Source organism: Papaver somniferum, unplaced genomic scaffold, assembly GCF_003573695.1.
Source record: "Papaver somniferum cultivar HN1 unplaced genomic scaffold, ASM357369v1 unplaced-scaffold_133, whole genome shotgun sequence".
In the NCBI taxonomy this organism is placed as follows: Eukaryota; Viridiplantae; Streptophyta; class Magnoliopsida; order Ranunculales; family Papaveraceae; genus Papaver; species Papaver somniferum.
Genome location: NW_020622492.1, coordinates 8,500,321 through 8,572,409, shown reverse-complemented (window position 1 = coordinate 8,572,409; position 72,089 = coordinate 8,500,321). Strand labels below are relative to the sequence as shown.

Sequence of the window (72,089 nt, the reverse complement as noted above, 5' to 3'; positions counted from 1 at the left end):
TATGCTTTCTCTGCTATTTTTCTTGTAAATTATGTATTTTACGCATGTTTTTGAGTTATTAGGTATTTTGGAGTCACACGGAGGAAAAGAAGAAGAAATCACCCAATTTGTGTGAAATGGGCAATATTGTCATTTCATAGGCGACTAATTTAATGAAGAATTTTCTAGACTCATATAGACTCATGGGTTTGAATAATTGGGCTTGGATTTGGAAAGAGAAGATGGAAGATTTGAGAAAGACTTGGATTTGGAAGTTGAGATACAAAGGGAAAGTGGTGTTATTATGGAATGAGGATTCTATTCCTAAGAGGATTTCTAGGAAATTGAAGCCTATAAATAAAGAAGTTCTCTACACACCTTTTACACACACAACACTTCTCTTTTCTTTATTCTTTGTGTGAACTTCTTAGCATGAGTAGCTAATTTTATTGATTGAGGATGAATTCCTAGTTCTTGATATGTTTTGAGTTTTTTTTTTAAATCTACTTTGAAGTTTTCACATGATTATCGTTTGTTTTTACTAATAGGAATGTTTATACATTCATGGTTGATTGATAGGTCGTTTAGGATGCATACTAAATTGATTTGTTAATTGATCTAAAGCTAGCGAAAGTTAGGGGATAAGTAATCGTTTCTTGACTCTTTACATAAGTAGCAAACACGAGACCTTGTGGAGGGATTACGTTGAGCAATTGTGTGCGGAAACAACGTTAGCAAGTAGACCTTGATCTAAGAGTCTAACTACTGATATAAACCTAATAAATTCATAAATCTTAATGCGTTTAATTAAATTACATCTTGAGTGAGCTACTACTAGGTGGTTTGGTGAATAGAGTCCGGTAGTCGAGAACTTCTGTATCCGGTGATACTAGGGATTTAGGGGTTTAGCACTGAGCTAGCTGCTTTACCTACGGCTGGGGATCCAACTATAATCGGTTTATCTTTGTGATAACCTTGATTGATTAGTTAAATAGATCGGGATCAATATATTGTCTTTGTGATAAAGAAGTATTGATTGTAAAATATAGACAATTAGTTTGGTAGTTGTATTGAGATAGATCTAAGAACCTGATAAAGAAGGGATAAACAGAAGAGCCTTTTGTCAAACTCATATCACTTGTTTGAAAAGAGTTTTTACCGAACAGATTTGTTGTTCCTTTACTATTTGGAATACGAACCAAATGAATTATTCCAAGTGCGTAACTTCTTATAAGTTGCAGGCGCAGGGATACAGACGAAACTAGGTGAACTATAGGTTTAGTTGCTTGGTCTCAACTATACGAAGTTGGTTTAGATTTTATATAGCGGCTTAATCCTGAGAGTATTCAATTCTGTACAAGGTCCCATGGTTTTTATGCATTTGCGGTTTCCTTGTTAACAAAATCTTGTTGTGTCTTTTACTTTTCTATTTCCGCAATTATAATTGTTTTATTATAATTAGAAGTAAAATACACAAAGGTTAATTCCTAATTACTTGATAACAATCCTATTGTGCTTGGTTAAATACGAACCTGTCATCAAGTAATCATACTTCGTTGTTGTGTTGTCTCGATCTTGTATACATAGTCAATCACACAACTTATCTTGTTGTCGTATTGTCTCGATCTCATATCCATAGACGGTCACACGAAATGTGAACCGATTAGTTGTATTGTCTCGACTCAGTCCATGGATAATCACTTTTAGAGAAAGGACTTATAGGTGGAAAAGTTTTAGATTGAGGTATATTTAGGTACCCTGTTCTTTTCAATTGGTATCAGAGCAAGCAAACACGAAAAGATTTAAAAGTTTGTGTTTGGTGCGATCCAACCTATAAGAAATGAATTCGAGTTCTCATGAATCGACTTTAATTAACGTACCGCCAAGATTTGACAGAACAAACTTTTTATGGTGTAAATCTGCTATGAGACATTTTCTTCAATCACGAGACTTTAATACATGACCATTAGTCCCCGATGGTTATAATCGCCCGAAAGTAGAAAATTCGGAAAATGAGTTTAAACGCTTAGTGGATTTTTCAAACGAAGAAAAGTCTTTTGCTAAGCAGAATTCAGATGGTTTGAATGCTATTATACATGCTGTATATTGTGATCTACAACATCATGTATCAATGTGTCAAACTTCGAAAGAAGCTTGAAATAATCTTCAGATCGTATTCGAAGGAAACACATCATAGAAAGAAGCTAGACTTCAAACTCTTACGTCCGATTGGGAAAACCTTCAAATGAATGACAACGACACTTTTGAAGAGTTTTATATCAAACTCTCTGAGATGGTAAATGCTTCTTTCTCTCTTGGAAATACTATTTCTGAAAAGATATAGTGTACAAATTCTCAGATCCTTGCCATCTAGATACTAAGAAGCATGCAATCATCGAAGCTAGTGATCTTTCATCCTTATCGAGAAGCTCCCTTGTCGGAAAAATAAATATATTTGATCAGGAGTATTCGTCTTTACAAAAATACAATCTGGATTATAAAGATGGTAGAAAGGTTCCGACTCAATGTCCGGGAAACTCCCACAAGATCAGGAAGATCAAAATGATGAAGATGAAGCTGAACTAAATCATCATTTGTCTCTTATTACTCAACGATTCGAGAAATTGTTGAGACACCGAAAAAGAGAATCTCATGTGTCAAAAAGAAATCACATTTCTACATATAAGAGTGAAGACACTTGGGATGATAATGACGATATTCCTCAATCCTAAATGTAGAGGATTTGGTCATATTTCTCCGGATTGTCCAACTAAGGATAACCAATAGAAATGAAATGCATATACTGCAACCCTTGACTATTCCCCTGACGAGGATGATCAAGACTATATGATGGATAATACTGCAATCATTGCATAAGTCTCTGACTCTGAAATTCTTCCAACTCTATATACTCAAGAAGAGTTTACCTCTACGATTTTCAAAGAAATGTTTCCATGTAAAGATAAAAGAACTCAGCTTCTTGAATCTGACATCAATGGAATAAAATTATCGCTTGATCAAATCAAACGGAGTTTTCTGAATGATAAAGAAAAATTTAACAAGCGACTTGAGAAAATCGAGATCTCTCAATGTTCCGAAAAGGTACAAGTATGTAAACTCATTCTCGATATTAAAAGTTGTCAAGATGAGATAAGGAAGTTAAAAACATAAAATCAGAAACTGAGAGACAAACTCAATTGCTTTGGAAAACCATCACCTGGTATGAATGCATCAAAAGGCAAGGAGGCAAGGTTAAATAAATTTGTGAAATCTAAATCTAGAAACCAGAATACTTATGGTGTTTGTTTCTAATGGAAACAAATTAAGAGGGCATTATCAAAGGCAATGTCCCGAAACTAAACAGAGAGGAAGACTCTATAAACCCAGAAATTCAATATCTAAGTCTAGATCAAAAATCACTTCTAAAAGGGAGAATAAAATTTTCAAACATTAGATCTTACATCAAGATTAAGGGTTGAACCTAAAAGTTCAAACACAATAGCTTCTCAAATCCTTAAGGATGTTGAAACCTTCAAAGGAATAAAATCCAACCACCGAAAAATGACAACCTAATTGGTTATCATGAATCCTTATTGTTACCCTCAAAAAGTATACAATAAGGATATTGATAGACACATTTTTGCGTCTGAATTGTCCTCAGTGTCTCTATTGCTAGTGCTTGATTTTTGTACTTGTTATGGTGTTTTTATGTTTGTGTAGGTGTTTTTGGAGAAATACACTTGTGTGGAAAAAGTTGCTCAAAAAGTACTATTTGGACCCCCGAAGGACATTTGCTATACGGACCCCAGATTTGTCTAAGGGGCCCCAAGGTTATGCGTATCCCAAATTCATCCTTAGCACCCACTTCTTCTTTTGAATTTCATTTTTTGTGGGAAAATAGAAAACAAAACTGTGTAATTTTTGATCGAAGTTTGAAGGAGTTCTGGGTTGATTAAAGGGATGAAATTTGTTGGGTAGTTGTGATATGTCCCAACAAAACTATCATGAGTGATTTGATCGATTAAAATTGGCTGGATTCTCGCGTAGAAGTAAACAGAGCAACACGTACACCAGGGGAAGATTTTCACGCGTCTGCTGTTGCTGGGAGAGTTTGGAATGTGCTGGGAGAATGCTAGAGGGGTGTAAGAGTTAAACAAGGAGAGTTTGCAGCTGTAAAACGCGTAAGAAGCTAAAACATGAAAGAAAATATCCGAAAATATTTTATTTCACTACCGAGAATTTGTGAAGTTATGGAGGAGATTCGATGCATTTTTCGGGTATAAATAGAGTCCCTTGGGTCATATAAGGGTAACGGAGAGTTTGGGGAGATTATAGAGCATCACAGAGTCGAGAAAATCAAGCACCGAAAATAATTTTCTGCTGCTGATCATCTGAAGAACGTGAAGAAAGGACCATCCAAGACAGTCGTTTTTCAACAGTGGAAACGACACACGGGCGAGGGTCGAGAACCAGCGACAGTACTGTTCTATCGTTCTTTTCAGTTTATAACACTTATAACAGTTGTGAACCCGGTTTTTAATAGTTTTTATCCATTTCATCTTTGTAAACACCCTTTGAGCAATAAAAATGAATTTTGAGTGTGTTTCGAACATGATGATGATTTAATTCTCCCACAACCAAGGCAATGAGAAAGCTATTCACGCATGAATAATGGGTAACTATTTCATTCTCTCTAATTTTTTTTAATTATAATTTACTCAATCACTGCTCTTGTAGAGTTTTTAAATGCTTACATAATTTTCTTAATTACTTGTGATTTAATTTGATAGATTCTACTTTGTTTAATCAATTGATAGTCTATGCTTGAGGAATACAACTAATATTTGAGAATATGTTTGATTAATTGTGAATTAAGAAATAAGGGACTTAAAATATAATTAGAGTTTTGGATTATTTTCCATAATTTATTCATGTGTGATAGTGGAATCAGTGTCTTGGTTATTCCTAATAATCTGGAATTAAATTTTGTTTGTCTTTAAATTTCATTAAATCTAAAATCTTTTGCTTTCACAAGTCTCAACGAACTTTTTACTACAACTCAATCAAAAAATCACATCAATTTTTGGCGTCGCCGACGCGGACTTGTCTTTAGGCTAGAGTTTTTAGATTTTTTTTTTAGGTTTTTATTTGTTTTCCATTTTTATTTTATTTGTTCTTCTTTACATTTTTGGGTTTTTGTCTTTTCCTTACAGATTTTGGAGTTTGGAGCGAAAGAAAAATTTGCCAAAGTTTTTGGTGAATACTTAAAGATTTGAAGTAAAAGCAAAGCGAAGGGAGCGAAAGGAAAGAAGAATAAAAATTAATTAAAAGAGAGAGAGAGAGAGAGAGAGACAATATTTTTTTTTAGATTATCTTTTTCTTTTGCACTTTATTTTTGGAATTTAGACTGTGGACTTTGGGACTTCTTTTTTTTTTTTAAAAAAAAAACCTTACGGAAGGGTAGTTTAAATATAAACTGTTTGCAGAGAAGGACGGCGATTACGATATCGCCTCGGCCCCTCGGGTTCGTACATGACATATGAGTCGTGGCCCGAGTCGACTTCAGCGGTTCATCCCCCGTCTGGTACGGGAGATAAGTTTGTCGAAACACTCGCGAATCCCCTGTCAGCGAGTTACTGTATTCCTTTGTTTGCATATACGCTGAGGATTTGAAAACGGTTGCTTTAATTTCCTAGTAAAGGGCAAGGACAGGCCATACAAGATAAGGGTTCGTATTTCATCACCGTTCTCTTCTTGCCCGCCTTAGGAAAACGAAACCAAACACGAACCTAAGCCTAAAATTTGACTAGAACGAGACCTATAGGGTAACGAGCTTAATAGGAAAGTCATTTGAAAAATATTGGTTACTCTTTTAAGCATTCTTTAAAGTTCATGATGGTTTATGTGAGTTGAATACGCCGCCTTGTAACGCCGGTGAGGCCTTGGGTATCAAAGCTCCATTGAGCTTCCCTCGTCTCGATTCAACTTACTTAAACTCGGATTGATTCCAGAGGGGTTTGCTTAAATTGTAACGAATTCCCTTTCGGAGGATTAGAAGCTGGTTTAGAAACAATCTAAGTGGAGCCATCATGCTTTTTGTTTGCTAGAAATCAGTAGGTTTGCTGTGGTGGAGTCAGCCTTGTTTATGTTTGCATAGAACTTCCCTTCCTTTAGGATTTCTTTCTTTTTCTTTTCTTTTTTCTAGTATATGCCCAAGGTTATTAAAGAGCGGGCTTGGAAAAGAAACACTCTAGGTCGTTTAATTAGTGATAAACCTAGTAGTTCTTCTTGTGAAACCGGGGAGCTCGAAGACTCTTCTTTTGAGAGCCCTATTTTTGGAAACTTCAGTTTTGAGAATCTGTCTCTTCGTGAGGAAAATACCCCTAGTACTTCAGCTGTGCCAGCGATGGCAACTTTGAAAGATTACATGTTCCCAACTAGGTCCACCCGAGCTTCGTGCATTAAATTGCCATCCACTACGGCTAATTTCGAGATAAAACCTAGTATTATTCATATGATCCCTATATTCTTAGGGAAAGATGATGAGAACCCTTATTTTCATATTAGGGACTTTGAGGAAATTTGTGGGACAATTAGAATAAAATACCTTACTGATGAAGTCTTGAAACTTAAGATGTTTCCCTTTTCCTTGAGAGATAAAGCCAAGACCTGGCTGAACAACCTACCATCTGAATCCATTGAAACATGGCAGGAACTTATTGCTGCTTTCTATATGAAATTCTACCCTAAGCATAAAACTGCGTCTGTTAGGCAGAAAATTAGCAACAAGAGGGAGAGTCTCTTTATACGTTTTTATAGAGATTCAATAATCTCCTATCCCAGTGTCCTCACCATGGATTTGATAAGATGAAACTCGTAGAGATTATTTATGATGGTTTAGACTATTCAACCAAATCCATGGTTGAGTCTGTGTGCGCTGGTGAGTTCACTAGTAAAAGTGTTGATGATGCTTTTACCTTCTTAGGAGCTGTCGCTGAAAAATCCCAATAGTGGGGTCTTATGTTGAACCCCCCAAAAGACTCTTGGTCAATAGAAGTAGCACCAAATGTGGTAGATACAAGCTTCGGGTCTGATGCTAAGTTTGCTGTTTTTTCTAGAAGGTCAGAAGCTTTGGAATTGAATCATCCTAAACATAGGTCTCTTGTTGAACCTGATGATAGGTTTAGAGCCTCTCAAGTGTCTAGTTGTGGAGTAGAACCCAATAACTCGTTTTTGGAAGGTCAGGTTAGTGAAGAGCAAGCCCATGCTGTCTATAACAATGCTAGGTTTGAGAACCGACAAAATTTTGACCCATACTCAGATACTTACAACCCTGGTTGGAGAAACCATCCTAATTTTTCTTGGTCTAAGGGTCAGAATCAAGGACAGTCTAGTAATTCTCAGCCTCCCCCAAGTTTTGATTATGCTAAGAACTCTTCAGGTCAACCCCAGTTTCAGAATGAGAAAAAGATCTCCATCTTAGAAGAAACCCTTACTATGTTAGCAAAGAACCATGAGATGTTATCAAAGAACCACTATGGCTTTCAAGAAGAAACCAGGAAGAATTTTAAGAATAATTCTCAGTAACTTAGAACTTCAAGTCGGCCAAATAGCTAAGTTTCTTAGTGAAAGAGAAGATGGAAGATTCCCTAGTCAAACTGATCCTAACCTTAAAGGAGAGAAATCGTACAATCATGTGAATTCTATAACAACCCTTAGGAGTGGAAAGAAAGTTGACAATAAGGTTGCCATGCCTGATAGTGAACATGTTGTAGTTCACCCTTCTGAGCCAGAAAATGAGGAGACTGATAGAGTCTCCAAAGAGACCAATGAGGGTCATGCTGAGCCCGGCTTTGTTTCCAAAGCCCCGTTCCCCCAACTGCTAGTTCCAACTAAGAGGGAGTCCAACTTTAATGATATATTGGAGGTTTTTAAGCAGGTTACTATCAACCTCCCATTGTTAGATGCGATTAAGCAGATTCCCGCTTATGCCAAGTTTCTTAAGGATATGTGTACGCGAAAGCGAAAACTTAGTGTCCAGAAGAAAGCCTTCCTAGCTAGTCATGTGAGTTATGTTATTCAGAATACCACTACTCCTAAGTATAAAGACCCAGGGTCCCCTACTATTTCTTGCACAATAGGTAAATACCGTGTCGAGAAAGCTTTGCTTGACTTAGGAGCCAGTGTGAACTTACTACCATACCATGTGTACCTTAAGCTAGGACTTGGTGAGATGAAACCTACCCAGATGACACTTCAGTTAGCTGATAGGTCCGTTAAAATTCCTCGTGGTGTGATCGAGGACGTTCTTATTGAGGTCGACAAGTTTATTTATCTAGTGGATTTTGTTATCCTAGATACCCAACCTGTCCCTGACCCAGAGAACCAAATACCAGTGATTTTAGGTCGCCCGTTTTTAGCTACATCCAATGCGATCATTAACTTTCGAAATGGTATTATGAATTTGTCTTTTGCGATCATTAATCTGAAGCATCACACATGAATTTGAGATCATGTGTGATGCTTCAGATTATGCTATTGGTGTTGTGCTAGGTCAGCGAGAAAATAAGTTACTTCATGTGATTTACTATGCTAGCAAAACTCTGAATGAAGCCCAATTGAACTATACCACTACGGAGAAGGAACTATTAGCTATTGTGTTTGCCTTAGACAAGTTTAGATCCTACCTCTTAGGTTCTAAGGTCATAATCTTTACTGATCATGATGCTTTGAAGTATCTTCTTTACAAGAAGGATATTAAACAAATGAATTGTTCCAAGTGAGTGACTTCTTATAAGTTGGAGGCGCAGGGATACAGACGGAACTAGGTGAACTATAGGTTTAGTTGCTTGGTCTCAACTATATGAAGTTGGTTTAGATTTTGTATAGCGGCTTAATCCTGAGAGTATTCAATTCTGGACAAGGTCCCGGGGTTTTTATACATTTGCGGTTTCCTCGTTAACAAAATCTTGTTGTGTCTTTTACTTTTTTATTTCCGCAATTATAATTGTTTTATTATAATTAGAAGTAAAATACACAAACGTTAATTCCTAATTACTTGATAAAAATCCTATTGTGTTTGGTTAAGTACGAACCTATCATCAAGTAATCATACTTCGTTATTGTATTGTCTCGATCTTGTATCCGTAGTCAATCACATAAGTTATCTTGTTGTTGTATTGTCTCGATCTCGTATCCATAGACGATCACACGAAGTGTGAACCGATTAGTTGTATTGTCTCGACTCAGTCCATACACAATCACTTTCAGAGAAAGGACTTATAGGTGGAAAAGTTTTAGATTGAGGTATATTTGGTACCCTCGTCTTTTCAAATGTAATTGCTCGATGATCTATTGTATGGTTGTTATTAGGTCGCCTTAGTACTCCCTTAGTTCCACTTTAGATAAGGGTTTAAGTTTTTTATTTTTTTATTCCACAATACTTGGAGGTTTTTGTATTTTTCTAAGAAACTACCAACGACACCCTTTACGTTTTGTGTTGGAAATTTAAGTTTATTTTTAAATGCATTAATAGAAATTAATGTTTGAATACATTTCTCAAGGGCATAAGTGGAAAATTTTCATACCTCCCTCCGTTTCTTCATCTACGTGAAAACTCCAGAACCCTGATCTAAATTAGAACGGGGGAATATGAAGAAGTGATAATCGTGGTTGGATCTGTAACTATAAGGCGGTGGATCTCGAATTGACGCGGCTTCAATATTTAGGTCAAAGGTTGTTATCAATTTATGTTTTGTTGCCTTTTATATATGCTCATATGTTAGCCGCAAATTTTAATGATGAAATTTTTCATAAAAAACCAGGACATTTTGAGTGTATAATTTCAACATATTTGTCTAGGTACATTTCTAATATATTGTTTTATTTGAGTACATAAACTTCAACATATTTGTCTCACTTGATTTCTTAAAAGTACACAGTTCGGGTACTAACCCAAACAACTCGTGTATGTGAGAAAATAAGAGATTTTAGCATAGTTCGTGTGAACGTGAATGTCACTTGATGTCTTCATAGGAACTGCTTCCGAAATTATAATTTATTGAACAATAAATTGTCCACAACCTATTATGTAGTAAGTCCTTTATAACTTCCATTGCTTGAATTTGTATTTCGAGATTGTCAAGTACTAGCTTGAACTCGAAATTTCTTATTTGAAACTATATCATAATATTAAAGTCCTACGACATTGGCCCAGTAGATAAAAAGATATAAATAATGAGTAAATTAAATAGGATAATTGGTAGGCTCTCTAAAAGAGTCACAGAAATGATACCTACAAGTGCACAGGGTCTGTTGTAGTGAGTGTGCAAGGCAGGGTCGAACCACAGAGACTTGGGTGTGAATTGAAGTGATGAAACAAGTGACAGTGAACAAGAAAATTCAGTGGTAGTGAGCCAAAGGCAGTGACAAAGAAACAAAGTGGAAAAAGTAGTGAAGAAAATGAAAATAGTGGGAATGGAAGTGTATGGAGATGGATGAGAATTCTCTTTCACCTAGCTAGTTAGCCTGGGATAAATCCTTGTCATGTGGCTAGTTAACTACCTAAAATCCTTAGATTAACCCCTAGCATTTCCTATCTTATTAAAGCATAAACAATCACGGGTCATTTAGGTTCCTAGGTTTCTAACTAATATGGTTTGTTCATCCCTTAGATTATTACTAACTCCTAGCATTAATGGTCTGTTTAAAGCACCACTAATCACAAGCCATTGAACCCTTGGAATGTCACTAACCTAAGTGTTTTGAGCTCAACAGGGTCTAACCCAAATGGCTAACCAACATGGTTCAATGGTCTTCTCACCCTAGTGGTGAATTAGAACATGATGAAGTTAGGAGTTTTCATGTTTGTCAAGCATTAAGACTCAAAACAAGAACATGTGAGTCAAACAGGGGAATTACATGAACATTAACGTACACAAGAACATGAACATAACATCAGAACAAAGTTTAGAACATAAGAACAAAATTTAACAGTGAAGAACATGTACTGATAGTATTATGGAATTGAAATTGAAATTAAACATGAAATTAACCCATTTAGGGGGTATCTCGGATGACCCAAGAACACTTTAAACATTCTACATCAGTTTCTATTTATAGCTTACATCAAATCCCTAATTTCTAAACCCTAAAATTTGGGGATTTTCAATTTCTCTCACCCATTTGCGAATTCAGCTCGACCCATGCTTTATCTTCTCTTCCTCCTGCTCCTGCTACGTTTCTAGCTTGATTTGTGTCATCAACTGCACACTCTAGGGTTCAGAGAGGAAGAGTGTGAGATTGATGGAACAACTCGGCTAGGAGGATAGGGGTCTAGGTGGTAATGATGGTTTGGGGTATGGTGAGATAGGATGGTTGTGGCAGGGGAAGTGGTTGCGCCAGAGGAGACAGTGGAGGTGGTGGCGATGGCAGGGTATGGGGGTGGAGTAGTTGCAGAGAAACGAGGAGATGGGAGAGAAGTCGATGGAAATGGGATTAAGGTTCGTTTGGTTGAGGGTATAGGTTTCTGATGCTAGGGTGTGTGGCGGAGACATCAAGAGTTGATGTACGGCGACGAGAATCCGTTGGATGATCCCATATAGATTGACTCGAACGGCTAAGATGAAGAGGTATGTAGCGACCGTTGGATGATTTGATACAACGAAACCGACGGCTACAGATGGAGCTAGGTACTATGGTGTTTGACAGGAGCTTTGGATTTTGATGCACAATGATGAAGTGGCCGTTGGATGATGAGATGGATCCAATCTGACGACTCTCATGGAATTGGGTATGGATAATGTAAATGGATTTGGGTAAGAGTTTTGGGCCTTGGGTATGCCAAGCCCATATCTTCTTTAAGAACAATTCTTCCTCTTCAAGCCCACTTCTAATTGATCCGGCTCTTGCAAACATCATTCTTCGCTGCCTTTCTGCGGGAGTCTTTGCCTTTTCTTTGCTCTTTTTGCTCCGTGAGTTAACCAGGCTTTATTTAGTACCTAAAAATGCAAAATTAATTAATAAAAATATTTATTCTTGAAAACAATGAAAATACAGAATATGGGATAAAATGTAGAATTAATGCACAAAAGATGAGTTAAATGCCAAGAAAAATATATAGAAATATGCACTTTTTAGCGCTCATCAAATACCCCCAAACCTGAATTTTACTTGTCCTCAAGTAAAACAAAACTAAGGAAATCCTACCTATACCACTGTCGCTGGTCTCTCGATTGCATTTAGCGAATGCAATAAGCCTTTTAAACCACTAAGTGTCCCTAGTGGACGAGTGAAGTCTCGTGAAGGTTTGCTTAGAACGTACCTACAAAGTTCTAGGCCAAAATATAAGCTCATATTCCATCAAATGTGACATGTGCAAGACAGTTTAAGCTCACAGCAAAATGGAGATGTCAATCTAGCTATCAAAGGCACAATCCTAGCACTGATAACAAATAAAGACACGTGATAAGAGTGTAAAGTGTATCTACACATGTGTAAAGAAAGATCGGATGTTATGACTACTAATCACCAAGAGATAGTTTCTCAGGCTAAGAACCAAGGTCGAAATCTAGCTAGCTGTCCGGACTTTACGAGAATTGTGAATGAGTTGGAGGTATTTCACAATTACTCGCGTTGTACATCAATGACATGCACCCTTCCTTGCTTACTATAATACAATAAAAGATGACTCTTTACATGACTCTTATTTACATTGACTACTCTCTTTTATTTTTGGAACAAGAGAGGGTGGAATTGATAAATACTTGATTTTTTTTTTATTTTTTTTTTTTGATTTTTTTTTTTCTGAATATACATCATTATTTATTTATTTATTTTATTTTTTAACATGGTAACACTTTTGATACATATACAAAAGGAAACAAAAAATTACATGACTCTTAGCAAGAGGTAGCCCTTTTTGATGCACCCAGTTAAATTCGATGGTTGTCTTTCTTAATGTAACCTCCACCTTCTATCCCAACCAACCAAAGAACAAGCTAGTCAAGTCTCATTCAGTATTCTAAAGTGATTGGCAATCTAACTTCCTATCAAACACCTTGAAGATCGAGGCTATACATGTATTGGTAGATCGTGCGCGTGCAAGTTTCTTATCACATGTGAATTGTGCTAGAATCAGGGGTGCCTAAATATCTAGACTAAGAATCCTAATAAAAATACATATTTGCACAAGAGTCAACATTTCAAGGTAAATGAGCTCCATTTTTATGATTTTTCAATTTTTTTTTTTTTTTTATTTTTTTAAAAAGAAGGAGTTCTTGTTTTCAATTATAACATGTGATCGTGGTATCTATACCATACCCCCAAACCTAAACTAAACATTGTCCTCAATGTTTCAAAAGATGTAAAGAATATGGAGAGGATTATGCTGAGTAGAGAAAAAGGAAAGAGAATACCCGATTTCGGCGAAAGCAATATTAGAACTCCGTTATTCAAGGCAAGAATCCAACATATGTCAGCCGAGATCATATTGGATTAGCAAAATATGTACAAAAGAAACAACTTTTTTTTTTTTTTTACTGGATTATATACAAAAATTTTGTTTTTGTCGAGAGACATTTTGGCAAAATTTGGTTTTGTCGGGAGACATTTGGTTTTTATGGGAAACTTTTGGAAAACTTGGGTTTTTTTTTTTTTTTTAGGGAAAAAGGGGGGTTTGCAGTTTGTTTGAGGCCCAAAATTCAGTTTAAAAAGTTGGCCTAGATTTTGGTTTTCAGAGTTACAATTACAGGCCCACAGTAAATTCAAACAAGCCCAAAACAGTTTTAAACAAACTCAAAACAAATTAATCAAGCCCACAAACTGGGTTCAGGGGCCCAGTTGGGTTTTCAAACAGAGTGAGAGTGGTGCAATTGGGTTGTTGGGTTTTGAAGCCCAAAGTTTAGTTAAGTACCAAGCCCAGCTTCTGGTTTAAACAAGCCCACTATTCAGTTAAATTACAAGCCCTCAGAACTAAAACAGAAACACACACTAATTCATACAAGCCCACAAAACTGTTTTGAGTTTAGGCTTACTGTTTTGCTCCTTCCCTCAGCTTGGGCCTTGGTCTAGCAGCAGCAGTAGCGGCAACAGGTGTGCAGCAGCTAGCAGTAATTCCACAGCAGCAATAGCAGCACAACAACAATTCCACAACAGCAAAAGCAGCACAGCAGCAGCTCAACAGCAGCAGCCTTTGGTTCTCAGTGCTGCTAGCAACATCTTTTCAGGTACTGTTCAGTTGAAGCCTAGCCACACCATGCTTTTCTCTTCTTCTCTTTTGCTTTCTCTTCTTCTCTTTTGCTTTCTCTTCTTCTCTTCCAGTTCTTAGGCTTGCTGTCCAGATAAGCAACAACACCATCTACCTGCACACTTAAATATGTGTGATCAGTACACAGAAAAAGGCAGGGAATTGTGTAAGTGGAATGAAGAACTGCATAAAGCAGTGCAGTTCAGGTGAAGAGTGCAGTTGAATATCAAAGTGAGCAAAATTGAAGAACTGCAATGCTGCAGTGGCAAAGTAGCCAAATGCACTCAACAATATTGTTACAGTTGCAGAACAGAATGATATCAACTACACTAGCATGCTAGCACAGGGCAAAGATGCAAGAACAATGATGCAAATATGCAATGATGTATGTGGTGCAGCAGATGCAAATGCTGATGCTAAGATGCTAAAAACTACAGATGCAGATGCAGTGAAATGGAATGAAATTCAGATGCAGATGCTAAGATGCAAAAATACAAGACAGACATGCAATGATGAAATGGAATGAATGCAGGTGCAGTTGCAACAAAACTAACAAGCTAATGAGCACAGGCTACAGGGCAAAGCTAAAGATGCAGAGATGCAGACTAAGTAAACAGAGCAAGATATAACTAAATGATGCACAAGTTATAGAACAAAAGTTACAGATGGACTGAATGACTACTGATTATGTACTAAAATGCTACAGGACAACTGGGTTACAACTACAGGGCTAAGTGAAGACAGTTACACTAATATAGCTAAGTTAAGTTACAACAAAATTTGAAAATAGAAAACAAGAGCAAATTTTTTTTGTTTTGATTTTTGATTTTTTTTTCCAACTACACAGCACCAGTCCCCGGCAGCGGCGCCAAAAACTTGGTGGCTCTCTAAAAGAGTCACAGAAATGATACCTGCAAGTGCACAGGGTCTGTTGTAGTGAGTGTGCAAGGCAGGGTCGAACCACAAAGACTTGGGTGTGAATTGAAGTGATGAAACAAGTGACAGTGAACAAGAAAATTCAGTGGCAGTGAGCCAAAGGCAGTGACAAAGAAACAAAGTGGAAAAAGTAGTGAAGAAAATGAAAACAGTGGGAATGGAAGTGTATGGAGATGGATGAGAATTCTCTTTCACCTAGCTAGTTAGCCTGGGATAAATCCTTGTCATGTGGCTAGTTAACTACCTAAAATCCTTAGATTAACCCCTAGCATTGCCTATCTGATTAAAGCATAAACAATCACAGGTCATTTAGGTTCCTAGGCTTCTAACTAATATGGTTTGTTCATCCCTTAGATTATTACTAACTCCTAGCATTAATGGTCTGTTTAAAGCACCACTAATCACAAGCCAGTGAACCCTTGGAATGTCACTAACCTAAGTGTTTTGAGCTCAACAGGGTCTAACCCAAATGTCTAACCAACATGGTTCAATGGTCTTCTCACCCTAGTGGTGAATTAGAACATGATGAAGTTAGGAGTTTTCATGTTTGTCAATCATTAAGACTCAAAACAAGAACATGTGAGTCAAACAGGGGAATTACATGAACATTAACGTACACAAGAACATGAACATAACATCAGAACAAAGTTTAGAACATAAGAACAAAATTTAACAGTGAAGAACATGTACTGATAGTATTATGGAATTGAAATTGAAATTAAACATGAAATTAACCCATTTAGGGGGTATCTCGGATGACCCAAGAACACTTTAAACATTCTACATCAGTTTCTATTTATAGCTTACATCAAATCCCTAATTTCTAAACCCTAAAATTTGGGGATTTTCAATTTCTCTCACCCATTTGCGAATTCAGCTCGACCCATGCTTTATCTTCTCTTCCTCCTGCTCCTGCTACGTTTCTAGCTTGATTTGTGTCATCAACTGCACACTCTAGGGTTCAGAGAGGAAGAGTGTGAGATTGATGGAACAACTCGGCTAGGAGGATAGGGGTCTAGGTGGTAATGATGGTTTGGGGTATGGTGAGATAGGATGGTTGTGGCAGGGGAAGTGGTTACGCCAGAGGAGACAGTGGAGGTGGTGGCGATGACTGGGTATGGGGGTGGAGCAGTTGCAGAGAAATGAGGAGATGGGGGAGAAGTCGATGGAAATGGGATTAGGGTTCGTTTGGTTGAGGGTATAGGTTTCTGATGCTAGGGTGTGAGGCGGAGACATCAAGAGTTGATGTACGACGACGAGAATCCGTTGGATGATCCCATATAGATTGACTCGAACGGCTAAGATGAAGAGGTATGTAGCGACCGTTGGATGATTTGATACAACGAAACCGACGGCTACAGATGGAGCTAGGTACTATGGTGTTTGACAGGAGCTTTGGATTTTGATGCACAATGATGAAGTGGCCGTTGGATGATGAGATGGATCCAATCTGACGGCTCTCATGGAATTGGGTATGGATAATGGAAATGGATTTGGGTAAGGGTTTTGGGCCTTGGGTATGCCAAACCCATATCTTCTTTAAGAACAATTCTTCCTCTTCAAGCCCACTTCTAATTGATCCGGCTCTTGCAAACATCATTCTTCGCTGCCTTTCTGCGGGAGTCTTTGCCGTTTCTTTGCTCTTTTTGCTCCGTGAGTTAACCAGGCTTTATTTAGTACCTAAAAATGCAAAATTAATTAATAAAAATATTTATTCTTGAAAACAATGAAAATACAGAATATGGGATAAAATGTAGAATTAATGCACAAAAGATGAGTTAAATGCTAAGAAAAATATATAGAAATATGCACTTTTTAGCACTCATCAATAATCAGTCTTCACATACCCTTGTTGATAAAGTCCTTGTAGATGCCTTCACTGTTATTTAGTTTTCAATCTTCAAGGGTCAGTTGGTGAATTCGGATATTCAACTACCATGCTCTAATCCTAGTCCGAGAATGAAATTAGTTGACTATAAATCAAGATATGGTTTTGTTCATCTAACTTTGACAATAATCTTGATACACAAATACTCGTGGGTTCAACCGAGCAGTACTCTAACACAATTGTGCTTCATTATTTAAAAAGAAAACTTTGGTGTTTATTATACGACTCTGGTATTTTTACATGATAGCTCTTGATATCCAAAATATTATCTTGATCATCGTAGTTCTCGTCTATTCTAATGTCTGTCTCTTCTGCTATACGACCATTCAAGAACCATCGATCACGGAATACCATTGATAAAAATTAAAAAATTATTTTCATCTCAGATTTTGCGATTCCACAAGATTTAAATCAGGTATAGATTGAACTTGTGCGGTAGAATCGATTAGGCATCTCTTAACCCTTTTAAAAGATTAAGCTATCCCAATTGTTGAGGTTTGCTTGATATCTTCTTTATCATTGAAGATCCATCAAAAGCAAACAAATCAATAAGCTATCTGTTAGAAGCAGAATAAGTAAAAGTCTTCATTTCAGCTAAAGGAACTTTAGGTCTGTAAAGGACGTCAACTAGGGGAATCAAGTGCGTAAGGTCTTACGAGATACAAGATATATCATGTAAGGAGCACGACTGAACATGAATTACTCGGAGAGTCGATTCGATTTCAACTGTATTCCAGTTCTAAGTGTGATAGTATGTGAGTGTTTATAGCGGCGTAGTAAAATGTGGTGTTCAAACTGGACGAGGTCCCGAGTTTTTTTCTAAAATATTGTAGTTACCTCGTTAACAAAATTTCAGGTTTTTTATGCTATTTTTTTCCGTATTATATCGCTTTTCTTTATAATTGAAATATCAAGTAGTGAAACACTCTGGTATCTTGTGTTTTCTTATCTGATGTCTTGTATTATTGATTTGTTTCTTCATGAAAGAGAAAACTCTCAAAATTGGACAAAAATTTACCTTGAAGCCAGAGAAAACTAATAATTAACAAAAACAACTATCCATGGAAACAAACAGGCGTCAGAAAAAAATAATTGGGAAAATCAAATAACAAAAGAGCTAACCTTTCATGAGACAAAGCCAGTAAATGGAAAATACTTTAATCGAGAAATCAGAGAGAAGATGAAAAACCCACCATTGAAACATTATCAGATGAGAATCAATTACTCATCGAAGAGTCTATGAATCTTATCGGAAGTCTTAACAATATTTGGGTTTATTTTAGTCGTATGTCTGGCAATAGATCTTTGATAAGCTATCCAAATTTTGAAGAAGAATTTACTGTGTAAAGGATTGGTGAAATGATATTCCTCTAGTTATCAGAAGTCAGTTAGATTGGGACACTACATATTCTGAAAATATTGTTGGGTTTCCTAGCGTAGTTAGTTGTTGGTTTGGTGTTTGTTGTATCCTACTGTAATGCCTTGTTCCTCATACATCAGTATATGATGTTTTTTTTTTCTGGAAAGGAAGAAGAGTTGTAGTGAAAATCATTAATACTTTATTTAATATAGGTTTTAAATATTTCCAAGATAGCACAACATATCATAGAACACAACATATTAAGAAAGCACGACATTGCATGTGTAAAACATTCCAAAACACAATATATTTCACTTTAATCAATAATAGTATTCGAACTAATTGTTGGATATATTATTATTGTACTTGGTCTGAGGACGATGAGGTGAAAAAAATTATCACTTTGGAATGGAAATGGTTAGCGCACTTATTTATAAAGTTGATCTTCGGATCCGAAAATCGAATATATATAAGGTCCCGTTGATGAAACTTGTAGATGACAAATATATCATCTACTCAAGAACTGGTAGCTAGAGAATAATAAAGCTGAGATATAAAATAAGACTAAAGGTCAGACGTAGAAGACCTGAACAAGATGTCCATTGATCGATCCATATGCGACCAAACAAGACATAGACACGGAGTTGGGCGCGGAAGACCTGAGTTCAGATGCGAAGCTAAGAATATTCTCGATGCAGTCAGCTGAGGGGTGACCTGGAAACCTATCCCAGGTCAGTACAGACGCCAGGAGAGAAACTATTAAAGTCCAGGCTATCACGTGCTTAGTCATCTACATGTAATCGTCGTGTTCATATCATGTATAAATAGCTAGAATGGCTGATGATGTGAACAAGTTCATTCTGATACTAGAAATTAGGCTTCAAACAATTCTCTCTTCTCTCTCTGGTTCTCTTCTAACCGCCATTAACCTCAATCGACTTAGAAGATAATAAGAAAATCCAGACCTAACATCGTCGGAATCCTGATCCGAGATCAGATAAAAGAGGAACAATCAAGATCGTATCCCTCAACAGAGAAAATGATCAGAAATATGTGAAGGTACGGATAATGCTATCTTCAAAACTTCTTTGGTAAATACATACTGTAGAACAGAAATGAGCAAAATTCTTTTAAGCAACATTCAGAAATGGTGATAGGTTGAAGTGGGCCACGCCTGTTTTAAATGAGGACACTAGATGGTTAGTTGATGATGATGGTTGGATGAACGAATTTCTGACACATCTTTAATTGAAATCGTCGGTGATTTTGAAGTGATTAATAACAACTCGAATATGAAAGTAAATGTATAATTCATAATGGTCACTAGTTTATCTCTGATTCTACTATGATCGGTCTAATTTCAATGTTATAAAAGTGTTTTTTCTAACGCTACAACAAATTAGATAATCGCGTATTTACATCACGTAAAACCAATCATACATATATTTGGTAGGTAATGTAATTTCCATATACAGTCCAACAAATAATATTATATACAAAATTCCGATCTCAGAAATTTAAGAAATTATTCGATATATAATTATTTCAAAATTTTAATTTTGATAAACATAAAATAACTATGCCGAAATAACATATCACGACTATTCATACCACGTGTTGTTATTGTGTGCCAAAATTTAAAGAAAAACACAACATGACATAAATCATACTTGGCACACTTAGTATGACACACCACATGTATCGCTAAACTTTTAGGGTTAGCCCTTTGATGTGCATGACCAGAAAAAAAAAGCCCTCAAGCCTCTTATGGCCCTGAAGGCCTTCTCCGATAACACTGCCAGAACACGTACCCTCGTCCAAGGGCCGGTTCCGGGTAAATCCCACATGGGGAAAAGCTAGTGGCCAATGCAAGAGCAACAAAATTCAAAATGGGTCCCAAACTTATTCCGTCACAAGCCGTAGCGTAGTCCCGTCGTATTAAAATCTCCATTTAATTTTAAACGCAAAATCTTTTAAACGCAAAATCTTTCTGATTTTAATCTACACAAACAGAGAAAGAGTCTCATTGAAAATATTTTAATTCCAAAATTACACAGCCAAGCCAATTCTTAAAACAAATACAGTTGAAAACAAAATACATGAGAGAGAGGCATAGAAAGAGAATTGAATGATGAAAGCTTTGGATGCTTGTCTAATCAAAGAAATTTAAAGTGGGTTTATTATTTTCTTTTAAAGGTGGTATTTAAAGAGATGGATAGTAGTGGAGGTCTTGATGTTTTAAGGGGTCAAAGACTGCTACTGTGATTCAAAAGGTACTTCTTTTTCTAATATCTGTGTTGGGTTTTACTTTGAATTAGGGTTTGGAATTTCATTTGTTTGTGTTTCTTTTTCTCGTTTTAGATTGTAATTTTTCTTTTTCTTTAATTAAAGATATGGTTTTGTTAGGATTGAATTGACATCGGTGGTTATGCTTTGATTTATGAAATGGATTTTCAGAAGTATTCTTGGGTTTTTGTCTTCAAGAGATGTAATCTTGAGTTTTGGATAATGATTATCTAGGGCATTTGATAGAACCTTATAAATTTACAAGAATTCTGATATATATATATATATATTTTTTTTTTTTTGAAGCATTGATATATATTTTTGAACTTGCTTCCCGAGTTTGATCGGTATCGGCACAGTTTGTCCTTTTTTTTTTGAAAATCTTTAACACAAATTTATTGAACTTTATTGGTTTGAACTTCAGTTGTCGTAGGGGAAGTCCTGATTTCTATCTTTGTGGATGATGGTTTTTAAAAGAATATTTCAATAGTATGGGCGGTAAGAAATGGTTGAAAGGACGGGGATTTGGCAGTAAATTAAGGTTTACAAGAATAATGAGGTGTCTTGGTTCAGGAGAACACTTGAATGTAGATGAAATGGTTCCTTCATCTGAGTCCCTTGCAACAAGGGATAATTCAGCAGCAAGTGGTGGATATTCTTCTGGAGTTGGTGAGAGTGAACAAAAGCAGCCTGATAATATTAGCAACATTGAAGAAGCTGAATCATCTCTTCGGGAGAGTGGTTGTTTGAATTACGAGGTTTGTCTCTCTTAACTTATCCTTCACCATTGTTCTGGAATCCTTTTGATATTTATTCTTCATGCTGTATTTCTATTGGGAGTTTACTAAGTGTAGGTTAATCTAAACGTGAAATTTTCACATGATACCCTCCTCATCTGAAAGAACATCTTGTGCAGATTTATTTTATTTTATTATTTATTTATCTTGCATATTACTGGACTTTGTTTAGTATTTATCTGTGTTGTGAAACTACTGTGTGAGAACAATTGGCATGGTATAAGAGTTCTAATTGTCCTTCTCCATTAAAGTTGACAGTAGCTTACTTGAGCTGTATACCAGATGGATTTTCCATTTGTTGCCTTGGCAGTAATTCTTTGAATTAAGGAAAAGCCTAATGTTTGCAAAGTTAGTTCCTTGGCATATTCTGTTATAGCTGATAACCAATAAAGTTTTCTTTGTTTTTCAAATGTTAGATGTTTCACCGCCATTATTTGTTCCTTCAGTCGACAGATAATGTGATGGAATGTTTGTGTATAATTACAAGTGGCTTACAAAATCATCATTACTATTAATAGGAAGCGAGAGCCTTGTTAGGAAGGCTTGAGTATCAAAAAGGAAACTTGGAGGCAGCTCTTCATGTATTTGAAGGAATAGACATTGCTTCTGTGACTCCCAAAATGAAAGTCTGCATAGCCAGAAGAGGCGATATGACAAAAGGCGAACGCCGAAAACGACGTTCTTCAAGTGAAATTGCCCTACCCATGTCGATGCATGCTGTTAGTTTACTCTTCGAAGCCATATTTCTTAAAGCAAAATCGCTACAGGTCCTTCGGAGGTATAGAGGTATGATTTTTTTAGACTTAAAATCTTTAGTTGTCATAAATATCTGTTTGTTTTTTGAAATCTATATTCTATGTGGGTTTGTCTGTTAGTATTTTTCATAAAAGTCAGTAAGTTAGCATGGTTATTGTTCTATTTCTCATTTGTTGGCAGAACTTGTTAATATAAAGATCGTTTGTTGTACTATTATCGATCTAAGGAAATTGGAACGTATGAGTGGCATTCGTCCTTTGTTGAATGTCTAATTCTGTGCAATACCTTTTTGCAGAAGCTGCTCAGTCATGCAAAATTATACTCGACACTGTCGAATCTGCATTACCAGAAGGCTTGCCGGAGAATTTTGGTAGTGATTGTAAACTGCAGGATACTTTAAGTAAGGCTGTCGAGTTACTTCCTGAGCTATGGAAACTCGATGATTCTCCCCATGAAGCAATATCGTCATACCGAAGGGCCCTTCTTCACCATTGGAATCTTGATACAGAGACTACCGCAAGGATACAGAAAGAGTTTGCCGTTTATCTTCTTTATGGTGGCACTGATGCCACCCCTCCAAACCTCCGTTATCAAGTTGAAGGATCCTTTGTACCTAGAAACAACACTGAGGAAGCCGTTCTTCTTCTAGTAATATTGTTGAGGGGTTCTGCTCTCAAACGGATCGAGTGGGACCCATCAATCCTCGATCATCTCTGTTTTGGGCTCTCTGTATCAGGAGCAGTAAGGGGCTTAGCAGCTCAGATTGAAGAATTGCTGCCGGGGGTTATGGATAGGGAAGAAAGATACTACATTCTTTCACTGTGTTACTATGGGGAAGGTGAGAGTACGGTTTCTTTAAATCTATTAAGGAGACTACTGAGCAAAGCACAAAACCCAAATTGCATAAATGCTCTATTATTGGCTTCAAAGATTTGTGCAGAGAACCCTAATCTGGCAGAAGAAGGTGTAGATTTTGCAAGCAGAGCAGTTGAAAGGTTGCAGGGAAGATGTGATCAGATGGCTAGTTCTGCACATCACTTTCTAGGTGTTTCATTGTCAGCTGAAGCACGATCTGCGATGACTGATTCCGAGAGGGTTAGAAAACAGTCCGAATCGCTGGAAGCATTACAAAATGCTGAGAGAACCATGAAAGATATAGACCTTGACATTATCTACCATCTTAGTCTAGAAAATGCCGAGCAGAGAAAGTTGGATGCTGCTTTACATTATGCGACTCAGTTCCTGAAATTGGAGGCTGGGTCCAATGTTAGAGGATGGATTTTGTTGACTCGGATTTTATCAGCTAAAAAACGGTATCTCGATGCTGAAACCATCCTTAATGCTGCTCTTGATCAAACTGGAAAATGGTCTCAAGGAAGGTTATTACGCATCAAAGCTAAGCTTCAAATAGCTCAGGGTCAAGTTAAAAATGCTGTTGAGACATATACTCATCTTCTTGCTCTCCTTCAAGTTCAGAATAAAAGTCCAGGGCTTCAGAAAAATTATAAGGTTCATAAATCTATGGTTCATAATTTTTAGTTTTTGCAAATTTATTTTGATTTCAAAGGTTCATGCAATTTACTTAAGTCTTTTAATGACAGGGTAGTGGTAGCCATGGTAGAAACTTGGAAGTAGAGATCTGGCATGATTTGGCGAAGGTGTACATTAGCTTGTCACAGTGGCGGGATGCTGAGGTCTGTCTCTCTAAATCTGAGGTCGTTGCGCCTTATTCTGCTTCTAGATGGCACACAACAGGTACATTTATGTTATCTTTTATTTCTTTTCGTGTACCTGTCCTTCTATTCTCGATTGTCTATATAGCCCTTATAAAGGTAAGATATCTATTCCAGGTTTGTTATACGAAGCGAAAGGCTGTCATAAAGAAGCCCTAAAGGCATTTACAAGTGCGTTACATGTTGATTCGAATTTTATACCAAGCTTAGTTGCTACAGCAAATATTCTCAGACAGCAAGGAAATAATCACTCAATGAATATTGCAAGAAATTTTTTAACGGAAGCACTACGGCTCGATAGAACAAATGTACCTGCTTGGTACAATCTAGGTATGTATTACAAAGATGAAGCTAAAGGTGGTGGTCATGCTGCTGCCACATCTTTAAATGAGGCGGCTGAGTGTTTTGAAGTCGCTGAACTATTTGAAGAATCAGAACCAGTTGAACCTTTCAGATAACCCCGTACATACATAATATATACACCAACATACATCTGTATACATACATGCATAACTACGACCCGTGTAAGTAAAGCAATGATTGAATAAAACTTGTAGTTAAACTCGCCTTGCAACATTTTTGTTTTTGTTTTGAGGTTTTCAAGCTACTTTACTTCTCTTTTGATGTAATTTAGTAGCCCTGTGATTGGTTGGTAGCTCATAAAACAAGTTGCTAGCTCATAAAACAATCCCGCACGGTTCGAAAATGATAAATCTCCCGGAATCTTTATTCTGCCAACAAACTTGCGTGGCACAGATACTTTTTTGGTGCAGTTTTGGCGTAAGACGGGCATCCAACACTTGGATGTACGGTCTCCGGGGTGCGGTTACCGGATGTTCACAAACTTTTGCTCATCAACAATTTAGTCTGAGGGTAAGCGCATATGCCTGACAGAGTGGGTAAATATGCGCATATGCCTGACAGAGTGGGTAAAATAATAAAATTACGTATCTATGTGAAAAATGTGAACGCCACCAGGAATTACATCACTTAATGTTGAAATACTATTAGTTTTTTCAGTTTTAAGTTTCACCCATTCCATCCATTTAACGTTGATGTACCATTAGTTTTTCAGCTTTAAGTTCCACCCATTCCCTCCCAGAGAGTGGAGTAACAAAGTATACACAGGAAAGCGTGGTAGGGGTACCAAATAACAACCGCAGATCATCCCTAAGGAAGTCTGGAAGAAACTATGGTCTATGGAGAATGAAAGCTCCACATAGGGTTAAACTATTTAAGCTCAGTTATTACAAGCAAGACATACATATTCTTTGTCCACATTTCAAAACTGAAGAGGAAACCCTAGAGCATCTTATTGTCGATTGTGATTACTCCGGATCCCTTTGGTTGTTCTATGAATGTTAATGTCTATAATATTCAGCTTTAGCACACTACTGATATTTTGAATTGTTAGTTGGTTCTCCAATATGTCAAACCTGCATAAAGAATCATAAAATTTTAAATTCTCACAATGATGATAACCACCTGGTATATTTGGAAGAACAGACGCACTATAAAGGGCTTCAGAATAAAAACTCTAATAATTTAATGAACATAAAGAATATTAATAACCTGTAAATCAATGCTACCATGTCAGACAGTTTCAGAACACCTCTATTGCTTTTTATAATATGGATAAATGGATTCCTCCCGCTGCTAATCAATTTAACATTAACATTGATGCTTCTTTTGATGATATACATAAAGTTTATGGTATATGCTTAATCATTTGAGATCATACAGGTTCCTGTTGCGGCATCAGAGGCAGATACTTCTATGAAGGACTACATACAGAGCAGACAGAGTCCTTGTCCGTCAAAGAAGCAATATTATGGTCCAATAACCTGAATATTGATAACATAGTTTTTAAATGTGACAGTTTGAATGTAGTAAACTCTATCAAAGGTGTACATTAGATGAATCAAGGGATTGTACGAGAAGTAAAACACCTTCTTAATAATTTGTTATGCAGCACTATAAGTCATGTTAAAAGATCGGGTAACAACGTCGCTCATAAAATAACTAAAAAAGCTAGTTTTTTTTTGACTTTTTGAACAACATCTCAGAAGAACTTGCAGATGTTGTAAGGGATGATGTTGTTATCCTGGTGTTATGTAATGTTAACTAATGAACGAAAGTCGTCTTTCTCTGTTTCAAAAATAAATAAATTATGTCATCAACTTTATCATTTAAATTACATTTCTAAGACTGGGACTTATGGGCAACCGAAATCACAAAGATAATGAAGAAACTGAAACACACGTGACAACTAAGAACACTAACAACTCTAGATGTATAGTAAAGAAAATCACCAATTAAATACAACCAACTGAATTCTTTCTGAATCAATTAACAGTCCGCACAAGGCAGAAATGCTAAGATCAAATTGAGATCCATCCATCTCTCAAAGTTTTGGGTGTGTATGTTTTTCATCCTCACATAGCACTCATTTCCTGGCCACGAACAGGAGATGCAGGATTATATCATGAGGGGCATGATCCACTTTTTTATAACAAAGTAACCGAAAGAAATCCAAATCATGAGCATTCTTTAATGATAAATTATTACTTCTTTTCCTCTTCAAATCAAATGTTATGTTTATGGATTTTGGAGTTGAATCTGTGATTATTGTTGTTGTTGCTGTTCCCGTGAATATTGTTATTGTTTCTGTGATTATTGGTGATGGAGTTGTGATTTTTGCTGCTGATTTTGCAACAACTGATTTTGTTACTGCTTGTCTTGCCTAGGAAGGGACTACTAGGTTTAGGTGTGATTTCCAACTTTCGGTAACGAATGTATAATAGTTATCCGTTTTTAGGAATAAAAGAAAACCCAAAAACGTATGTTTATATAAGTATTTTAAATCAAGTTAAATTCCTAAAAGAAATCAAAACATTCAAAACATATAATGATTGTATATTATATGCGCTTTTTCCATTCAAAACGTTCAAAATGTAACACAAATTCCAAAAAAAAAAATTACCTATTGTAGGATACTTGGATTCCTTAAGTGATTACGTGTTACATTTTATACCCATATTTATATTAGCTAGACTGATATTTTAACTAATAACATTATTTGTAGAAAGTACAAGGAAATCCAATCAGTCATCTGAGAAACTGCTAAATTGGTGATTAAAGAGGCATTCGTAACAAACAAACCCAAAATGGGAAAGAGCATAATTATTTGGATACTAGGTTTGCTGTCGCACCACTAACCCATAATACTTTCCCAATATCACTCCAGCACATATTTAGGGGAGATAAAAAATTGTGTTTGTTAATAAGTGCAGAACGTGGAGTCCACTGGAGAGATTTGGTGTGACGTGAGCGGAGTTGGGTTTTGCACTACCATGATCATGGCTCGATGGGCAGTTGGTTAGGCAACAAGAAGGTGTTGTGGATGGAAGAGAAAAGGAATAGAACATCAGTGGCGGAAGGTTTGAGCCCCAGAAGTCTTTCGACTTATTGTTTTGCTTCTCAGCTGGTGGATGCCAGTTTCGAGCTCGAGTGAATACCATGGAGTTGTCGAAAAGGATAGAAGACTTGGGTTATTTGCGAGATTGAGTTTTGACTGCTCTTTCTTAATGGTGGCGTTGTAGATGGACGATAAATGATTAGGATTAACTGCTGTGACTCAATTTGGATAATGAAGCTTATGAGAGAATCTGTTGGTTTGGGTTATTATGAACCCTTGAATCAACGAGAAATCGAATTAGGTTGATACTGATTGTTACACTGGGAAGCTAATGTGAGAAGATGAAGTTCATTATTTGTTGGCGGAATTAGGAGAATTGCAGAAGGCAGTGATTGTTTATGATCTACAAACTACGATTGGTTACAGCTAAAAATGGCATTGATTATCCTTGTTGGTTCGAGCAGTGTAAGAGATGGTAATGGGGTTGTATACCAACTGGTAAGAACAGTGAACAAGTTGAGTTTTGTTGCCGAGTTGGTATGTTGCTGCCATGGTCATGGATACGAAGCGGAGAGGACTATGAGATTGTTTTGAGTTGGTTGAACTGAGGTTACTGGTGGAAGCGAATGACGGTGGTGGTTGTTGGTACGGAATATGGAATTGGTCCGGCCTGATTTTGCTAACGTTGATACGAGTGATGAGTGTCACAGTCTGAATTTCAGGGGTGTTCATCTACAATGAGTTCTGTTGGTAGGGGAGATGAAGACTTCAAGGATTTTGCATACGGTGGTGTTTACATTGAGAGGGGTGATGGCTGAACATTCTAACTGTTTTGCAAATTCTTAGCCGGTGGACATAAAATTGAAGTGGTGCTATGGTTGGAGTTTGAATATGTATTAGTAGACAGGGCCCATTGGACAGTAACTGCCCGGTCTTATTTGAAGGCTCATCATCACAGTACTGTATTTATTCGAGGTATGCAGAATGCATACTAAAGAAAAAAGGAAGCCGACGGCCGGAGACCGAAAAAGGAATGGAAACTAAAAAAGGAGAAGGAAGCCGCGGCAGTGTTTGAGAGCACAAGAACAAGAGAACAAAAAAAAATATTGGTTTAATCATTCCTTTTTTGTTATTATTTTTGATGGGTTTTTAGAAATCCATAATTATGTCTTGTCAGAAATGTAGTTAGGGTTTATGTTGAAACTGCATGAATAAAATTGAGCAAAAGATTACTATGAATTGATCAGATTAATTCTTGATATTATTTATTGATTAATCGAAAAACGAGCTATTGCTTCACCGGTTTTGTATATAATAATCTTTGAGCCTAATTGTTAGGTTCATAAATATAATTTTGTCTCATTATTTGATAATTTCATGTTTGAGTTAATATCTTTGATGGGTTATGCTTAGAAGATCCATATAGTATTTGTGAATTAATATTTTAGTTTCGTATAAATGTCTCGCTGATGCAATTTGATGGTACATGTTTGGATTTATTCTTTTGATGTGCCATGCTTAGGGTGTACCAGTGATATTTGCGATTCTATTACATATCATAGGTGATGTCGATAGAACGAACAAAAATAAATATACATGAGTTATATTTCATTTCAATAATTGAATAAAATTTTTGGTGGATACTATGAATCCTGGTTACCGACTTTCTCTCTGCATTTAATTAATTTTCTTTTGTTTCGTTCTTTTTAATTCCCTAATACTAAAATCCCAAGAACATCATCTCTAGTTAGTTAATCAGGATTGGTTAGGTATTTCCACCGGTCCCTGGGAATTCGACCGTACTTGCCTCTGTCTACTAGTTAGACACCGTGCGACTTCGGTTATTATAATAGGTATTTCCAGAATCTTATCATTAAGCATTTGTGTGGAAAAAGCAGTAAACCATCAGTCTCCAAAGGGCATAACATTCAGCCGCAGAGAAAACATGTTTACTTTGCTGCCATATTCTCTGACCATCTCCGCCATTACCAAAGTTGAAAGAAAAAATTAGCTTTAAGAGATATGCAACCTTAGCAATTTCGTATTTTTTTGGATTTCTGCAGAACTCCAAATTCCAATTCTTATCCCCATTGTTGCATCCATCATTTCCTCAATAGTAGCATCTTGTATTATACTAATTCTATACAGATTTGGAATTGACGACTGCAACGTTTGTTCATTCTACTACCAATCTTTCCAGAAAAGAATTATATCTTCAAAATTAACCTGCAAAGTATTTGTCTCACTTCTTCATTGCTCTTAAGTATGCCAGTCCATGAATTCTTTCCTACTGGGTTTTCTTATCGAGTTAGGAAATAAAGTTGTAATGTTCCCACCAAATTTGTGGTTTATAACTCTTATCCACAAAGCATTCTCCTCATTCTCATAGCGCATAATCCAGTTATAGCATGCATGGCCTTGTTAATGAGTCTCAACTTCTTTATTCCCACTCCACCACCTTCTTTAGGAAAACATAATTTCTTCCAACCCAACCCAACCCAACCCAACCCCTTTTAGGTTTTTGATTCAAAGTACCCCATAGTAGTTGACGCATAATTCTTTCGAGTTGCTTTTCCACTGAAACAGGAAAGTGAAATAATGATAGGTAATAAATATATAGGCAGACTACAAAGAACACTTTGTATTAGCATTAATCTACCCCTGTGTTGATACTTCCTTTGTCGGGTACTCAATATTTTTTTGAAAGTTTTATTGAATCACATCCCAAACTCTGATTTGCTCCACTTTCCGTTCTGATGGATTCAGATATTGCCAAAATTTCTTTAACACGACTCCAACATTACCACTTGGAACACATGTAAAACGAGATTTAGATTCCTTTGAGGTTTAGATTTTGAAATCTTCATAAAAGTGCCACTGGTGTTAGATAACACTTCAATAAGAAGAACCACTTCATTGAATCTCCTTGTCCATTTCTGCTTTGGGCTTGAAATCCCCTCCACAACAGCTAAAGAAGAAATCCAATCAACTGACTCAACAGGGAACAATGCCCAGTTAGAAAAACCTTTGAATCTTTCCAAAAATTTGAGTTCTTTCTTTTTACCTTTGGTAACCCATGAAAAATCAAGAGGATTTCGACCTTAAAAATAAGGTTTTTAAACAGATGCTTAACCATGGTAGTTAAGAGAAAAAAATACGAGTAAGGAAAAAAAAGAAAAAGATTGTTTTCCAGTAGAGAAAACAAATTAGAGATGAGAAGAGAAGAGACAAAATGAAACACTATGGTCAAAAGTTGGAAACGTAATCGAACTACGTTTTCTGTTTTTTCAAAACACAAAACCATTATACGTTTACAACCTCTTCCCGCTAGAATTTTCCACAAGTAACGAATCGCTACGGAAAAAGGTGGAGTAAGCCACAGACTTATGGCTTGAAAAGAGGCTGAGAAGACCCACAACACCTAGCCTAATCAATATCAGGAAAGGATCCATTATTCACAATATTATTCTCATACTGTTTCATATTTTTGACACTAATTATTGTTATAAAATTTAAAGCTAATCATTGATAATGCTATTCTCACAATGAATTAAAGTTAATATTTTAGTGATGTGTTTCTCTAACAAAGCTCTAAATCGTAATTCTGATATATGAGATGATTTCCACCTATAATATTGTACCTCTGATCTATGTGATGAGTTTTAACTATCATCAATAGTCCAAGGAAAGGTGGTGTTTATAATGGACAAAGGACGACTGAGATCAATCGGGACTTGGACGGCAGAGATCTTGCCTCGGCCCGGAAAATAACTAACCCCTAACCTTGAATTTCCCCGACTCCTACTATTATTAATATATCGGCCTCACATCGAGTTTCTACGTATGCATTCGCTCAATCGTTTAGTTTTTTTTCTTTTCCGTTTTCTTTTAATTAAACTTCAACAGTCAATTGATATCGACACACTGGAAAGAAACGTTTTAATTATCTTTCCTGTTGATCGGTAGTTAGTGGCCAGGGAAGTCTAGTATTATATTACTGTAACTTCATGGTCATTGTTATGGACTTATGACATGCATCAATAAAATATATTATTGTTAATTGATTGAATAGTTTTTTGTTCAAACTCGGGTATAGGTATTTTCCAGTAATCCCCCACCCCCACCCCTCCCGCATGAAATTGATTACTTCAGTTTAAGACTTTTAAGTAATGTAATAAGTTACCAAGGTTTACTAGCCAATTACATCAATAGAGATTCACGAAAACTAAAGAGATTTGGAAGATACTCTGAGAATAGAAAGTAACTCCCACTTAGATGATTTCTGTTGGCAATATATGTTTTAAAAATATTATTTATTTTCAATAAATTAGTGTCTCATTAAAATGGTTTTAATATGAAAATTATTCTTCATCTTAAAGAATAACTTTGTTTTGAGTTAATGTCAAAAACCGTTTTTTCTTGAATGAGTTAATGATGTCAATTAACATCTAAATGATGTTTTTCATTTAAGATTATATTGATTTCTTTGGTTATTAAAAATTAAATTTTGATGAAAAAGAATTAGAAGAGTTTTATAAGCCTTTTTATGATGGAGAGTTTTCTTTTATGTTCTTGAGTTTTAAAGAAAAAATGAATCTGTGTGAGAAAGAAAAACAAGTGTGAGATCATCCTTGATTTTTCTAAAAGTGTTTCTGAGCAATTATGAAGTGTAGAAGTTTCACATCCTCTCATAGTGCAAGAGTGATTGTGTAAGATATTGAACTCGGGTGTTTTATCTTGGGGACGACGTGACATTGAAGAACTGCTTGCACAATCTTGGGCAGACCCGCGAAACGTCTTAAAGAAAGAGACCTAGTCCGCGACTCAGCCATAACATTTTTTTTTTTTTTTTGGTTTTTATGATTGTTTTGCAGGCTATTTTCAGCAATTATTCCAACAATTTCACCAAGAGTGGTGATAGTAGTACCATTGAACTTGGTCTATTGGTTAGTAAACTATATGAGTCGTCTTCAGTTCGGCATAAAAAAAGGGTTCTTATAAGTGAGGACAAGAGGGTTTTTATGAGTTACCATACAATTGCATCACTTGAGATTCGCAAAAACCTTTTCTACTAATGGGACATGTTGATTGGTTTACCTGTATCACGTGGTGACTCATCTGTATTTCACGATAAATTTTTGGTTCAGTTCACCCCCTCATCCACTTCCAAGTTTTTGTGTATTTGTTGACATGTCGTAGACCGTCCTGAATTGACTCACACCATAAAGGTTATTCGAGACAGATTGACAAGTCTTACAATTCTACTCTATATTGTATATTGTTGGTGACTCAGGTAGCTTATGAGCTGAGAACATACTCCAAAGGTATTGTATTTAACATCATTTTATCAATTGTTTGTGGACGAGACTCGGGATATTCTTTTGTTCTGCAGGGAAACTCTTTTATACAATTATTACAGTTATTCGGTATCAACAGTCCTCATCTCTTAATGCTTGTGTTTTTGAGACGGTACTTATAAGCTACTAGCCAAGTGCTTCAAATGAAATTGCTTCGGGAAGTACCTTTTCGTAACCATTTTACTGTTAGAAAAAGGGGAAGGTTTTGCAACTCAAGGAATAAAATGCTCTTACAGGTTACCATCCAATTACATAAAGTAGGAAAACTGCAGTACAATTCAATCTTCGGTAACAGTCAATAACTTATATGGATATCATCAAGGCTTTTAGGTGGAGCTTCTGTTATATTAGACACCCAGCCGGCTGAATTTTATAATGTCCAACATTCGGTGCTCAAGACCTACCCGTGGAAGGACTTCCCACGTTCACTTCAATGTTCTACCCACTAAGGAATTATCCAAATATAGAATATGTTTACTTGCTACTACACCTTTACTTACTTGGGTTTTTCCTAGCTATGAGTTTTTGCCTACTTTTTTCTTTAGCACATATTGAAAATTTGGCAGTAAGAACTTTAACATTGTGTTTGAGGGTGAAAACTGCTTCTGCCGGTTTTGATAATTTTGTGTGTGTGGATGAGAAACGAGTCTAGATCCTAAACAATGCACTGCACAAGAATAATTTTGATTCGAGAGATCAATCTGTACAATCCTGGACTAAACCAAGAAATGGCCGTTCCAGGCTTGCTTCGGTCACAAAGTGAAGGAGAAGGGTTGGTCTTAGGGAGGGAAAGCGAAGAAAGTGTTGAGACTAGAATAGTTGATTCTGAAGGTGTGGTTGTTCATGATTTGTATCAGGAAGTAGAACTGGCTAGCAGAATGGAAAGATACCAGGTGATTTCTGGATACTGTGTTGTTCTCCGACCAAAACTTGTTGTTTTGTGGAAAATCGGTGAAACCTATTTATACAAGTCATAATAAAACGTACTCTGATCTCATAGGAAGTGGAAACGATTAAGTCGTAGAAGAGTTGAGTAACATGTAACGTTAGAATTTATGCTTCCATGATGAAGGAAACATTTACACCATTACTTCTTGCCATTACTAACCGCCCTTCTTCATGGCGCTTTCTTGTAACGGGCGTATTGCGCGCTGCACCCTGTAAACCGCCAGACCAATACCCTGATGAGTATCCCCCAGTTTGTGACATGTTTGATGTCTCGAGTGTTCTTTGTGGAAAACATGTAGCACTTTGGCAAGTCAAAATCACGAGACTTGCCGCAGGAAAATAATATGTGATGCTATTAGACTCGTTTTGGATGGCCGCCTGAAACTTGCCACAAGTCTATCCGTTCGGTGGCGAACCTGGATGGCTGAGATTGCATCTCATGAGGAATGGTAGCCATTGATTATGGCTACCTTCTGTTGGCACCTGATAATGGCACAGTGGCGCCTTTAGTGCATGCCAGTGACATTGCGGCATGGCTGGCATAGTTTGTGCATGCCAACGCATGATGGTGTAAGTGGCGCCTGGCGTAGCCATGGCCACATGATTTAGGCGGCTAGTCGCCTAAAAGTTGCCACAAGTCTTTTTAGTTTGGTGGCAAACTTGGATGGCTGAGATTGCATCTCATGGGGAAGGGTAGCTGTTGATTGTGGCTACCTTCCGTTGATGCCTGATAATGGCACAATGGCGCCTTTAGTGCATGCCAGTGGCATTGCGGCATGGCTGGCATAGTTTGTGCACGCCAGCGACATGATGGTGTAAGTGGCGCCTGGCGTAGCCATAGCCACAGGATTTAGGCGGCTGGTCGCCTAAAAGTTGCCACAAGTCTGTTAGTTTGGTGGAAAACTTGAATGGTTGATATTGCATCTCATGGGGAAGGGTAGCCGTTGATTATGGCTACCTTCAGTTGGCGCCTGACAATGGCTCAGTGGCGCCTTTAGTGCATGCTAGTGGCGTTGCTGCATGGCTGGCGTAGTTTGTGCATGCCAGTGGCACAATGGTGCAAGTGGCGCCTGGCGTAGCCATGGCTGCTGGATTTTTGGCACGTTGGTGTTACATTCAAACATTGTGTGGCAACATCAGTTTTAATGGCCACATTTATCCCCATGTTCTGTGGAACATTGTTTGGCTTGGTTGGCGCGACAACTTTGCATAAATTAGGGTTTGGCATGTCGAAACCCTAATTAACGTATATGGCATGTAGTATGCGGCAGGTGGCACATTTGGTATGTGCACTTGGCATGCATGTTTGGCGTGTGCGATTGTTATGCTTGGCATGCCGTTTGGCATGTGCGCCTGGCATGTTTGACATGCCGTTAGCATGTTGGCATGGTTTTGGGAAACCAACTTGGTAGGGTAACCTTTTGACACAATTTCCACCCTTTTTAAAGTTATGGCAGGTTTAGAGAAACCTGATTGGTCAATGAAAGCAGGGAGCCGTCCAAGCATGGGCGTGGCCACCCTTTTGGTGCGCGTGGAAGGTTTAGTGCGACCTGATTAGTCGATGGGAAATAGGGCCGACAAGTATGGTCTCAACCACAACTTGTGTGCGTGTGGCGAGTTTAAGGCGACCTGATTGGTCGATGGAAATAGGGCTGGTTTAGGATGGGGCGTGTCCAATGGCACCGGTTGGCCTAAGGCATGGCCACGCCTCTTTTTGTTGTTGCTCCTATCATGCATCTCCTTGTTTTCTGATTCTGGGCAAGATTTTGCATCTGCTAATCCATGGCGGATTAATTACCTATTTTCCTAGGCTTAATTTCCACAAGCAAGGTCTTGTTATCAGTGCTAGGATTGTGCCTTACATAGCTAGATTGACATCTTTTTTTTTGCTGTGAGCTTAAACTGTTTTGCACATGTCACATTTGATAGAATATGAGCTTATATTTTGACCTAGAACTTTGTAGGTACGTTCTAAGCAAACCTTCACGAGACTTCAACTCGTCCACTAGGGACACTTAGTGGTTTAAAAGGCTTAGTGCATACGCTAAATGCATTCGAGAGACCAGCGACAGTGGTATAGTTAGGATTTCCTTAGTTTTGTTTTACTTGAGGACAAGTAAAATTCAGGTTTGGGGGTATTTGATGAGTGCCTAATATTGTATATATTTATCCCTTTTTGTTGGCATTTAACTCATCTTTTGTGCAGTAATTCTAACTTAAACAAGAAACAGCCTTACTCGCTCTCAACTGAAACAATTCTGCGGTTAGCACTTGATATTTCTCGAGGTATGCAGTATCTTCACTCACAAGGGGTGATGCACAGAGATCTCAAATCAAATAATCTGCTACTGAATGACGAGATGCGAGTTAAAGTGGCAGATTTTGGTACCTCGTGTCTTGAAACACAGTGTAGAGCATCAAAAGGTAACATGGGAACTTACCGCTGGATGGCACCAGAGATGATCAAGGAGAAACCTTACACAAAAAAGGTCGATGTCTATAGCTTTGGTATCGTGCTTTGGGAGCTCACAACAGCTCTGCTCCCATTTCAAGGGATGACGCCTGTTCAGGCTGCATTTGCTGTCGCAGAAAAGGTAAGCTACTTATGTCACTTGATTTATTTCCTCGTTAGTTATGGCATATTGAAATTTATGTTTATCTTGGTATATTGGTGTGTTATTAGATTACTTAAGGAAGCACCTGTTATGTTGTACTATTTGGATCTTTTATAGTTTTCCAATGATGTCGACATTTCACTGTGTGCACTAGTTGATTATTGTTGGATCACATCAACATAGTTCTGAGGTACACTAGAAGGGTTATCTTCCAATGACAAATACATAGGTGCTGAATTCCCGCAGGGTTGGTTGTTTAGCTTGATTGCCACAAATTATGTCATGCTATTACTTTTGTCCATTTCTTAAAGGGAACATGTGCTATTTTAGCCCATTAGATTCGAACAATTGAGCAATTTGAACCACATGAACATGTGCATAGCATAGTATCTCTTTTGGACCATACTCTCTCTTTCATCTATGGTTACAAACCTTTGATGTGCTTTACTAGTTACACGAAATACTTCGCATGTTCAGTCAAGAATGCGAATACAGTTTAGCCATGATCGGTTCCAATGCTTATGCAGAAATTTCGGCTTGTTAGTTATCAGTGCCAATTTGCCTTGAATCTGATATGGAAAGATGTATGCCAAAGGTTGTTCTTTTTCCCATCTTTTGTTTCCCAGGTATGCTTTTTGCTTCTGTTTTGCAGGCAGCATCATTGCTTTCTCTTGTCGTTTTCATTTCTTAATAAAATTAAACACGGTCTTCTGGAAATAGACTCTACCTTTTAATTTTCTTGATTTGGAATGTGCTGGTCTCATTAATGCTTGATTTCTCATATGAATTGAATACTTGATTTTACATGCAAAGCAAGTTGTGTTTCTTTTAACTTACAGTGAAGAATGTCTTGAATTGCAAATCTACTGAAATGCTGGCACTACGACTGAGAAAGTTTATGTAGGGTCTGCCAGTTTAGAGCAGTGGTTGTAATAGATGCCGACATGCTCCTGTACTGAGATCCTAGTCTTCATTTTCCACGATTGGGGACTAAAATGCCACACTAGGAAGTCGAGCATGTAATTAGAAATAGAACACAACCATCAATAATTTATTCAATTATTGTTGAATAGGCGATTTTCAAACCAGTGAATGTTGCGGATTTCATTCAGTTTTTGTGAGAATGTAGCATACAATGAGAAGACAGTCCTAAGAATTTTTTTTTAGCTTCTCACTAGTTTTGATTTGGCCGCAACAAACATTTAAGGTTGAAAGTGTGAGATAGTATGAGTTAAATTATGTCAGCAGAATCTGACTATTCATATTTCACAGTTTTCTTCTTCTTTGGTTTTGCAGAAAGCGAGACCGCCATTGCCAGCTAATTGTCAGCCTGCGCTTGCAAATCTAATTAAACGATGTTGGGCTTCAAATCCATCAAAGAGACCTGATTTTACCTACATTGTATCTGTCTTGGAGAACTACGATGAGTGTGTTAAGGATGGAGTTCCTCTTCCCTCTCATTCATCAGGCCAGAACGTGATCTTAGGCCGCTTCAAGGACTGCATTTCGGTGAACTCATCTGTTCCTGTACATGCATGATTGCACAATGTAGAGTATGTGGGTCTTTCGGAGGTAAATGGTGATTTTGGTATGTTATATAAATTTGTAAATAACTTAGGCAATCTGTTAATATCTAATCTCTAACTAGTTGTACGCTACGAATATGTCGTGTACATATAAATCAGTAAGCCGTGGCAACAGACAAACCAACCAATCCAATTTAGGATGTTGTTTTCACCAAAACTAACTAGTGAAGAGAGAAAAAGACGGGAGTACCTTGTATTAATTTCAGGCTTGCGCACAAGACCAAAAAGCTAGGATGGGCTCAAGAAGGAAGAATTGTTCTTAAAGAAGATATGGGCTTGGCATACCCAAGGCCCAAAACCCTTACCCAAACCCATTTTCTATATCCATACCCGCCTCCATTCTCAACCGTTAGATCGGATCCAACTCATCATCCTACGGTCGCTCATTCATAGAGCATCAAAATCTGAAGTCTCTATCAAACACCACAGCGCTTAAATTCCAAGCCTTCAGATTAAATTGTAGTTGAATCCAACGGTCGCTTCTTTGTCTGCGCATCAAATCTCGATACTTCCGCTTAACACTACAGTACCTAACATCATCTAACACCGTTGACTTCGTTGTGTTTCAAAATCCAACGGTTGCATCGATTCATCTCTCATCTCACCGTCCGATCTACCTACCAGCTCCACATCTCACGGCTTAGTCTCGTTGAACATCAAAAATCGATGAAGCCGCCACACACTGGAGCACCAAACCCTATACCAGCTACCCAAACAGACCCTATCCCTAAAACTATCGGCTTCCCCTTCTTCTCCCCCTTCCTTCTCCTCTGCAACTCCACGACCACCACCTGCTCCGCCACCAACTCTCTGTCACCACCTCAACCATCATCATAACCACCACGTCCGTCAAAGTAACCTAATCCCATCAGTTTCCCTTCTCCTTAGCCACCTATTTTCTCAATTTTTGCACGTTCTCTATCAGAAACCCTAGCGTGTAAAATTGGGAAATTAGGTCGAAAGTGAGAAGCAATTGGAGGCGTGGGGAGCATGAGAATATGAATAAGAAGCATGGGTCGAAGTCAGAAACAACTTTCATCATGATTGGTGAGATGAATTTAAAACCCTAGTTTTACTGTTTTTGGGGGAAATTTAGGGATTTGGTTTGTAAACCCTAATTGGGTGTCCTGGGTATAAATAGGGGATATGTATTATGTGTAGAGGGTGTTCTTGGGCTAGCCGAGATTCCCCCAAAATTGGGTTAGTTTAGGTTTAAGTTCAGTTCTTAAATTTCAATTAAATTTCAATTTAGGGTTTCAATTTTAATTTCCTGATAGTGTTAAATGTTAATTCCATGTTAATGTCTACTCTTAATTTCTTTTGATTTTCAATTTCACTGTCTTTATCAATTTCACTGTCCTATGTCAGTTTAATTTTAATTGTTTTGATTTTTTTTTGCAAATGTTATGTTAGTATCCTGTTTAGGTTAATTTTGTTCATTGTTAATGTTTGTCCCCTGTTAATGATAATTCTGTTGATGTTCCTGTTAAATGTGCATGTTCCTATTGATGATTGTGTCCATGCAATGTTAGTTTAATGGAATGATGAGTTAAAACCTGGGTGCATTGTGTTGATTGAGTAGTGGGGAGAAACTAGTGCTCACTAGTGACAATGAGCAAGCTAGTTCTCTTCCCACTCTAGAAGAATGCCTTAGCTTTGCTCTGTTAGCTTCACCATCATCCCTGCCCTTGGCCTTAGGCCTTGGTTTGTTTTGTCATCTTTCTTTGCTGTCTAGTATTTACTTTGTTTAGTTCTTGGCTATTCTTTTGTTTTCTGTTTTGCTTCCATCTTTGGCCATTGGCCACTGTTTTTCTTCCTCCTCCCTACTCTGCTTGTAGTTGTTGTTTTCTTCCTTGCCCTGTGTTGCCCTGTGTTGCTTCCATGTTCATTTTGTTTGCTATTTTTTTTCTGCTGCATTCACTGCCTTGTTGTGCTGCTGCTGTGCATTCTCTGCCAAGCTGTGCTGTGCTGCCTTGTTCACCCCTAGCTGCCACTGCTGCTGCTGCAACCCTGTTGCTGCTGCTGTTTTTCTTCCCTTTGCCTTGTGCTGCTGTGCACTGCTTGTGCAGCTGCTGCTGCTACTTCTTCTCCTGTTGCTGCAGCTGCCTTTTCCTTCCACTGCTGCTGCTGCTGCAACTGAGCCCAAAGCTCACTTCAACACTGAGCCCAAGTTCAATTCAGTGAAACCAAAGGCTAAAGGCCCAGGCTTAATCCCAAGGCCCAGCCGCACTTAGAACAATTTCTTTGGTTTGTCTTGCAGACAGTAAAGGAACAACAAATCTGTTCGGTAAAAACTCTTTTCAAACAATGTGATATTAGTCTGACAAAGGCCCTTCCGTTTAACCAATAAACTCCTTTGTCGGGTCCTTAGATCAATCTCTCAACAACCACCGAAGTAATTGTTAGACTATGCAATCAATACTATTAATCACAAAGAAGTGTATTGATGCCGATCTACTCAACTAATTAGTCCAATCTATCACAAAGATAAACAGATTATAGTTGGATCCCTTTCCAGTCGAAACAAGTAATGTGCACACCAAAGATTATGAACCCAAAAAGTCTTCTTGTCTTCGAATCTTATTTAATCTTCAATCAGCACCTGCACACAATCAACTTGAATCTCTTGTGACGAATCACACACATAAAGGAGTCTTTTAACGTTGGATTATCACAAGATGTATTTAGATCTACAAACAGTCTAAAGATCCCCGTCGAAACTTCGATCTAGTTTGAGTGAATCTTATATCAGAAGAGAAGATTCTCAATCATAAACAAACTAGATGCAATGAAAGTTCAACAACCGTTAGTCAATCAAATCAATCGAAAACTAATAATAAACTGCAATTATCTAGTTTCCCACCAACGGTACTAATAGAGCTTCTTAATCCCAAAGAAGTCTTTAAACTGAGCGGCCGTAAGAGATTTCGCCTAATTAGGTTACTTTCCTCTCCGAATAGGCTGTCCACCAGTAACAACACAACTAGATAGTTTTGCTGGCTCTGAGGATTAGTTTGCTAGAAATGCAAACTTCAATATTTATAGACAAGGAAGTTTGGAAACCAAGGAATTTCCAAAACCGAATATTCTCAAATATATGCAATAAACACAAAATCGGTTTTCAAAACTCCTGGAAATGCACTGTCCAAATATTGACCGAAATCCCGATAGAAAAATCTATAATCAGTAAATGCATTACTAATTATTATTTTCTAAAGATATGCATTTAATTGCTGGAAATTAAATAGCATATAAAAACTAAGAAACCTTAATTAAAAGATTCTCAATTTATTTCGATCCTGGATTCTCCTTTAGATATTAAGGAATATCTTTAAACAATTAATGATAAGAGTTACTGCACATGTTCAAAGTATGTCGACATCTTTAATTTGCAAGTTTGTTTTCATACTTACAATCTTGGAAACGATTTGCCACACTTCCAAATAAGTTTAGAATTGGTTCGTCTGAATTCCAAGAACTATGTGATTGATTATCCTATCAAATCACCAATTATGGGTTTCACGGTTCTACCAAAACAAGTTCGGTTCTACCTCCATGTGATTACTGTGCATAGTCACACTAGTTACCAAAATTCGATTGACTAGGTACTAGGATCGGTTCCCCGCAACTTATGCTAACTACTTGTATTCGGTTGCACATGTCCATAGGATCGGTTCCCACAAAACTACAAACTTGCTGCACATGTTCATAGGATCGGTTCCCCCATCTACTAAAAACGTGTTATACCTCTTACAATGATCGATTCCCTCTTGTAAATTTATTGCACCTCTTACTAGGATCGGTTCCCCAATGACTAGATAAAAGTTGTTATTTATAAGGCATCGATCATACCATCTTGAGTGATTACATAAGATCGGTTTCACTAATAAAAGTCATACAAATACATTAGTCAGGCCTTGTGAATAGTTTTACCAAGATACATAAACAACTTTATAAGCGGTTATATTAAACACAAATATTGGTAATTCAAAATAGATTTGCAATGAATAATAATACCAATAAGCCTAGCGATTTCCATTTCGATTCACAAAACGAGTTTATGAACTTACTTACTTTAAACGAATGTAAAACATTGTTTCCTAAGATGAAATCTACCCATACATAATCACAATAGCATTCATATGATCATGTCGATGTCTTATATACGAAGTTTAATGGTTAAGCAATAAACCTCGTATTGTATTCCTTAATACTATGTCTAACTAGAGTATCATACACAGCTTCGCAGTTATTTTTCAATATGCATGACTTGAAAGATACGTTAGGGAATAAAACAGTTCATGTCAAATATATTACTAACCTCAAGAGGAAGGATGATGTTGTCGTTGTATCTCCATATCTTCACATTCTTCAAGTCTTCATGTAATACTTGTAAGTCCCATATCCTAACACTTTCAAGCTAACCTATACGAACTTGACTCTAGTATATAATCAAGCGACTCTTTAAATGAGTTTTGATTCACTAAAATATGACAACCGAACTTGACATACCAACGCTTGGTGGGTTCAACCGAGCTATGCTCTAACATAACCCTACATTCCTTTTTCCTTCTTTAAAAAACTCTTTTTATCTCAAGACTGCTTGTTGAGTCTGATTTGTGAATTCTTCCCACAATCTCATACGTGTATGGAGATTCCAAGAATTATGTCTTCTGATGAAAAAGATGTTAATATGATTGTTAAGCCATCAATCATGAAGGAAAAAGATAAATCTCATGTAACTTCAACTTTGAAAAGAAAAAGAAGGAATGTAAGAAAACCAAGAGATGTTTCATCTAATCAATATAAGTTCTCTGGGATTCTTGAATAGTTGAAGGAAACAAGAAAGGAGATTCAGGAAATAAAGGCTTTTGTTTTAAGGAATCTCGAAATTCAGAAGGCCCTGGTTCGACATCAGTCTAAAAGGTTTGTTGGAATTAACTACTTTCTTCATGAACCTTATGTTCCTATGGCTGTTGACGACAAGGAGTTCGGGGACGATAAAGAATTCTTTAGAGGTATTAATATCTAGGAAACTTCTTATGAGAATTTTTTATTCTTGTGTTTAAGAAGGATAACTAGGGTTTGGAATAGCCATTATTGTAAGTACACATAGCTATTGCCAACGTTTTCATCTTGCAACGTTTTTTAGATTTATTTGTTAAAATTCTAAAGTTTATTTGGGAGATGATTTTGCAGTATTAATATTTATGGTTTTATATATTGCAAATTGTTATGGGATATGTTGTTTACATCCGTGAACCTTGATTGTCCCATACTTGTTCAAAAGTTAACTCTATTATATGTCGGTATGAAAGTATTGATAAAAGATAGAATGGACTTTTGATTACAAAAGTTAAGCCTTTTATGTCATTATGAAAATATTGATGGAAGAAAGGATGAACTTTTGGTTACAAAGATTAAGTCTATTATATGTCATTGTGCAAATAGTGATGAAAAATAGAATGAATCTTTTTTTATTCCGCAGTATTGGTCTTTTCCTGATCCACATCCTTGTGTATGTACTGTGTTGCTCCGTAAGTTCTATTATGTTGAGCATGAGCAATTGAATCGATCATTTTCCTTGTGGTTAATTCAATTGATATTTTTGGATACAAATTCATATTTCATGTGATTTGTTACTGTCCAAAGAAATCCTTCTTTTCTTGTAAAAGTAAGGTCTCTCTTGTTGTTCTTTCGGGAATGATATTTTATGGGGGAGAGTTCTTAATTGAACTTGTGCTTAATTTCCAAATCTTTGTGAGGAGTGCGGCTGTGGAATATTGTAGGAGTTATCTTGTATCTTTATAAACTCCTTGATGAATACACTAAGTTTCGACTATGTGAAACAAGTTGGTATGTTGTTCTCTTTTGGTCATGAAGTATCTCTATGAAATTTCATGAGGATCCCACTATTTTTCGTACCTTTGCTAATTTATATTGACAAAATGGGGGAGAATTAATGTGTAGTTCACACTATGATACATATGGTTTACGGATCATTATGTAATGGGGGGTAGTTTTCATTGTGAGATGAAGTATTGACTAAGGGAGAGTGATACATATCACCATAGTATTGTTGTCAAAGTTGTGATACAATTGAACTTTGATGATGTTTAATGATACTATGACACTGTGTGACAATGATTGAGAGCAAATGTTTTCTCATTGTTATTTCTACGGATATTCAACAACGATGATACGGAATTGAACACATTTGGAATCATTAGATTACTTGGAAATGACGAAGATTTCGAGTAATGTTGAAGAACCAAGGAGATCAAGAATTTGGATGAGAAGCTACAAAGTTTACTTATTTTGTAAACCATATGTATTGACAGTTTTGTCACTAAAATTGACAAAGGGGGAGATTGTTAGAGCACTGCTCGATCGAACTCGCAAGTGTTGATATCTCAAGCTTGTTTGTCAATGTTAGTGATCAAAACTATAAGTCTTGATTTCTAGTCTACTTATAGTGATGTCTCGGACTAGGATAAATTATGTAGTTGATCATTAGACTTTAATATACTTTCAAGAGAATCTGTATGGACTAACTCCAATATACTTTCAAGAGAATCAACCATACTCAATCTTAACAAAGTATATCAAAGAGTTATAATATCTCGATCTCTCGATTTAATCCTTACTCAAGCAAATGGAAATATGCGAGTCTGATTAAATATAAGAGAGATAACTTGGATGGTACCAAAGACCAATATCCAAGTGTCAATCAATGTAAATCAACAACCAAAGGTCAGATATTCTAATTGATTGAAATAACGCACAACCTATGATATTTCAATTATACAAAAAAATATAATGCAGAAAAGAAATAACACAGATACCAAAATTTTGTTAACGAGGAAACCACAAATGCAGAAAAACCCCGGGACCTATTCTAGATTGAACACACACTGTATTAAGCCGCTACAGACACTAGCCTACTACAAACTAACTTAAGTATGGACTGTAGTTGAACCCAAATCAATCTCATACTGATCCAAGGTACAATTGCGCTCCTTAGGTCTCTGATCCCAGCAGGATATTACGCACTTGATTCCCTTAGCTGATATCACCCACAAATAAGAGTTGCTACGACCCAAAGTCGAAGACTTTAAACAACAAATTTGTATCACATAGAAATGTCTACAGTAATAGATAAATTTGTCTCCCACAGAAATATCTACGAGTTTTGTTCCGTCTTTTGATAAATCAAGGTGAACATGAACCAATTGATAACCAGACTTATATTCCGAAGAAAAGCATAGAATTATCAATCACCTCACAATAATCTTAATCAACGTGGCGAATGAAGATATTGTGAAATCAAAAACGATGAGACGAAGATGTTTGTGATTACTTTTATATCTTGCCTATCGGAGATATCAATCACAAGCTAATCTTTATGATTGTACTCGTACGATAGAATATGCAAGATCAGATCGCACAACCACGAGAAACTAGTATCGGTCTGGATTCACAATCCCAATGAAGTCTTCAAGTCGTTAACCTGGTTTACAAGAAGAAACTTAAGGTTAAAGGAGAATCGACTCTATCTAATACAACTAGTATCACACGTAAGGTGTGGGGATTAGGTTTCCTAGTTGCTGGAGTTCTCCCTTATATAGTCTTTCAAATCAGGGTTTGCAATCAATGTTAGCTTGGTAACAAAGCATTCAATATTCACCGTTAGATGAAAACCTGATTAGATTCAAGCTAATATATTTCAACCGTTAAATCGAAAACCTAGCTTGTTATACACAAATAAAATGCACGATTTTAGGTTTGTGTAACCGTACCCAAACATGTACATTTGTTGGTTCAACAATAGTTAAAAAAAGGTTAGCTCTATGATCACTTTCATTATTAACCATATTCTTCTTTATTACCATAACTAGTTCAAATTACTCAAATGAACTAGTTATAGAGTTGTTCAATTTCTTAGATCTTATAGAAGTATACAAGACACAATCGAAGCAAAAACGATTTGATTCACTCGAATCTATTCATGAAATTTATATCCACGGTTTGCAAACTTGCATTCCTTAGTTTATATAAGTTTAAGTTCACGAATAATCGTCTTTAGAAATAACCAACTCAAGTACGCGGACTTACTTCACGGATTTAAGTTCCCGGAAGAGTTTACAAACTCCAGCATATTTTCTCGGGTTGAGAACCTCCAACAGTTCGCGGACTGAGTTCGCGGACAGGTTTTCCGGTTTTCCTGATCAACAATGTACGCATACTTTGGTTCAAGGCATAAGGAATTATACATATATGTGTTACCACACAATGTTTATATCCAACATTGGTTATATATTCTAAACTCTCATTTCAATCATTGAAACATTCTTAGAGGACGTTATATAGTTGTTATCCACAAACTATTTTTCGTCAAAGCCATTTTCAAGTGATTGAAACATAATATGACTTTCGTAACTAGGTAAATATGAACTTGGCCAAAGCGAAAGCTTACCAACACATATTTCGAGAAATAGATAGGCGAGATAAACTCGGCTCGAAATAGCAAATGTGTATAATCAAAGTCTATATAGCAAAACGACTTTTATCTCAAGATAAGAGATAGGGTAGATACACTTTTGAGTGATATATAAGTTCAAGTCTCCACATACCTTTTAGTCGATGAAATTCCACCAGTTCCTTGAGTAGGTCTTCGTCTTGTATGATGATCGCCATGGAGTTCTTGAGTTCAACTACACTTTCTATCCTAGTCCGAGACTTAGCTATGGTAGACTAGAAATCAAGACTTATAGTTTTGATCACTAACATTGACAAACATGATTGAGATAGAAATGCATGTGAGTTCGACCGAGCAGTGCTCTAACAGATTCTTCATTGATAACAGTGTTTATGGATGGTTGAACCAAATACTGTTTGTCGGTCAGGCGTCTTCCAGACAGGAAAGTGATGATATCCTTACGCTGCATCTTGGTTGACCGTCTTTCCTGAGTTGAAGAGGTCCTTGATTGACAGTGAAGGAATTCCATGTTGAGCCTCAGTCCCCAAGTGAGGTTTACGTGGTTCTATCTTGTATGGTCGATGGGTTGACCATGATAAAGATATCACCATCTTGCATCCATATTGGTGACTCTGTTACTTCCTCCATGGGAAACTAAAATATGCACAAGTTCAGATTACCTTTGTCTGTAGTGGTTGTTGCTATGATGAAGCTCTGGCTGGTATCAACAAACGAGCAGCAACGGTTCTTGGCAGCAACTGTGATTAGAAGAGACAGTGTTTTCGTGGGAACAAAACAGGTTGGTTGGAGCTTGGATAGCTACTGTCACGATCCTTGACAAGAAGGAGTGGTGATTACGGGCATAAATCTTGACAGGGACGAGTGGTGGCTACGACCATGGATCTTGGCAGGGAGGAGTGATGGTGGATACGACCAAGGATTTTGGCAGGGATGAGAAACAACTACGAGCAAGAACCTTGGATGACCACGTCCATGAACATTCTTTTCTTTCCCCTCTTTATTTTCGGTGAAGCATCTTCTCCCAGATTCTATGCGTGCGTAAGATCTCCTATTATTGCTTGCCTGATTGTAAGTGCGACCTTGGTGTATTCACTTGATGAAAATTTCAGACTTGTGTATCCTTACCAGAACGGCCACAAAATCTTCATCCGATGTAGATTTTCAGCAGTCACGTAAAAGAGAGTTTCGGCTCCAGATTCTTCACCAATTTGCGCCAGCTTCAGTTCTTCCAGAGGGCAGTGTAAAAACGTTTCGTGGGTGACGTTGCTGATGAGGTGTCTTTTTTTTTGAGTTATCTCTTGATGTGTTAGAACCAGCAGTAGACTTGGAAGTCGAGGGATTCACTTCTGGATCTCTTGACGTAGTCAGCGAGATGCCTGTTATTTTACTGAAACATCCTGTCCAAGTCTTGAGAATGATCGGCTTGGGAATGAAAATATATTTATGGTAGGGAGCATCATCATCTGCAACCAATCATAGGTGTTGCTCGACGCGTTGTTGTTGTACCCGGTGTAGGTTCTTCCGTTTTTCTGGGTAAAGCAAAATTTGGGAAACGTGGGTCCTTTTGGTGCATCAACTTCTCGGTTCTCCTCTATGTGAGGTTATCTCGGCTTCGGATTATTTCATGGCATGATGACATGGGCATCGTTATCTTCTTGAGGCTTCTCTCTTGACGTGTCGTCTCCAGTAGATCTGAAGATTTTCCGATCTTGCTCTTGTTTGGGTTGGCATAATAGGGGAACCCCTTATGATGATTTGAAGATGTGTCGAGTCTCCATTGTTATTGCAGACGTACGAATTCCCGGAATTACGCCACGGTATGGATCTACACGTTTTGATGATGAAGTGATAGAGGATACTCGTGCCCATAATTGGTAGCAGTGGTGGAATAGATATATGCCTTTGCTTTCGTGATCTCTGTAGGTGCCTTTCTATGATTCAACTGGTGTTGAGATTTGTTGTCGACTATCTCCATACTGGAACAGCGGCTACGCGAATCTTCCCTTGTGTGGACCTTGGCGACATTAATATCAGTGATAACTTTGAGGTATTTCCTGCTTGCTCCATATAACACTTATGGTGTTGTAGGAAAGGCGATTGCTCCATCCGGATCCCGAGAGAATCCATTGTGCCCTTCTAAGTAGTAGTCACGTCTTCTTGTGTTTCCACGAGGATTTCTGGTCCTTTCATCTGGGAGATTTATTGATGCTCGACTATCCAAGGTATTCCCAGTAGCATTGCTTGAAGAAGCATTTTTGTGAAGCTTCTTAACGAATAGAACACCGGAACTGAAATTGGTTGTGTAAACATTGTTTAATGAAACTTACTTTTTCACGAGGCCTCCAACAAAACTGAATTTCCACGGTGTTTGAGGATGAAAACGATTTCTGCTGATTTTGGTAATTTCAGGTGTGTGGGTGAGAAACAAGTTTAAACCCTAAAAAATGTACTGCAAGGGAGTACTTTAGATTCGAGAGATCAATCAGTAAAAATCCGGCCTAAACCAAGAAATGGTCGTTGCAGACTTGCTTCGGTCACAAAGTGAAGGAGAAAGGTTGGTTTTGGGGAGGGAAGCGAAGAGAGTGTTGAGACCGGAATAGTTGATTCTGGAAGAGTAGTTGTTTCACGACTTGTATCAGAAAGTGGGAAGCTAACGGATGAAAAGCTATCAAATATTTTCTGAGTGTTGTATCCTCCTGACCTGAACTTGTTGTTCGGTGAAAATAGGTAAGACCTATTTATACAAGTCGAAGTGAAACGTACTCTGGTCTCGTAAGAAATGGAAAATGGATGAGTAAATGGGAGGAGGTGGTAACCGGTAACGCCTGGAATTGATGTTCCATAAAAGAAAGCGTTTCACCATTACTCCATGTATTTACTAACCACCTCATCCTTATGACACTGTCTTATAACGGGCGTAGTGTACGCCGCACACTGTAAACCGCCAAACCAATACCCAATGAGCATCCCCCAGTTTGTGACATGTGTTGATGTCTCGAGTGTTTTCGTGGAAAACATGTAGCATGTTGTTGTTCGGCAAGTTGAGCTTGGGAGATTTGACGGCTCGGTGGTGACCTTCGACGGTCGAGATTTTGCATCTTGAGAGGAAGGGTAACCGCTGATTATTGCAACCCTTCGTTTGGTATCCAGTGGCATGAAAGCATGGCCGGTACGGCTTTAATATGACCTAGTTTAGGCGCAGCCAAAATTTAGGGTTTTGGCTTTGTTTGGGCGCGACCAAACTAGGGATTGGCGTCGGGCTAAAGGTTGCCATGCGTTAGCTGGTAACCTTGGATGGCTAAGATCTGCATCTTAGATGAAAAAGTGGTCGTTGATCTTCGCAAGCCTTTATTTTGATAGCCGCATAGGGAAGACCGGCATGGTATGGCGCGACAAGGTGGTTGGCATGTCATTGGCAATGTGGCATGGATGGCATGCCTTGGCGCGGTTTGGGCGTGGCCAAAACAAAGGTTTCGGCGTTGGGCCAAAGGTTACCATGCGTTGGTTGGCGACCTTGGACGGCCAAGATTTGCATCTTAGATGGAAGGATGGTCGTTGATCTTCGCCATCCTTTATTTTGGTAACCGCACAGGGAAGGCCGGCATGGTATGGCGCGGCAAGGTGGCTGGCATGCCATTGGCACATGTGGCATAGCCGGCATGCCTTGGCGCGGTTTGGGCGTGACCAAAACTAGGGTTTTGGCATTGGGCCAAAGGTTACCATGTGTTTGTTGGTGACCTTGGACAGATGAGATTTGCATATAAGATGGAAGGGTGGTCGTTGATTGTCGCACACCTTCGTTTTGGAAGCCGTTAAGGGAAGGCAGACATGCCATTGGCATATGTGGCATGCCATTGGCATATGTGGCATGGTCGTCATGCCTTGGCGTAGTTTAGGCGCGGCCAAACTAGGGTTTTTGCTTTGGGACAAAGGTTACCATGCGTTGGTTGGTGACCTTGGACGGCTGAGATTTGTATCTAAGATGGAAGGGTGGCCGTTGATTGTCGCACACCTCCCTTTTGGTAGCCGTGAAGGGAAGGCTGGCATGGCATGGCTTAGGCGCGACAAGGTAGATGGCGCGGCATGCCATTGGCACATGTGGCATGGTCGGCATGCCTTGGCGTGGTTTAGGCGCGGCCAAACTAGGGTTTTGGCGTTGGTCCAAAGGTTACCATGCGTTGTTTGGCGACCTTGGACGGCTAAGATTTGTATCTAAGATGGAAGGGTGGTCGTTGATCATCTCACTCCTTCGTTTTGGTAGTCGCATAGGGAAGGACGACATGGTATGGTGCGGCAAGGTGGTTGGCATGCCATTGGCACATGTGGCATGGCATGCCTTGGCGCGGTTTGGCGTGGCCAAAACTAGGGTTTGAGCCAAAGGTTACCATGCGTTGTTTGGCGACCTTGGACGGCTAAGATTTGCATCTAAGATGGAAGGGTGGCCGTTGATCATCGCACGCCTTCGTTTTGGTAGCCGCATAGAGAAGGCCGGCATGGTATGGCGCGACAAGGTGGTTGGCATGTCATTGGCACATGTGGCATGACATGCCTTGGGACGGTTTGGCATGGCCAAAACTAGGGTTTGGGCTAAAGGTTACCATGCGTTTTTTGGCGACCTTGGACGGCTAAGATTTGCATCTAAGATGGAAGGGTGGCCATTGATCATCGCACGCCTTCGTTTTGGTAGCCGCATAGGGAAGGCTGGCATGGTATGGCACAACAAGGTGGTTGGCATGCCATTGGTACTTGTGGTGCGGCTGGCATGGCATGCCATTGGCGTAGTGGTGCGGCTGGCATGGCATGTCATTGGCACAGTGGTGTGGCTGGCATGGTTGGCATGCCTTGGTGCGGAGGTGTGGCTGGCATGGAATGCCATTGGCACAGTGGTGTGGCTGGCATGGTTGGCATGCCTTGGCGCGGTGACGTGGATGGCATGGTCTACCATTGGCACAGTGGTGCGGCTGGCATGGTTGGCATGCGTTGGCGCGGTAGCATGAGAATTAGGGTTTGACATAGATGATGTCAGTCAGTGTGAAGGGTTCTACCGTGGAACATGACCCATGTAAAAAAAAGGGTAACCTGGTAATTCTTACGTAGGCATGCTGATTGATTCAATAAATGTGTCAATGGTCAAAGTGACGTCATGTCAGATGTACAGTTTTACGATTTTGACCCTAAGCTAAAAACCACGATCAACATTAAGTCCCCTACTTAGCTCGGAACATCAGCATTGTTGCGAGGTAAGCATAAGATGGTGACAGGCGAGGACAAAATCGAATTGACAAGTCGTGAAAAGATGGTCAAGAATACCCGACTAACCTTTTTCGAGAGGTAAGGAGAGTTCGTGATTCTCGTATTGGCGGCCTTGCATAGATTCTACTTGTGGTGTTGCTGGATAGACCGTGAAGTGGTGAGATGTAGATTGTCGGCTTTGAATGGGATCCGCATGCGTTGGTCGGCTTGGAATGGGAGCTGCAGGCATTGGTTGTCTTGGAATGGGAGCCACAGGCGTTGGTCGGCTTGGAATGGGAGCCGCAGGCGTTGGTCGGCTTGGAATGGAGGAAACTGGCTTCGGTCGGCGGAATGGTGGAAACTGTCTTCAGTCCGCAGAATGGTGTAAACTGGTTTCAGAACTTTGGATACCAAACGATGGTGATGACGCTGGAATTTCGGTTATCAAATGGCGGTGATGGCGCCCGGCAACCTTGTAGAAATCAGGGTTTGGGATGCCGAAACCCTAATTAGCGCTCCTTACTAAAATCGTTGTAGAATTCTCGTACAAACTCAGATTTTGACGGTCTTCCCCTCCATCTGACCGGAAAAGAATTTTCTATCTCCTTACGAGGGAATATTTAGGTTTTGAGCTCGTTTAGGAGGTTAACACGGCCCGACAGTGAAACTCAAGAAGAATTTAGAAGGGATGTTGCGGGCCCTGGGTAGCATGGTCGCGCCGAGTCATCTGTTACCGTTCATGGAGCAAGAAGGGAACTTTATTCTTTGCAGAACTCTAGAAACTCCGTCCATATGAAAAAAGGTATTGACCTTCTTCTGTTTTATGTTGCTCGTTTGTATCCGCGCTTTCGTCTGCAGTGTCTCTCCAGTGGTTTCCAAAATTTACCAAACACCATTGCATTCTTGGGATGGATGGATGGAATATATGCTCGGCAACGATCATGTCAGGGTTAATCTTGGAGATTGTGGTTGCGTTGTCGGTCCATCCTTGGCTTTAGGTTTTTCAGTGCATGGACCTTCTGATCGTGATGATGATGTGCTGTGAATGCTTGTATGGTCGAAAACTTCTGGCTCCCACGGATGAAATAGGGAGACATTTTGTTGCCGATGTGCTGCTATCAAGTCTTCCAGGACTTTGTTCCAAGCGACATCCTTCGAACCATCTTCTGAATCTTGGACTATCGTATGGAATGAGATGTGGTAAGAAGTCCCCAGTTATACTTCGGTTTGATCTGATGGCATGGATGAACATGTGAATGTATCTTTGTAGCGTGCTCTTGAAGTCTTCGGTGTACATGTACGGCTTCGTGTTGAGAAATTCCTGCGGCTCGTGAAACTTCGACAGTGATGATGTTGAAATCAGAAATAACCTAGTTGAGGGGAGTGAGAGTGTCTCATGCTGGTAGTCCCCATGTGAGTTCTATTTTCATTGCATCGCCTTGAACCCACGTCCACGTGATTTGATACAATCTTATCGTACTCTTCTGGATGTGACGCATGGACGAAATATTCTGGATAGCGAAGATGTAGGAATGAGAGAGTTATGTTGTTTATCATGGCTCTCTCTGTTTCTTCAAGAAAATGTTTCAGCCGCGTCTCTGGAGTTATCTCATGAGTCTTTGATGGTCGTCGATGGACTGCGAAGAGAAGTCCCCAATCGCATTTTTCTTCAGTTTCTGAAGTTGTTTTCCTCTGAGAAGGCTTGGGATCCTCCGCGGCCTCGTAAAGCGTTGAAGGCGTCTTCTAGACAGAGAGGTGATGATATTCTTGCGCTGCACTGATCACTGTCGTATGCGTCAAAAATAAATTACACTTTCTTACTACTCAAAATATAAATATAGCAAGGGCAAGAAAGGATCGTTCCCACAGAGAGGACTAAGGTTGTCAAATTGTTTCGGTTTCCTATAAATACCAATGGGGGGGTGGGGTGGGGTGGGGGTTCTGATTTTTATATACTAAGATAAAAGCAAATAAAGCACACAAATTAAGATGTAAAGACATTGGTTAAGGATACCGTTTTCATTCACAAACATGCTTTTAAAAAAAACTAGAATTGATATTTAATATCTCTCTATTATCAAAGGCCCTAGGATACCTTGGTCGCAAGTATATCCCGCAAATCTCCTCTTGTCATCAACAAACACATTAAAAGATGCGAATATGAATTCTATCTTATAGAACAACCTAACGTGTAAAAGCACTAATCAAGTTTAATTCCCTAGATGCATTAAGTTCTATGAAATCAGGCCAATCAAAGCAGTCGAACGTGTAAAAGCACTAATCAGATTTAACAAAGGTTATGATCCACTTGTGACTACCAGGATGTATCACTACAAGCAATATTCACAATTATGCTACTTGTAATCAGGAATTTATCACTTTTGCGTATAACAAATCCTAATCTAGCAATAGAGATGAAAACAAACTCAACCGATTCGCGACTCGATCAAACAAGCATTGAAATCATGTAACAATATAAATGGTGAATCATAAATGATAAATATGGAGACAAAGCTAATTTATTGAACACAACACATGTTTGGAAATCCAACTTATTCCTTAATCAAAATAAATTAACTACTCATGGCATAGGAGTTCATCACAAGAAGGAAAAGAAAACCTATCATGTTTCTAAACCCTAAAATAAAAGTAGAAGAAGAAGATGATATAAGATAGAACCCTTCTTTTATATACTTTCGGCGCCTTCACGTTCCAACTCTGTCGTTGAGCCAGCCCATGAGTGAAGCCCGCTAAAAACAGGTCCAAATTCTTCCTTATAAATCAGGTTCCGGCTATCTCACTGAGTCAACTCGGCCATAACCGATTCCGTCCGAGTTTTGACTGTTTTCAGGCATTTCAATAATTCATCCCTGCAGAGCCTAACATACATCTATTTATTCACATAATCCATTCAATCATTCCATGATGCTTCTCTGCTCCATTCAATTCAGCAGCAACAATCTCCATCATTTCCGTACTGCATCTCGGCACCAGCCATCTCTCCATTTCATGCCTGCACAACCTTTATCATAGCTACCTGCAACCACTCACGGTATTCTTCCCAGCTCAGTTCAATATGATATCCAATCGACCCCTTCCAGTTGCGCCATATCCTTCTCCTGCCTGAGACCAACATAACCACCATCTTCTTCTTTCACCAGCTCAAAATTCCCATTAGTTATGCGGCATCAGATCCACCAGTCTCATGTCAACTTCATTGCAAAATCCACCAGGTACAACATACCCATTCCACAACCTCAATCCATCAGTAGCTCAAACAAATCCCATCCTCCAATCTTCATATAACAGTAGCAGCAGCACCTGATTCCCTTCAGTCAAGCCCATCACTGCCTCACGAACTGCAGCTTTATTGTCTCCAGTACCTGCACTTGCATTTCCAACTTCATTGCAATATAGCACCAGCCGTTACCCTCAGTTCATACTGCCTAGCCATCTCAATACCTGTAACTCAAACCACTGCGCCAACTTCAAATACAATCCATGAACATCTGTACAAAACTGCAGCAACAAACCCATTATCTCAAGCATCACTTCCATGTTCTAACTGTAGTTTCTTGCTTCAAACCCCCATCTGACTTCGACTGCAACCTCATCTATGATTCAATGGCATGTCCATCAGTTCATCTGAATCTTAACACAATACCACCAGCTCCTGCACATCAGGTCAGCTTCAATAACATAAATCATTATCAGTTCATAGTTCAATCACCACCGCAAAGACAACCCCTTTCTCAATTTCTTCCTCAGACTCAAACCCTACAATCTACAACAACCAACCATTACCTTATCCAACTGCAATTGCTTCAACCCTTGTCAGCCTAGCCAGTTAATCCACCAACTTCATTTCCAGTTCACTGACCATCACAAGCAACTACCATTATCTCCATTAAATGTTCATATACAGATTCCTAAACCCATTTTCTACGGCATTGATTTCATGTGACAAACCGAAGCATCCACTGCTCACTTTCCTTACTTCAGATCCATCATAACACCATCTGCAACTGCCACTGCAATTCCCAGTTCATCCAGCCATAACAGGCTTCAAACATTCAATCCATTTTCTGTATCTCCCAACTTCAGTTGCATTCTCCACTGCAAACCAGAGCCAACCACCTATCTCCATAGCTACCACCTGCTGTAACGACAACACTACAGTCTCGAGCCATTCTCACTTCAGTTCATCTCAAACACCTGTTACTTCATCCTCATTATCACGGACGCTGCTCCTGCGATTCACCAATCACTCAGCTTATTCAACTGCAGTACCTTCTGCTCTAACTTCACAGCTCAGACAAGAGGCTTCAATTCAAACCTTGCGAACACCCATCACCAACATCTCAAACTCATATAGTTCACCGTCAAATCAATTGCAGTAGCTTCTTTACTTCAATAGCAACATCAGCTTTAGGTTTAGACTCCCAATAAAACTCACGGTATCGGCAATCTTCACTGTAATTTCCCTTCTTATTCTTCTCAAATCCATGAGCATCAGCTCAAAACCCTGGCTTCCATTTCAATCACCAATTTATCTGTAGCAGAAACCTAACTTCAATTTGTGGAGATAACAACCCAGAATTCACCAACTGTGACTCAAAATCTGCCCAATTTCTTCTGCCAAATCTAGAAACATCTTCAAACCCTAACATCGATCAAACTAAACTCAAATCTGAGTTTAACCCATCTGTAATTCATGTGCATCTCGTCTTTTGAATTCTGGATCATCTCCCAAATCTTCATCTCCATGAAACCCTAAGTATCAACAGCAGCAACTCATGTTCTTGCCTGAATTCTGAACACCAACATATCCATCTTCCCGATTTCTCCATCGACTCATCAATCATCTCAAGCCGCTCTTCTCTATTTTCTTTTCTCTGAATTTCTCTACATCTCACTAATGGAGCCGCCATTCATACAGACAGAAGGAGAAGTAAAGCAAATGATTAGAGAAATAATTTTCTCTAACTTTTAGGTTTGTGTAGGAAATGAATCTGGATTTAGATACCCCAGCTACATACCACCAAATGACAGCCCCTTATCCTCCAATGTGCTCCCGATAGCGCTTGCCTGTGCAACGACGATTCTGCCCATTTGCTCCGAATGAACGTTCTTTTCTTCTCTTGAATTCTTCCACCAACAACAACTCGTCTCTTACTTCTCAGATCTACTTCTTCTCTTCAATTTCTCTTCATCACTAAAGCTGTCCTGCTTTTCAGACAGAATATTTGCATCACTAAAGCCGACATGCTTTTCAGACAGAGTTAAAGAAATAAAAGTAAATAATGAGAAATAATATGCCTCCAACAGTAGTTGCACTTAGAATGACACTTTTGCCACGTTTCTTCTTCTTTTGTTCCAAATGACTCCAAAATACCTAAATACTCAAAAACAAACATAAGATACATAATTTACAAGAAAACTTAGCAAAGAAAACATAAACAATAGATAAAGGTCGACAGATATCTGGTGAAAACGGGAGAGGTCGATGAATAATCGGTACAATCAAGGAATAACGAGTAAGACTGATGAATAACATGTAAAGATGAGCAAGGTCAAGCAATATTTGGTATAATTGATGGCTAACGGGACAGATCAATGTATAATGGTCAAACTGGGTGAGATCGAGAACTAACAAGTAAAATTGATAGAAGTCGAGGGATATTTGGTAAAATTTGTGGATACAAAATTAAATGAAATGGAACGAGATCAAAGGGCATGATCACTCTTTGTTAATTAGTTACGACGTGATACTTACTATCAAGATTTTCGACAATTTGGTGTCTCCAAACCCTGATATAATTTAAGATGTGTGTTCAATATCAGTAGTAATTTGTTCTCCTTCTGGAAGCCTATTTTGGATAGCGAGCCAAACTTTTGGAATTACAATATGATTTGGGATAAAAAAAAATGCTATTGATTGTACGAAATGTGAAATATTTTCATTTCACTCTCCTCTTTTTTCATGTTCTCTCCACGAAAAAAAAGAAAAACTAGGTTTTTTTTCTTTGCAATTTATTTATTACCGATATCTTCATTTGTATTAGGGTTCTAATTATTTTGAACTTTGATGTTTTTATTACTCTTGTAGGCGATTATGTAATCACTGTTTTAATTTGAACATAAATTACCTGGCTAGTTTGGGGCCTAGTCCTGTTATTCGGGGCCTGCTAAAGATAATTAAGAGATGAAAGTACCAATTTACCCTTACTACCAAATGAATCCCAAGCCTTATCCTTCATCAAAACCTTAATCTTTTCTACTAACAATCTTTCATCAAAACCTTTTTTTTTTTCAATTTTCTTGATAATCAAAAAATAAAATCTAATCACAAACAACAATTCAATTCTCCATTTTTTGATTTTCGGACAATATTTCGACTTCAAACAATCAAGTGTATTGAATTAGATCCTTTCAAGACAAACCTTTTAAGTGGGATTCATCAATGATTTAATTATGAATCTATGAAATTTCTCATCAAATTTTTTTGAAACCAAACCACAATCGGTTGATATAGGCATTAGAAAAACCGATTGTTGTTGATGTTCCCCAGAATCGGTTTTTATTATACACCTACATAAACCGATTCTGGGTTGATGTTCTTCGTGTTTAATGAACATCAACCACGATCGGTTTATGTTAATGTCTACATCAACCGGTTCATTAACTATATTTGAATTTTTCACAAAACCTGATTTTTTTATCTTTATATTATAGAGCATGAAAATACGAATTGAAAACAAAATGGATGAGATCATTTCGACGTCAGACGAAAAGTTATGAGTGAAACAGTTCATAAAATGCCCAAATTTACAATTGGTTTATGTAGGCATTAACATAAACCGAATCTGGCAGAAAAAAATCAGAGAAAAACTTTTAAATTTTACATTCGGTTTATGTTATAAGCCTCATAAACCGATTCTTAAAATCGATCTAAGAGGGCATGAACATAAACCGATTCTGGATTGATTTATTTCAAAAAAACAAAAATCATGTGTTTGATGATGAATCAAGATTAGTTGATTTCTAGTTTAGTTTGACTAAAATCAATTAATCACCCCGATTAACACTAATTAATCAAAGGTTAGTCATTATGTAAAATAGTTGGATAAGAGGTGTCCTCTTTTAACTTTTAATGATTTTTTTTTGTACTTTAATAGTAGGCCCAAATAATTGGACTAGGGCCCAGCTAGGATAAATTAGCATGATACACGTTAAAAAAAAAGTATGTAATTTTATTGCAAATTCGGTACTATAAAGTACGACCTTATAAAATGGTGTCACATAGTAAATAAAAATAATTAACAAAATATATACTAATATAGATTAAATAGGGACAACTAGATACTACTTCGCATGTAATAGACCATCAACATGGTGCTAAGATTAACACCTCGGGTCATGAAAAACGAAGCCCCAAGTGGCTTCAATAAAGCTTGTCGAGTATAAGGGTACCTAGCTGCTAAAACATTTCGATGCAATATGTACAGCAAAAATTAAAAATTTATCAGGTTCGATTAAAACCCTAATATATGCCTTTCTCTCCCGATCCGCCGCCCTCCTCCTCTTTTTCTTTTCAAAGAAGTCACAGGAACAATCATAATCATCTTCATCTATACTACATCACTCGATTACTCCCCTATTCCTTCTCTAGCTATTTCTATCTCACAAATCGTTCTGATTATTTTTTGGGGGGTTGATTCTTTAGCTTTAATGTTGACTAGATTCATGAAAACAAACTCTTGTTGAAATCTAATTCTGAGTGTTTGTTTATGTATTTTTGTATTATTGTTTTTTTACAGATTGGAAATGTTTGAATTGATCTTCCAACAAGTGAAGGAAAATCTGGTGCCAATGTTGCTTAGGTAATAATATCATATATATAATCCAAATATACTCTTTGGCTTCCCAAATACTTATTAGATTTTAGGTTATAAACGTTTTTATTAGGGAGCTATTTTCTCTTTGTTCGAACTCTGTGGTCTACCCGAAAAAGAGATGATATATTTCTTCAATTATTGAAAATTATTTTTAGAGAACGTAGATCTATCCATCTATCAAAATAATAATCTTTTTTTTCCTACCCATTATTATTCTCTACCCAGCTGACTTTGCTAAGATTTATTGTAGTGATTTGTTGAGTTGATAGTGTTGCTTAGATGTTTTTGATGAGTAATAAGTTTTTTCTAGTTTGATAATGGGGGTGTCAACATAGATCTATAAACTTTACTATTTGTAATAATATTTGTGATCAACATAATGCCATTAGTATGCAATTAGTATAGTATAGGTTAAGTAATTGAGCTTCATGTGAAGATTTTAGGATCTTTTTACCAAAGAATATAAGTTCTCCTAAGAAATAATATGGATCGAGAAAAGGGTGAAATACAAATTGTATTGACGATAGATCTTTCTCTGGTTGTATTTATGATGCCTTATTTTAACATGTTTAACATGAGTAGCTGTGGATGTTGTGCTTTTCATTACATGTACATCTGATTATACTATGTTTGTTAAACATAGCATGCCGACCATGGAATTCTCAGCTGAAGATGCTGATATGCAATGCAGTTGAAATCATGAACATGGATATGCCTACGAAAGATAATGATAAGGAATCTCAAGAGGGGGGTGGAGAGGTTTGAACACTATATAGAGAATATGAAGACGGGAAAAAAGAAGGGGAGGCTGAGCAAGAGTATCGCGAAGAATAAGACCATAATATAATGTTCTTTTTCATTGTTGTGGTATGCTTATAGACTTCAACACAATCTGATCATGAATGATGTGAACTTCAACAATTTTATTAGGAGTCCGAAGTTATCTAAAGGATATACTCTACCATTTCAGTTGGAAAACTTGTAAGTTATATGGAATTAAATGAACCTCCTGTAAGATATGTGATTACTGCTTGGGCCTCTAGATATGTTTCCCTTTTCAATTGTCTGCGCTGTTTGATGGTTTGCATGTCCACTTTCCAGATGACTTACAAGCACATTATCTGTGTTGATGTGGGTTTCCTCTTTGAAGATTTGGCAAATGAATTGAACATAATTAGAGTTGAATGTTTTTACAGACTTCGTTTCGGGGGTTTCATCTATCTTTTGGTTCAGGATATATAATACACTATGTCGAAACCAAATCTGTTAAGCGGGATGGTGCTTATTGATGAGACAATGTTGTTCGTGACACAGTCTTTCCTCCTGCTTTTCAAAGTGCCACCTACAACTGAAGAAGGTTTCTGTCACGTGTTTGATGTCATTGTATTTTTTTATTTTATTTTTCTAATTATAATTGTTGTAGCCTTGTAGGAGTAGAGTAGTATGTGATACAGATTTATAAAGATTTCATTTTTGGTGTAATGTACCGTTCCACGGCCCAACACAATGATTTTTTTTTTTTTGGAATATATAATTATTTTGGATTTATGTTTTTTTGTATTTTGGATTTATCAGATTCAATAATCCTTAATAACCTTCTTGTTTCGTGGTTTGTTAATTAATAAAATTCCCGTTTAATTGAAATTTCATTAATGTAAATCTATAAAGTTGGAAACAAAATATTGTTAAACGCACAAATTATGGCCGAAAATAAGGAAATTAGCTGAATGATAATGACGGCACCGATCTACCAAATTGGAAACAAAAAATATTATTAATCCCAAAAATTACGTCAAAAAATATGGGAATTAGCCAGTGGAAATACTATTTAGAAAGTATGGTATAGATGTAGATTTAACTATTTAGCTACAAGCCTACTGGAAATACTAGTTCCTGCCAACGTTAAGCCACTAAAACAGTGGTTGTATATGTTTTAGTATTATGTTTGTAAACCGTTAAAACAACAAGGAAAAAATTAGTGGCTGAAGTAACTGAGCAAATAAAACAGCTACCACAAAAGCCAGTGGTTTTATGTTGTAAGCCAAAATTTCTAGATGCAAAATCAACCAAACAACTGACAGATTATTAGTTGTGCTAGTGTTTTCGCTAATAACTTGACAACTACAAAAATTAGTGGTTTTACCTATTAGGTGACGACTGTTTGTCGACTACCAGATTAGTAGCTTAAGACGTGGATACGTACTAGCGATTGCGCACTTGTTGCCTTTAACATAAGACAACACCCCCTTCCACCATAAAGGCTGGGTAACTGTGTACACATATATCTCATTATCAGACACGTGTATATAAAAAGATACGTGGAAAGCATGCAGGCCAAAACATCAAAACATGATGCGTCACGAAACACCAAATAAACCCCGAGGAGTTACTTTATCTCATCCCCAAAAGAGAAGCTAAGATCAACGGTGGAGAGAAAGTTAGCTGACACGGACTGACAGGGGCAGAAGACACTTGTCTGACACGAGCAGACCCCTCAACTACCCGCATTAAACACTCTGAGCAGTGTACGTGTCGACCAACCTGTGGAACGAGCGAGTATGCTTCTGCGGGGTCAAGGGGCAAACGCAGACCTCCGCGTGATGGACGCAAGGACACAAGAAGATAAGGTTCCAACGGTCTTCAGAGATGGGTCCCACGTTCTAACCTTATAAATACCCAATCTCCACCAAGAGGAAAGGGGGATCGGAAAAATCAGGGAGAGAAGGAGAGAGAGAGAGAGAGAGATATTGCAAGGGTAAGTTAATCACTAAGAAGAGAGAAACATGTAAACCCAAAAGTCATTCGACTATTCATGTAACCGTGAAGAACATAGTAAAACAACAAACCCCGTGGATGTAGGCCTTAGTGTTGAACCACGTAAACCTGGGTCTTATTTATATTTCAGCACTTTACATTTATTTAGCTCCATGGATGTTTACTTATATGTTTTGTTTTCCTTAATACTTATATCCCATGCGCAAACGCCTCGCATGGAGTTGTTAGATGAGGCCATGATAAACCCGAAGGTTTTGAGCCAATGAATCAACACCAGGATATCATCATCACAATCTCTTTAGATGATAATGATTGATTGTGAGCGTTCGGACCCTCACGCAGGTTTGTGTGCTCACAGTAACTAACCTTAATTGCAAAAAATGATTGGCAGCCAAAGATTGGAATAAGCCACTACCATTGGTCAAGTAGCCTTTGATCGGATTTTTTTTGTAGTACTATAAATCCTATTGGATTGAGATACTGGTCTGAATTCTAGTGTCAACACAGCTGGCATATACAAGGGAACCAGCGGTCGACAATCTTAATTCTAGATCAACTCAACTGGCATATACAAGAGAACCAGGAGTCGATTTTATTGAACAATAATAACAATAATGATTATTTATTATTTTATTTTTTTCAATTTTTCTTCTTCTTTTTTTTACTTGACGACATGATTAGATCTTTTGGATCCAAGCGCATGTTTCTTTTCAGCAGATTACATGGTGATTCCCGTGGATCCTGCATTCCACGCTTGTTTAGGCGACGGAGACAGGGAGAACACACACATATTGCTATCAAAGTATCAATCATATTTTTTTTTATATATGTACACCATTTGGTCAAATTGGTCTGGTCTTTTTTTTTTTAGTAACTCAATCACTCTATTTCATCCTAGCAGTGATAACAATTCGATGTTTGTGCCCCACCAAATCACTTAGAGAAACAATAGATAAATATGAAAAATAAAAATAGAACGTGATATGGTGACATTCCGAGATATGGTAACACCTATCATGTTATTTCTAACACATGAGCTTTGTCCATCCCTTTAGTTAATGGGTTCCTTAACTCCTGTAACCAAGATGGTTCCATTCACTTATATTGGTAGTGTAATCCTAAAGGCACAAGTTTCTAGATTTCGGAGTTTATAAAGCAATTTTTTTTTTTTTTCTATTTTTCTATTTTTTTTCACTAAAGGCATCAAACAAACTATACAAACATATAAATGCTCCCCCACACTTAAACTTTACATTGTCCTCAATGTAAAATTTAGTCATTCAAAGTAAAGTTCAAGGTGGGAAATTCCGCAAATGATATGCAAAAACAATGATAAAATGCTTAAAAATAAAAAGATAAAGATAAAGATACAAAACCAGTGGGTTGCCTCCCACTTAGCACTTGGTTTAAAGTCGTCAGCCCGACATATCCTTGCAAGACGAATTCCCCATACACCAACAATCTGAAAAGTTGGGGATCCTCCCATAGAAACTGTTTTGCAGACATTAGCTTCACACAAATATTAGTACGAGAAAACAGAAGTGAAGCTATCACCCCATAGAAGTTTTCCCCACACTTATTCTTTTCTACACTTGGAAGTGTATAAAGAACATAGAAATCAGGAACTTCTATGGTTTCTTCTTTGCAAACATTCATATTATGAGAATCAAATGTTTCTAATGGCGGATATCGAGAAACAAAGTCATTTAACAATATTCTCGAAGCACATACATTCAAGCCAATAAGAGGTAAAGGAGAAGAATCAATATGCAAAGGGTTAGACAAACCTCGCACAATCTCTTGTAACACGGAATCCTCTTCATCCTTGAAAAATTCAAGTGAACTATTCACCTCTTGTATATCATGGTCCTCTATCAAACCTTCCAACCATTCTTTTTCCGTATTTGCCTTAACCAAAATCTCGGCATCAACATTTTCATTACAATCATTTGCAAGCTCAACTGGGTCTTCCACAATATTGGTCATATCGGCTTCATTCTCAACACACTCCTTTTTTTTGCAATGTACATACTCCACTGCGGATTCAAGTCTCACCATAAGTAAATTTTTTAGAACACTCATTGCATCATCCTCAATCTCTACCTTTTGAATAGGTTCTTGATCGTTATAAAGATCAATGCTCGAGTAAGCTACACTAGTGTCATCACATTCCTTTTCATCTTCACCTTGATCGCAAAAAGTCTCCACTGTACACTCCTCGGGGATGTCACCATAAATTGGTTCAAGCGATGTATTTGCATAGTCATCGTCACTATCATAGTTAACATAAGATTGGCTACCACTTCCCGAAGATTGGTCTTTCGCAGAATTTTGCATGTCCTCTTTGTATTCTTCAATGCCTTGTCTTAAATTTGAAACACCTTTTTGAAGCTCTTGGAGTGATCCACCCAAATTTTGAAAATAATGTTCCATTTGTTGGTAAAGCTCATTCGACAAGGAAAAAGTAGTATCACTTACTTCAGTATTGCTAGGCCAATTATCTTCCCTTTAAATGGGTGAATGATCATAACTACGATCAGAAATTGGTCCAAACATACTATCAGCATATTCGGTCGACGAAATTGGTTCCACGCTTGGTTTTCAACAAACTGACTCCATGCCCACCATAAATTGTTGCATCTCATCTACCAAACTCAAAGAAATATGAATAGGAGTACAACTAGTCTCCCCTCCTTGTGGTTGCTCACTTACATACCTACCGTAAGAAGGTTGGTATGTATGAGAATAACTCAAAGGGTACGTGGAATATTGACCATAACCAAAGGATTGGTTTTGATTGTATTCCCCATAAGGGTGATAGTTATCATAATGTTGTTGAGGTTGATAACCGTACCCATTGTTCCAAGCTCCATCCATGGAAATTGGTACCTGAAATAAGAGTTCTCAAAACTATGTTAAGGACCAGAAAATAAGAAAACCCAAAACAAAAATAAGAAACAAAACTAAAAACAAAAAATAAGAAACCAAAAACAAGTGACAACCACTGCCTCCCCGGCAACGGCGCCAAAATTTGATCGTTGTCGTATGCGTCAAAAATAAATTACACTTTCTTACTACTCAAAATATAAATATAGCAAGGGCAAGAAAGGATCGTTCCCACAGAGAGGACTAAGGTTGTCAAATTGTTTCGGTTTCCTATAAATACCAATGGGGGGTTTTCTAATTTTTATATACTAAAATAAAAGCAAATAAAGCACAAAAATTAAGATGTAAAGATATTGGTTAAGGATACCGTTTTCATTCACAAACATGCTTTTTAACAAAAACTAGAATTGATATTTAATCTCTCTTTTATCAAAGGCCCTAGGATACCTTGATCGCAAGTATATCCCGCAAATCTCCTCTTGTCATAAACAAACACATTAAAAGATGCGAATATGAATTCTATCTTAGAGAACAACCTAACGTGTAAAAGCACTAATCAAGTTTAATTCCCTAGATGCATTAAGTTCTATGAAATCAGGCCAATCAAAGCAACCGAACGTGTAAAATCACTAATCCGATTTAACAAAGGTTATGATCCACTTGTGACTACCAGGATGTATCACTAGAAGAAATATTCACAATTATGCTACTTGTAATCAGGAATTTGTCACTTTTACGTATAACAAATCCTAATCTAGCAATAGAGATGAAAACAAACTCAACCGATTCGCGACTCGGTCAAACAAGCATTCAAATCATGTAGCAATATAAATGGTGAATCATAAACAATAAATATGGAGACAAAACTAATTTATTGAACACAACCCATGTTTGGAAATCCAACTTATTCCTTAACCAAAATAAATTAACTAATCATGGCATAGGAGTTCATCACAAGAACGAAAAGAAAACATATCATGTTTCTAAACCCTAAAATAAAAGTAGAAGAAGAAGATGATATAAGATAGAACCCTTGTTTATATACTTTCTGCGCCTTCACGTTCCAACTCTGTCATTGAGCCAGCCCATGAGTGAAGCCCACTAAAAACAGGTCCAAATTCTTCCCTATAAATCAGGTTCGGGCAATCTCACTGAGTCAACTCGACCATAACCGATTCCGGCAGAGTTTTGACTGTTTTCAGGCCTTTCAATAATTCATCCCTGCAGATCCTAACATACATCTATTTATTCACATAATCCATTCAATCATTCCCTGCTGCTTCTCTGCTCCATTCAATTCAGCAGCAACAATCTGCATCATTTCCATACTGCATCTCGGCACCAGCCATCTCTCCATTTCATGCCTGCACAACCTTTATCACAGCTGCCTGCAAACACTCACGGTATTCTTCCCAGCTCAGTTTAACATGATATTCAATCGACCCCTTCCAGTTGCGCCATATCCCTCTCCTTCCTGAGACCAACATAACCACCATCTTCTTCTTTCACCAGCTCAAAAATCCCATTAGTTCTGCGGCATCAGAACCACCAGTCTCATGTCAACTTCATTGCAGAATCCACCAGGTACAACATACCCATTCCACAACCTCAAGCCATCTGTAGCTCAAACAAATCCCATCCTCCAATCTTCACATAACAGTAGCAGCAGCACCTGATTCCCTTCAGTCAAGCCCATCACTGCCTCACGAACTGCAGCTTTATTGTCTCCAGTACCTGCACTTGTATTTCCAACTTCACTGCAATATAGCAGCAGCCGTTACGCTCTGTTCATACTGCCTAGACATCTCATTACTTGTAGCTCAAACCACTCTGCCAACTTCAACTACAATCCATGAACATCTGTACAAAACTGCAGCAACAAACCCATTATCTCAAGCATCACTTCCATGTTATAACTGTAGTTTCTTGCTTCAAACCCCCATCTGACTTCGACTGCAACCTCATCTCTGATTCAATGGCATGTCCATCAGTTCATCTGAATCTTAACACAATACCACCAGCTCCTGCACATCAGGTCAGCTTCAATAACATAAATCATTATCAGTTCATAGTTCAATCACCACCGCAGAGACAACCCCGTTCTCAATTTCTTCCTCAGACTTAAACCCTACAATCTACAACAACCAACCATTACCTTGTCCAACTGCAATTGCTTCAACTCTTGTCAGCCTAGCCAGTTAATCCACCAACTTCATTTCCAGTTCACTGACCATCACAAGCAACTACCACTATCTCCATTAAATGCTCATATACAGATTCCTAAACCCATTTTCTACGGCATTGATTTCATGTGACAAACCACAGCATCCACTACTCACTTCCCTTACTTCAGATCCATCATAACACCATCTGCAACTGCCACTGCAATTCCCAGTTCATCTAGGCATAACAGGCTTCAAACATTCAATCCATTTTCTGTAGCTCCCAACTTCAGTTGCATTCTTCACTGCAAACCAGAGCCAACCACCTCTGTCCATAGCTACCACCTGCTGTAACGACAACACAACAGTCTCGAGCCATTCTCACTTCAGTTCAGATCAAACACCTGCTACTTCATCCTCATTGTCACGGACGCTGCACCTGCGTTTCACCAATCACTCAGCTTATTCAACTGCAGTAACTTCTGCTCTAACTTAACAGCTCAGACAAGAGGCTTCAATTCAAACCTTGCAAACACCCATCACCAACATCTCAAACTCATATGGTTCACCGTTAAATCAATTGCAGTAGATTCTTAACTTCAATAGCAACATCAGCTTCAGGTTCAGACTCCCAATCAACTCACGGTATCGGCAATCTTCACTGTAATTTCCCTTCTTATTCTTCTCAAATCCATGAGCATCAGCTCAAAACCCCGGCTTCCATTTCAATCACCAATTTATCTGTAGCAGAAACCTAACTTCAATTTGTGGAGATAACAACCCAGAATTCACCAACTGTGACTCAAACTCTGCCCAATTTCTTCTGCCAAATTTAGAAATAGCTTCAGACCCTAACATCGATCAAACTAAACTCAAATCTGAGTTTAACCCATCTATCATTCACCCGCGTCTCGTCTTTTGAACTCTGGATCAGCTCCCAAATCCTCATCTCCATGAAAACCTAAATATCAACAGCAACAACTCATGTTCTTGCCTGAATCCTGAATACCAACATATCCATCTTCCCGATTTCTCCATCGACTCATCAATCATCTCAAGCTGCTCTTCTCTATTTTCTTTTTTCTGAATTTCTCTACATCTCTCTAATGGAGCCGCCATTCATACAGACCACCAAATGACAGCCCCTTATCCTCCAATGTGCTCCCGATAGCAATTGCCTGTGCAACGACGATTCTGCCCTCTTGCTCCAAATGAACGTTCTTTTCTTCTCTTGAATTCTTCCACCAACAGCAGCTCGTCTCTTCTCAGATCTACTTCTTCTCTTCAATTTCTCTTCATCACTAAAGTTGTCGTGCTTTTAAGACAGAATATTTGCATCACTAAAGCCGACATGCTTTTCAGACAGAGTTAAAGAAATAAAAGTAAAAAATGAGAAATAAAACGCCTCCAACAGTAGTTGCACTTGGAATGACACCTTTGCCCCGTTTCTTCTTCTTTTGTTCTAAATGACTCCAAAATACCTAAATACTCAAAAAACAAACATAAGATACATAATTTACAAGAAAACTTAGTAAAGAAAGCATAAACAATAGATAAATATCAAGGTGTTTGATAGACACATTTTTGTGTCTGATATAATCTCAATTGTATATATTGTTAGTCCTCGATTTTGTATTTATTATGGCTTTTTGTGTCTTTGTAGGTGTTTTTGGAGAAATAAGCTTTTGCGGGAAAATTGGCTCGAAAAGTGGTATTTGCACTCTTGGGAGAAAATTACTATTCGAACACTCAGTTTGGATAAGGGGCACTTCACTTACTAAGGGGCACCTCACTGCTATATGAACCCCAGGGCACCTGCTATTCGCACCCCAGTAACGTTTAGGGGGCATCTCTTCTTCACGTTCAAACCTGCCAAACTGGCGGGAATATAACCAGCCGGCTACCTGATTTGCGGGATACGATTTGAGGAGATTTTGTTCGATACATTTGGTGATATTGATCGTTTCTAACTTGTTCAGATAAAATAGGTAATGTATATGTGTCAGAATCGATTAAACAGGAAGGTTTGGGTATATCTCGATAAAACAGGGCAAGTGAATGATCTCGTCTATTTGGATTTAATTTGGGAAGTTACGTGCAAGAATTAGAGAGCGTTTCTCGGATTTCTTCGAGTGATTGGATTGATATTGTCTTGTCTCAACAAACCAGGATGGGTAATGGAAATATTTACGTAAAAAGGGAAGTTTCCACCTCGATGAAACAAAGAAATAAAATCTAGGGATACTCTGTTGATATGTGTGGACCTAACAGAGGAAAATATACTGCCATTTGATTCTATACTTTGTAGGATTTTGAAGACAGAAAGACGCGTGCACGAGATAAGAAAAGAAATAAATCTGTAACTTGGGGTGGAGGAAAAGAAAAGATTGTGAATATTTTCCCGGGATTTTATTGATCTGTTGTGTATATATAGGTTGTTGGGAGGTCGAGCAGGAGAATCGAGGAGTTGGGGGTCGATACGGAGGCTGCAGAGGCGAAAATCAGGGTTACAGGAAAGTACCTTGCGGCTGCTGGTGAAGAAGGGAAGCTGAAGAACATTGGACAGACGAGGACAGTCACAGAGGCAGTCTTTTTTCAAACAGCATAACAGAAGTATCGTTGTTCAACAATAATAGATAACATATATCATAAGCTTGTCATCTTTTCTCTGTAACAGTTCAACCCGTTGTAACAGCTGTTTGTAACACCGTTGCAAACTGTCTGCTTTATTAGTTTTCTCTTGTTTTTCACCTATATGAGCTATGAACAACTATTTTGAGCACGTGAATAATATGAGGAGTTAAACCCCAACACTGGGATGACGGAGGAAGCCATATTTCATGCGTGTGGTAATTATATTTAATTCTTTCACGACTTTTTGCAAGGATTATTAATTGTTTTATGGTTTTTATTGAACGGTTGTGATTTCAATTGATGGGTTATACTTAGGTTAAGTCTTTTGATATCCCATGCTTTAGATTTACAGTCGTTACTTTTCAAAAATCTACCTTGGCAAAGAAACAGAGTCAATATTCTATTTGAGCTATAATTGTCTAGAATAAATATATGAATCGCATGAATGGATTTATTGGTGGAATCCTGAGTCCCAGTCTCTCGTAACATTAAGTGAAACTAAAATTAAGTTTGAAATCAAATCTTTACAAGTCTTTGAACGAACTTTACTTACCACTACAAAATCACATCAATTTTTGGCGCCGCCGACGCGGACTTGTTTTTAGGGTTTTAGATTTATTTTATTTTTATTTTATTTTTATTTGTTTATGTTTTTTTTTATTTTTTTTGTTTTTTTTTTTATGTTTTTGGGTATTATCTTGTGTCTACAGGTTCTGGATCATAAAGAAAATTGAGCCAAAGAGTTTGGTGATTTCGTAAAGACTTGGAGCTAAAGATTAAAGCAAAAAGAACGGAAAAGAATACAATTTTAGTTTAGGTTTTGTTTATTTTCTTTTAGAAAAAAAAAACTGTATTAGGGTTTATTATTTTTGTAATTTTTCTTTACTTTTTGGACTTTGGGACATTATTTTTTTTATTACCCTACGGAAGGGTACTTTAAATATAAACTGTTTGCAGAGAAGGAGGACAATTACGATATTGTCTTTGCACCTTTGGTTCGTACACTAGACATCGGAGTCAGTGGCCCGAGTCGACTACAACCGATTCATCCCCCGTCTGGAACGGGAGGTAAGATTCCAAACACTCGTGAATCCCCTGTCAACGAGTTACTGGACTCCTTCGTATGCATATATGTTGAGGACTGAATACAGACATTTATTTTTCAGTAAAGGGAAAGGCCTGGCCATACAAAATAAGGGTTCGGATTTCATCACTGTTCTCTTCTTGCCCGCTTTAGGAACACGTAACCTACGCGAACCTAAGCCTAAAATTTTGACTAGAACGAGACCGATAGGGTAACGAGCTTAACAGGAAAGTCATTCAAAAAATATTGGTTACTCTTTTAAGCATACTTCGAAGTTCTTGACGGTTTCTGTAAGTTGAATGCGTTACTGCGCCGCCTTGTAATATCGGTGAGGCCTTGGGTATCAAAGTTCCACCGAGCTTCCCTCGCCTCTATTCAACTTACATTAACTCAGATTGATTTCAGAGGGGTTTGCTTAAATTGTAACGAATTCCCGTTCGAAGGATTAGAAGCTGGTCTAGAAACAATCTAAGTGGAGCCATCATGCTTTTTGTTTGCTAGAAATCAATAGGTTTGATTTGGCTGAGTCGGCCTTGATCTGTGTTTGCTTACCCTTCCAATTTAGAAAATTTTATTATATGCCTGAACGTAAAAGAGACGCACTAGGTAGATTTGTTAAAGAGAAACCTAGTAGTTCGAAGCGTCTCGATTACCTTAATCTAGAGAGTCCGACTTTTGCAGAGTCTGTTTTTGAACGTCCGCTAGAGAAGACAATCCCTAATACTCCGATAGTGCCATAAATAGCAACTTTAAAAGCTTTGTTGAATCCGCCTAGGACTACTCGTCCTTCGTGTATTAAGTTAGCTGAAATGGAGGCACCTTATGAACTGAAACCTGAGACCTTACAGATGCTCCCAATCTTTTTAGGGAAAGAAAATGAAAACCCCTATTACCATGTTAGAGATTTTGAGGATATTTTTAGTACTCTAAGAATTAGAGGCTTAGATGATGATGCTTTGAAACTTAGGTTATTCCCATTTTCCCTGATATAGTTTGGACTCCGAGTCAATTGAG

General features: G+C 37.9%; 2 protein-coding genes and 1 long non-coding RNA gene across 6 annotated transcripts; all 3 read left to right on the top strand.

Moving 5' to 3' along the window:
• The first annotated feature begins 20,380 nt into the window (after window positions 1-20,380).
• On the top strand, window positions 20,381-24,597 carry LOC113333655 (protein NPGR2-like). Of its 2 annotated transcripts, none has more exons than XM_026580079.1 (6): window positions 20,381-20,681; window positions 21,119-21,452; window positions 22,010-22,277; window positions 22,543-23,756; window positions 23,849-24,002; window positions 24,080-24,597. In XM_026580079.1, the coding sequence occupies exons 2-6, from the start codon at window positions 21,186-21,188 to the stop codon at window positions 24,436-24,438; spliced, it is 2,262 nt and encodes a 753-aa protein (XP_026435864.1). In that variant the 5' UTR covers window positions 20,381-20,681; window positions 21,119-21,185; the 3' UTR covers window positions 24,439-24,597. The 2 variants fall into 2 exon arrangements, with proteins under 2 accessions (XP_026435864.1, XP_026435865.1); XM_026580080.1 differs by having other exon boundaries at window positions 20,384-20,681; window positions 24,098-24,597.
• A 3,233-nt stretch (window positions 24,598-27,830) lies between these two features.
• LOC113333592 (serine/threonine-protein kinase HT1-like) lies at window positions 27,831-37,976 on the top strand. Its single transcript, XM_026580016.1, has 6 exons — window positions 27,831-27,935; window positions 32,273-32,344; window positions 32,692-32,867; window positions 35,910-36,297; window positions 36,846-36,944; window positions 37,615-37,976. Exons 1-6 carry the CDS (start codon window positions 27,831-27,833, stop codon window positions 37,855-37,857), a joined length of 1,083 nt encoding a protein of 360 aa, XP_026435801.1. The 3' UTR covers window positions 37,858-37,976.
• A 21,195-nt stretch (window positions 37,977-59,171) lies between these two features.
• On the top strand, window positions 59,172-61,063 carry LOC113333476. Of its 3 annotated transcripts, XR_003352035.1 has the most exons (3): window positions 59,172-59,519; window positions 60,226-60,515; window positions 60,636-61,062. It is a non-coding gene; the product is annotated as an uncharacterized LOC113333476 (long non-coding RNA). The 3 variants fall into 3 exon arrangements; XR_003352034.1 differs by having other exon boundaries at window positions 60,178-61,063; XR_003352033.1 differs by lacking the exon at window positions 60,636-61,062 and having other exon boundaries at window positions 60,226-60,591.
• The last annotated feature ends 11,026 nt before the right edge of the window (window positions 61,064-72,089 follow it).

Bases quoted from the DNA above. Each gene is read 5' to 3' on its own strand.
- LOC113333655 (XM_026580079.1), top strand. From the start codon at position 21,186: ATGGGCGGTAAGAAATGGTTGAAAGGACGGGGATTTGGCAGTAAATTA. The intron at 21,453-22,009 runs GTTTGTCTCTCT...TACTATTAATAG, and splicing joins GTGGTTGTTTGAATTACGAG to GAAGCGAGAGCCTTGTTAGG. The intron at 23,757-23,848 runs GTTCATAAATCT...TTTTAATGACAG, and splicing joins GGCTTCAGAAAAATTATAAG to GGTAGTGGTAGCCATGGTAG.
- LOC113333592 (XM_026580016.1), top strand. From the start codon at position 27,831: ATGGCATTGATTATCCTTGTTGGTTCGAGCAGTGTAAGAGATGGTAAT. The intron at 32,868-35,909 runs GTACTTATAAGC...TCTTTTGTGCAG, and splicing joins ATGCTTGTGTTTTTGAGACG to TAATTCTAACTTAAACAAGA. The intron at 36,945-37,614 runs GTATGCTTTTTG...TTGGTTTTGCAG, and splicing joins TCCCATCTTTTGTTTCCCAG to AAAGCGAGACCGCCATTGCC.